The 71,359-nt window shown below is 42.2% G+C and overlaps 6 protein-coding genes and 1 long non-coding RNA gene across 7 annotated transcripts; 5 read left to right on the top strand and 2 right to left on the bottom strand.

Annotated features, from left to right (window-relative positions):
* Positions 1-771: 771 nt before the first annotated feature.
* LOC129582170 (allatostatin-A receptor-like) lies at positions 772-3,196 on the bottom strand. The gene is made up of 6 exons (XM_055473607.1): positions 3,179-3,196; positions 2,881-3,052; positions 2,138-2,351; positions 1,627-1,692; positions 1,401-1,478; positions 772-1,005 (listed from the first exon to the last, which is right to left on the bottom strand). The coding sequence occupies exons 1-6, from the start codon at positions 3,194-3,196 to the stop codon at positions 786-788; spliced, it is 768 nt and encodes a 255-aa protein (XP_055329582.1). The 3' UTR covers positions 772-785.
* A 16,176-nt stretch (positions 3,197-19,372) lies between these two features.
* Positions 19,373-21,364, bottom strand: LOC129582332 (uncharacterized). The gene is made up of 2 exons (XM_055473842.1): positions 20,388-21,364; positions 19,373-19,731 (listed from the first exon to the last, which is right to left on the bottom strand). Exons 1-2 carry the CDS (start codon positions 21,002-21,004, stop codon positions 19,608-19,610), a joined length of 741 nt encoding a protein of 246 aa, XP_055329817.1. The 5' UTR covers positions 21,005-21,364; the 3' UTR covers positions 19,373-19,607.
* An 18,810-nt stretch (positions 21,365-40,174) lies between these two features.
* LOC129582161 (uncharacterized) lies at positions 40,175-46,052 on the top strand. The gene is made up of 6 exons (XM_055473595.1): positions 40,175-40,488; positions 40,703-40,824; positions 41,079-41,157; positions 41,428-41,835; positions 41,924-43,521; positions 45,917-46,052. Exons 1-5 carry the CDS (start codon positions 40,345-40,347, stop codon positions 42,092-42,094), a joined length of 924 nt encoding a protein of 307 aa, XP_055329570.1. The 5' UTR covers positions 40,175-40,344; the 3' UTR covers positions 42,095-43,521; positions 45,917-46,052.
* Positions 45,991-52,386, top strand: LOC129582160 (bone morphogenetic protein 2-like). The gene is made up of 4 exons (XM_055473594.1): positions 45,991-46,130; positions 48,892-49,329; positions 50,309-51,191; positions 51,826-52,386. Exons 2-3 carry the CDS (start codon positions 48,945-48,947, stop codon positions 51,181-51,183), a joined length of 1,260 nt encoding a protein of 419 aa, XP_055329569.1. The 5' UTR covers positions 45,991-46,130; positions 48,892-48,944; the 3' UTR covers positions 51,184-51,191; positions 51,826-52,386.
* Positions 52,387-53,960: 1,574 nt separating this feature from the next.
* On the top strand, positions 53,961-59,154 carry LOC129582307 (DNA ligase 1-like). Its single transcript, XM_055473808.1, has 5 exons — positions 53,961-54,694; positions 55,322-55,633; positions 56,453-56,638; positions 57,415-57,886; positions 58,715-59,154. The coding sequence occupies exons 1-5, from the start codon at positions 54,271-54,273 to the stop codon at positions 58,803-58,805; spliced, it is 1,485 nt and encodes a 494-aa protein (XP_055329783.1). The 5' UTR covers positions 53,961-54,270; the 3' UTR covers positions 58,806-59,154.
* Positions 59,155-60,963: 1,809 nt separating this feature from the next.
* LOC129582306 (uncharacterized) lies at positions 60,964-63,244 on the top strand. The gene is made up of 2 exons (XM_055473807.1): positions 60,964-61,729; positions 62,731-63,244. The coding sequence occupies exons 1-2, from the start codon at positions 61,355-61,357 to the stop codon at positions 62,734-62,736; spliced, it is 381 nt and encodes a 126-aa protein (XP_055329782.1). The 5' UTR covers positions 60,964-61,354; the 3' UTR covers positions 62,737-63,244.
* A 4,835-nt stretch (positions 63,245-68,079) lies between these two features.
* On the top strand, positions 68,080-69,419 carry LOC129582337 (uncharacterized). Its single transcript, XR_008689618.1, has 3 exons — positions 68,080-68,218; positions 68,305-68,517; positions 69,059-69,419. It is a non-coding gene; the product is annotated as an uncharacterized LOC129582337 (long non-coding RNA).
* Positions 69,420-71,359: the final 1,940 nt, after the last annotated feature.

A 71,359-nucleotide genomic window follows, 5' to 3' on the forward strand; every position in this document is an offset into this window, starting at 1 on the left:
TCGACCAAGAGAACGTACGTTTGTTGGCTTCTTATTTCTTTTATCGATGAAGCGCACGCTTATCTACCGTACCGTACATTCGCTACACTGGTATTGGCCGGCCACATTTTAAGCCGGTTAATCGCCTGTTTTGGTGGTGTTATCGAAAATGCACCCCCAAAGATTTATTATCACTTCGGTCTACGCTTTAAAATAGTCAGCTGTTTATTCAATGTTTTACCACACAGCTGTATAAAACATAAGCAGGCATACAAGTCATAACACTGGCTTATCATAAGTCATAACATAACGCGACAGCTGAACCATATCTATCTATCAACGTATATAATATTATATATAAACGCTTATGCAAACTTATACTCGTATTTTCTAGTGTGAAAAACAGGTTGATACTTGACCGATGTTTTCATTCGTCGATGTTTTCTGCATTAAAAACGCTTTGTACTACATAATTTTATAATTTCGTGAAACACACTCCAGCCATATAAATTTCCTCGCATTACTTCGCACGAAAATAATTTCCACAACTGAAACAAATGAAAATTTCACAACTTTCGAGAACGTTTATTTCAGAATACAGTAGACACAAAGTGCGGGAAAAAACATAACAGTAAAAATTAATAATACCAAAACTATTTCAAATGCAAATCTTGCTATCTTTTAGAGTAGTTGTTACTGGTATAACATTCTTGGTAAAAACATGGAAGTATGTGCTAATTAAATTACGAAATCTAAAACTACTCGTCTAATACATGGTGCTGTCCAATTCCACTGCTTCCATCCGGTCAAACGCGGTCAAGCGTCGACGACGATGGCGGTTGCCGGCAGCAGAGCGCGCTGACCAGGGTGCTGCGGTACTCAGGATGCAGTGCGGCCAGGATGATGGGGTTCACGCAGACGCTGGCGGTGGCCAGAACATGGGCAGCCACCTGGATTATTACGGTGGTGGTGCGGACGGGATACACATTCATGGATTGCAACGCTAGGATGAACGTGGTTGGACCCCTACAAGCATTGCGCACAATAGTAATAACGAATTCATTGTACACTTTGATGGGCTTCGCATTCCGGACACTTTCACAATATGGATTTGGGTACCGGACACCAGAGACACGGTATTTTCGTGTTTCCGTGCATTAGAACAATTTGATTGTTTTTTGATTAATCTGGCGTGCAGTCTGTACGAGCTGGCGTAAAACCAATAATTATCATGTAATCAATTTTTGGGACATTTTTATCTGGTGGAACAACGCAGGGAATGCAGTATCTCTGGTGTTCGGTACGCGAAAACATATTGCGAGAATGTCGTAATAATTTCCAACAATTTTTTCCAAGAATTCTTTTAAAGCAATTTTTCAATTTGTTCAAAGAATAGTCTAATCTACAGTATTCGCTCGTACCAGCACACTGCAAACACCGCCGTCATAGTATAAAGAGCTCGCTTGAAGTGTTTCCCGTTTTCTCCATTGTCCCATTCGCTGCAGCACATGAATTATAAAAACTGGACAACTTGATTGTACCGCATTTGGTAGCAGTAGTTGATTTTGAAACGTCCATATCATAAAAATTGTTACCGCTACAGGCGCTACTGTGACCGTGATATTATTTTGCTGAGAGCGTTCTTACACGATAACCGCCAAGGATGCCATCAGCGCTAAGGGTAGCAGGAAGAATGTGCCGAGAAACGCCCATCTGTAATTAGAAAAAGTTCTTATACCGGTTAAACGTGAAGTTTGCTGCAGATAAACGAGCGCGCCTAGTTTTGGTTACAAATTATGGCAGCAATGTTGTTCATCACATTCACATTGTACAGACAACCTAAAGTAAGCAAAAGAAAACATACGACAACATAAAATAACAAACAAACCTAAGAATAATCTAAAGCACTAAAAAGTATGAACCTCATTGGCTCGTTCTAACGCATATTACGCAGTTAAAAGCTTCTCTGTTCAAGCCAAGCAAGTGCTGGCGATTTATGCGATGTATTCCTTTTGCACTGTTTATTGATTTGCAACTACATTATGGAAGCACGGATAGACTGACCGTTCTTGGTTATACAGTATACTTATGTGCAGCCTGTACGTACGGTACTACGCGCAAAAATAACGCCTCAAAATTCCCAATGACTTAACCGTACCTAAAGGCGTTTTCGTTGTACAGGTGATGATGGAACATGCAAGGCAGGAGTGCCTCCTCGCAAGCCGTTGCCGTCCCGATCTGTAGCACTCCGTGCGTCAGAAACAGTGGGATGTTGGTAAGCGCAATGACCGTCAAAAGAATCCCAACGCAAATGCCCATGTTACGGGTCTCATCGGCGCGAAACTCCGCAGCGAAATGCGAAAGCGATGTACCTGTATTTGACGACAGTAAACAGTGACCAAGCATTGTTACAGTTATATGTAATGTTATGAACTAGCGTAAAGCGCAAACGCTACAAGATACAATACCGAGGTGTATATTACACAGCATCAATTTTCAACGAGTACGCAAAAATACAGCCTCGATATCTTTTTTTTAGGTGGCTATTGTTCCCGGGGTCGATATTTTTCTTAAGGGTTTTGGAGGGGGTTTTATTTCGGGATGGGCTCGTAATTCGAGAAGGACCCTTTCTCACTACCCTCATTTAATGGACACGCGTTTCGTGAAAATTTTATCGGTCTTTAATCGAATGCTCGGCAGATTGCTATTGCAATCTGCAAAATATTAACGGAAGTAACAAAAACTGTTGTACAGAGTATCCGCCCGATTTTCATCACTTTCTGGTTTGGGCGCTGCCTACCCCTTGCAGGGCATTAAAAACGAGTCTTTCTCTCACCGGACAGGTCGTTTTTTGATAGAATACGATAGTTTATACGAACACCGATTACAAATTTTACTTACCAATCCACTGGTCACTCCATAAAAGCACCAGCGTATACGCTTTGGCAAAGGCGGAAGCGTATGTTACATAGTTGACGATACCACACCAGGTGTCACCAAACGACCATTGCCGCTCGACATAACTGGTGGCGGTGTATGGTATGGCGATCAAGATGTGTAGTAGATCGGTAAACTGCAATAAACTCAATACATCTCTGTCTTTATATGCGGCAACACTACATTAACAACCGAGGAAAGAACTATAATTAAAAATCAGTGGCGTCGCCGTAAATTTTGGATTTGAAAGGACGTAACGTACGCTGTACAAACGCTCCATCGCAGCTGTTTTACAATGAGCCTGTGTTACGAAATTAACTAGTTCAGTACTGGTAGAGCGTGTAAAGACCACTTGCCGCTAAACTAGCAATCAATAAGTTCGTGCTGGTAGAAACCGGTCGGTTGTCTTTGCGTAATGCGGCGATCAGGACGAGAATATTGCCAAAACACCCGATGACCACAATCAATCCAAATAACGCCTGGAAAGAACGTAGTAATAAATGGCTTTTAAAAGCATTAATCCTTTTCTGTAATCACACTGCGCAATACATTAAGTAAATACGGAAGGTTGCTCCCAGCTGCCATTTTTACTACAACATTCGTGCTTGTTTTTTATACCGGGACCGTGCCAGCGAGCGCCTTGCGCACGCTCTGATCGTCATTGTACTCCGAGTACCCGGTTGTGCACTCTTCTTCCACGGGAACAGCCATGTCTTGGTGATTGACCGTTGCAAAAACCTGTTTTTTTAATATATAGACGCGCCTATTGAAACGCTTATTTAAAAGCCTGCTTATTTACTAGCGAAATTCTGAAAACGGTGCAAAAGAAAAATGATCATGTACGGTACAGTACTTTTCCTGTCTACGACCATGTGAATTCACAGCTTGTCGGCATACTTGTACGGATCATTGAGCCAGAAGCCGGTATTCATTTTCTCCGAGAAACTGCTGCCCCAGTTCTATCACTATAAGCAACTGCATGCACCCAGTAAGGACGGGAGTGGACTTTAGCCGCGATGACGATCTGTTTCAGCCCGCTTTGGATGTTTTTGTGTAAGCCTGCCGGTGCGGTGACTAATCTAGTCTACAGGCAGCGCTAAAATAATTAAAAATTAGTTACTGTAACCGATTTTTGGGTGGGTGACATCGGGAATTTTGTGCGCAAGCGTGTACATTGTCATCAATCTAAAACAATTGAAAGTTATGTATCAGATTATTAATATTCGCAATATGTATGCCGGTCTGTGTGTCAATGGATAAACACTACTTCTACTTATAAGCAGGTTGTTCTCAAGTGGTGTGAATGCTTCTTTAATCTTTATGGACACCACGATGTATCAGATCAACAGCCATAGATTTCGTATTTAGCTAGGTGTTTACTTCCATATTTATATTCGCTGTGGAATATTTTATCAGAAACACTGAGCTTGCTTTATTAACACCTACAGAGTACGGCTAAGTACTTCAACAATGACAGCTAGAACTCAGCCTCGAAGTACTGACACTGAATCTGATATACCAAGATTTGCATTTCAAACAGTTTTAAGCATCATTAATTTTTACTGTAATTTTTACTGTTGTTTTTTTTAATTTTTACTATTTTTTTAAATTTGTACTGTTTTTTTACCGCACTTTATGTGTAGTGCATTCTGGATTAGACTAATAATTCTAGTTCATCCTGCTTCAGTTTTTGTAGAATCCATTCAGAGTTGCAAAGGTCACGTTGCAGTTAAAGAATCGATATCGAGTTGGCAGATTCCAATCAGTGTGGATTGTCATCCTGGCTAAGACTATTGAACCTGCATGAGTTCCACTGATTTCGTCCGGCCAAACTGATCCCGGTCGGCCGCCGACGATGATGGCGGCTGCCGGCAGCATAGCGCGCTGCGGTATTCAGGATGCATTGCGGCGAAAATGATGGCCAGGGTTCTGACAGACGCTGGCGTTGGTCAGGACATGGGCAGCTACTTGGATTATTACGCTGCTGGTGCATCCGGAATACACGTTCATGAATTGCAGTGCTACCTATAATTAACGTGATGGGGCCCCTGCAAGCATTGCAACATTAGAGGTACCGGCTTGATCGTAAGCCTTCGCAAACATGTTTATACGCGCCCAACTGTTGGGTAAAATCGCTGTTTTTAATGCTAGTTCAACCTATGGATCACTTTATTATGTATAAAAAAGTAGGCATCCGGCTTTTTACGCTCGCAAAACTTAAACCAACCATAATTGCCCGATAAGTTTTTAAACGGCAGCATACGAGTAATATATTTGGCCGTACCAGCATACGCCAAACAACGCCGTCAGAGGGAAAGTATTTTCCATTTTCGATGGTCAAGCATCAACATCCCATTCACTGCAGCGACACCTGTTATATAAAAACCAGACGGCTGTGCAGTTTCCAAGTTGTTGTCTCGCATTCGGCACCAATAAATTAATAACTGATTGTTAAACTTCGATGTAATAACGAAAAAAACTGCCATGATTCTATTTTTCTAAGAGAGTTTTTAATACTTCTTACACGATAAACCCCAAGGATACCATCAGCGCTAGGGGCAACAGGAAGAATGTGCCGAGAAACAGCCATCTGCATTTAGAAAAAATATTCGCACAGTATACAGAAAAGGGCGCGTATTTTGGTACACAAATCATGACAACAAGGTTCTTCGTCACATAAGAAATGTATAGGTAACCCGAAGAAAACATGATTTAACAGAAGAAAAACCAGAAGAAAACTTAAGATCTGTAGGAATGATCTGTAAGATTTATGCGCACTGAACGTGCTCCTGTTGCACGGTTTGTTGATTTAGTTACTACATATTAAAAGCGCGGACCGATAGAACGTTTTTTAGTCCTACACTGCATTCACGTACGTACGTATAAACAGCGTAATTTTACGCGCAAAACAACGTCTTAAAATTCGCACCGACCTAACCTAACAGGAAGGTGTTTCCGTTGTACTGGTGATGACGGAACATGACAGGCACGAGCGCCATCTCGCAAGCCGTTGTGGGCCCGATCTTAAGCACTCCATGTGACAGGAGCAAAGGGAAGTTGGTAATCGCGATGACCGTCAAAAGAATTCCAACACAAATGCTCCTGTTTCGGAGGTCTCATTGGCGCGAAACTTTTTGGGGCATGGCGAACGCGATAAACCTATACGTGATCATAGTGCACAGTGACAAGAGGGTTGGACGGAAAATCCGATCAAATGGTCGGAGCTGATCATCATCGGCGCTAAACCTTACTTTGACATACGTGTACGACTATTGCCGTTGCTGTAGGAGTGCGAGAGAAATGATGAACATTCCACTCTTGTGCATTCATTCAGCGGAAATTCAGTGGAATGTTCATTCACTGGAATTAAGTGGAATAGTCATTCATTCCTCTCGCACACCTACTGTAGAGCAACGGCAATGGTACGACAATTCAGTAAACCCCAATCAATCTTATTAATGTGGTATTTATTAACGCAGTATGAGCGGGGAAATTTATGTGGTGGGTGTGTTTAGCAAACCCATATAATAAAGACGCTTCAAATGCGAAAACCAGCGAAGTAGCATATTTAGGAAATAATCCGTTTTTTTTCTAGTACTTGAAAACGCTTCCCGGGATCTTGAAAATCATTGAATTGGTGAGAATATCTTTACAATTGTGCAGAATGAAGCCTACGTATTAAAATGTAGCGTTAACTGATATTGGTGGAGGTCAATTACATTTGGGTAACTGTTGCGCGTCGGGTAATGGAGAGACGCGTAAAAAATTAGCCATGACTCAGCAGAAAAACAATCGTCCAATCGTGAGTCGAGTACGCTTCCGTGCCAAGAAAGAAATTGAACACCGACGTGGAACTGAAAAACTCATTCTTAATGCTGCAATGTGGTAAATGTGATTTTACGTCAAAAAAGTTAATTATGAGTTTTGGAATGTGACTCTGGGTCGTTGGGTTTACTTTTGGTCCAAACACACACAAATTTTGTTGATCTGTGCAGGAGAGTTACGAGTTACTCGTAGTTTGGGTAATGGTTGCGCTTCGACGTCGAAGCGCAACGCTTACGCGGACAAGTAAGCTGAAAACCCATCCCAGATTTTGTGACGGCGAATCAGAATGTTTGCTTGGTTACGCGCTGTTACGTCACATTTTTTACGCGTTTTCCCGTTACCCGACGCGCAACGCTTACCCAAATGTAATTGACCTCCACCATTGTTGATGCATGCATTTTCCAAAACGTAGCATATACTACACATTTCACACAAGTTCAGCATTTCTGGTATTTTTTTTTTGCGTGCGGCTGTAGGTGTGCACAGCGGTTGCGCTCGGAGTGTGTGTAACTTCGTGGTCATCGAACTGGCTATCGGGAATATGGTATGGCAAGTACAGTTTTAAGTCTGCAGTGGGAATGCAAGTTACTATCGCCATCACCTTCAGTACAACTCTTATACTTCTCCTTCTGCATCTGTTTCACCTTACGGAAACATTTTATGCACTTCCCTGGATCCGAATCGTAAGAATACTTTAGAAGAGATCGTTGCATTCGAAGCATATCGTACAGAATTTTGTTTACTTTTTGTGTATAAGGAAGTCTGATCGGGCAGGAGCTTTACTAGGTACATTAGTACAATAAATTGCAGTTCTGTGCCGTTTTAGCAGTTATTCCTATGACGGAATTTACAACGTGGCATGCGTGCGTTTTGGAATAAGGCGTGACCGTTTATCATTTTTCAGGAAATGGTATACTTCATACTGGCAGTTCTCTGTTCGCTGTCCTCCGGAGCAATTATGATACCATACGCCGACTATTTAGATGCCAGCCGAGGGGTGTGCGTGGTCAGTTGTAATTTCAGTATTGTTACATCAGTTTATTACTGGGGTTCTTCATTTGCTGTTTAGTTTTTCTGTTGGGCAGCGATGATTATGTACGCAGCAGACGCCTTTCTTCAGTGCAGAAGATGCCATGCAGATACCTTCTCCCAGTCCAAGGTAGGGTGGTTCAATAAGCCATAAAAACCCAATAAAAACACTTTAATGTCGGCCATTAAGCAATAACAAGCCTGCCATTCGCACCCGTTATATGGTTTTCATGCCCGGTTAATGTAACGCAGAAACTAGAATTTTACAACGAGTTTCCCGTGTTTAATTGTAGATCAAGGAAGAAATCAAAACGGAGCATACTGACTACTCGAAAAGCGATTCAGTAGATAGTCGACACTAATGCGCCTTCCGTGTTCTGGAAAATGGATTCAACAATCTATACAGCGACCTACTGATAAACTAGAAGGAAAACCGCGCCGTGTGACTGTTACTAAAAAATCGTTTGACGCCATAGTCAGAAGTCCTATAATTTTCTAAAACTGCAGTTCTTTGTATCTGTTGTCGAAAGGCCGTATAAAGACTTCATCTTATTCATTAAATTAGTCCCGCTTTAAGCAGTTTCCACTGCACTTTCTACTGCATCCACTGCACTTTCCAGTGCTTGTGTTAGGGTGCCCAATGGCTCATGAATGCTGTATAAACTAAGTCCACTCAACCTTGTCCCTTAGCGTCTGGAGTTCAGCTAATGGTACTCGTATCAATACAGTTTAGAGTCCAAAGTGTATGGGTGGCAATCGTTCATAACACAACTTTGCGCTACATACAACCTTTGTGATGGAAATAACGGGTTAAGCTGGTGCCTGTACTTCGACAAATTCCTTATTCCGGCTCCCCATACAGTTTTCTACCATCTTCTGGCTTCCGGTTATTTGAAAACGCAGTATGAACAGCCTCTCTGGTTGGCGAGTGCAAGTTTATTAGTTGGACTCGATTCAACCGCTTTCCGAGTTTTTCTGTTGGTCGGTGAAGTCAGTACGTGCACGATGCCACGTCGACCAATAGGAAAATTTGAAAAACAGTTGAATCGATGCAGCTAATAAACTTGCAGTAGCCAACCAGGGCGGCTGTTCATGCCGCATTTTCAAATAACCGGGAGCCAGAATATGGTAAAAATGTAAGGGGAGCCGGAAAAAGGAATTCGTCGAAGTGTTGGCTGTAGAGTAAAACTGCGGTATTCATAGTAACAAAAAAGGTGCACCCGCATTGGTAGGCACAACACAACATGCGCACGCTACACTTGTAGCTGGTTCATACTATACTTTGTACAGATCGTAATGCTTGATCATTCTGGTTACATAAATAAAAATGCAGTTACGAGCGTTACAGTACATGACGAGCATTATCATACACAGTCGAAAGCAAGCAGTAATCGTTATAGCATACGAGTCGTATAACCAGCCATAATTCTCGTTAATCCTTGCATAAGGCTTACTTAAGTTATTGAAGAAACTAAAGGCTTTAAAACAAATTCTGCAGAATATGTCGATGCACCCATTTTAACCTGGAGCAACGCGTCTCTTCCGCCAGGATTTAAATTTGAAGAAAGCGTCGGTTCCGTAAGCGAGCATGGCTAACCAGCAGAAAGACTGCAAGAAAACATTTTGGAACTGTATATATTTAACGATCATAATTCTAAAACGTTTTTAAGTAAGCAGTTTGCTTCCATAAAAATTATGAAAAACTCTCTCGTGCCACGACGTATTAATCTTAGAACAAAAACTTCGGAGAAACAGTTACTCAGTAGAAGTGGCGATTATGGAGCTACAGATAGCTACATAAAGGAATTAAGCTTTCAAGCTAAGCACATAACTGCAACAAATAAATTTTACAAAGTCAGAGAAAAATATAATTTAATCAGATGTACGAATATGTACCGTGCATGCTTCACGAACGGTATAATCTTCTTCGGCGTTGGGAATCATGATAGCTCCGGCAGTACAAAACAGACCAGTCGCAATAGCGGAGTAAAACACCTCCTAATAACCGATAAACACTCATCAATACTGTACATTACACAGTAGGAAGTATAATAATTAGATGCTTTTTTTAACGCATGTTGCTCAGACAAGCGTTTTTCTCTTCGAACTCTTTTTCTGGCACTTTTTGTGCACTGGATGCGTTCCTGCTGATTTCATATGGTTTATGGTTTATGCTTTAACCATTGAATTTCTGATTGCCTACCACAAACAGCCAGTTAACGTGGTACAACTTCTCAGTTACGTGGAACAAATACAGAAGGCACAGGGTCCTAATAAACCCTGGGAATGGGAATCGGGAATTGGTATTGGGAATTGGTAATGGTATTGGTATTGGTATTGGGAAACAGAACAATTGTTGGGAATGGTATTTCGTAATGGGAATGGGAATAGGAAAACGACTGATAAAATTATGTTAAGGTAATACTCCGTATTTAAGTGCCTATGACTAGCTCATACTTCCTTTCTGTCCATAAATCCGTCTGCTTATTTCCTTCCACTTCGTCCACAAAAGTCCACATGCGTCCACATCCGCCCGTCCACATCCGTCCCCTTTTTGTCGGTTTTGTCAATTGCATCCAATTACATTTTCCCTCATCGTCCACTACCGTCCACTTTTGGTCCGGTGCAGCGGATATGCGTGCACATCGAGCGCTCATGTGCACGACTGCACCATAGCACAGAACGGACCTTGTGGCGCATGACCCAGTTCTTCCTTTTAATTTTTTCTCATGCATCTTTGGGCCTTCAAGATAAGGATTGTTATGAATTATTCGTAAAAATGGCCGATCAAGGTGGCACTGTCGAAGAAGACAGTTTTCTTTCGACGGAAGATGTTAATGCAACAGTTTTTAGTGGACCCCCAGAAGATTGCGATGGTGACATGGATGACGAAGGGTGAGTTTTCCATATTCAGTCGTGCTTTTCCTATCTTCTTCGTGAGGTAAATATCGAATTTTTAGGAGTGACATTGTCGAAATAAAAGAGATTCCTTCTACAAAAGGCCCGGTCTTAGTAGACGGATATGTTACCTACAGTGTGGGTCGAGATAGCCGTGTGAAAACATCGGAAGCTGTGAACGCAATAATGTCAGCGGTAGACGATCCGACATGCGGGGTGTTGGAGAAAGTTCCCTACCAGATCCAGAAGAACGCTTGCTTCCTCGTGAGGACTTCATCTCTTCTGAATGCCGGAGATATCGTAAAGGACAGCAACGGATCGTGGATCCCCAGCTATGGAGGGAAGAAGGGTCATTCCTACTACGTCCACGATGCCGGAAGTGATTCTTATGTGGAGACGGTAAGTACCTGCTCGTTTTACTAACTTCTTCCCGACTTTCAAGAAATTTATATTTTTAGAAAGATCCAACGGAAGGAATTCTGTTCCGCAGACGCCATTTTTCGAATAAATCGCAGCCAAGCTTCCACCGCGTCATTGTGGAGAGCGACAAAGTTTCCATTGCTTTTCTTCAGTACTTCTTCAAGGATGAAGAAAAATCATTTCCAGTACTTCCTCACGGCAACGCAACCACATCTAGGTCATTCGACCCGGCATTCCAGTCAGGAAAGACGGCAGCAAAGGCGCTTCTAGGTTTGTTCATGATAAAAGCTTTTGCTTTCTATCCGTTTTCTATCCTGAATGTATCCCATACGGACACATAGCACTTCTACATAGTGTTTTGCACGTAGGATATTTCGTATCATCAAATTTTGCATTACTACAAAATCTTAAATATTTTTTTAGAAAAAGGGCTTCCGCCTAGGGATGTGCGCGCAGAATTGATGGAGAAAGCTGGGGGAATTACCAACTTGTCTTCAACCGCTGAAATCCCGTCTATAACAACAATAAACAACATCCGTGCTGGGCTAAAGCCATCAAGGGAAGAAGATTTCAACCGGCTAACTTTGGCCTGTCTGTCGCAGGAAGGCAAACCGGAAGCTTTCGTTCGGGAAGTTGTAACGGCTCCGTCTCTCATTGTTATGCTAGCTACGGACCAACAGCTGGACGACTTAGTCAGATTTGGCACCACCGCAGGCGGCGGTGGCTTCTCTGTGGATACGACCTTTAACATTGGAGACTTTTTCGTGACTCCAATAATAATTCGCCACAAACTGCTAGTTGGTTGTGGAACCGATGTCCATCCCATCGCCATTTCGGCAACGTTCATACACAAACGGAAAACTCGTGAAACGTATCAACGCATTGCTTCGATGCTTCTCAACGCAAGACCTGCTCTGCATAATCTGCAAGTGTTTGGCACAGATGCTGACCCAGCTTTGCATGTGGCGTTCCAGAACATCTTTCCTAAAGCACAGCATATTTTGTGTATGATTCATTTTACGGACAACATTGCTAGCAAATTAGCCGAATTCGAAATGAAGGAGCACCAGAAAGAAATTATGGATTCGATTCTTGGGACACGATTAGGCGATCAGCGATTGTCAGGACTCGTGGATTGTGAAAAAGAGGACTACGAAGATTTTGTCAACCAACTAGTCCAAAAGTTCACGGTTTTACACCCAAACGGAGCCGATTTTGCGAAATACTTTGTAGAAACCAAGGTTCCGCTCCTTCAACAGCATTATTCGGTAAGATTTGTTTTTTTTTAAAGTTTTCCAGCATTGACAAGGAAAAATATTGCACAGATTGAAGCACAAAAGCGTGCGGGGCTCCAAGGACAAATGTATACGCAAAATGCTGCAGAAAGCGGGAACGCTCTGATCAAGTTGGGGCATTCAAAACATCGCACACCATCAAAGTTTGCAGAAGACCTCCAACACCTTGTGCAGAATCAAATAGAGGAGTGGGAGCTAGCGCTCCTGGATCAAGGAAAATTTCAGTTGGTACCCGGGTACGCCGACCTTAGGATCCCTTTTAAAAACTTTTCTGTGAAAACTCAACAGCAAAAAAAAGCGTTGCTGAACAAGATCCATACGGAGCCTTATAATCCGGAAAGAAAAGTGGACGAGATGATTGACCTAACATTGGAAGTGGACGCGGCGCGCTCTCGGCTCGAGAAGTAGGAATCTCGTTGCACCCTCATGAGAAAATTTGTTTACGTCTTTGTAATGTCTCATTGCTTTTAGGAACCCTGAAGGACAACAGATTTTAGCAATCAAGGGACCTAGCGCGGAGCTACTAGCTGAAGTGTATGATAAATCGATGCTCATTCTGGCCAGAAATCATGCTGTGGTACATGTACCGGGAGAGGATAACATGTATTATGTAGCCAGCGTAAAAACCCACTACAACATGAAGATGGTTGTCAACAATGATACGGGAAGTATTATTTGCGAAAAGTCGTGCCGCTACTTTTTGACGTTTGGTTTATGCGCTGAAACGTTTGCGTTGGCGAAACACCTTGGCATATTCAACAAATATGTTGATTGGCTTAATTCGAAAGACGGTCTAGCCTCGGGTAAATACGGATTGCACAAGCTGGTATCAACAACAGGGCCACCAAATGCAGGATCAAAGCCTAGTGGTACAGCGCGGCGAAAAGGAGGTAAAGTCCGCCCGCCTCAGGTTGAAGCAGTTGTCAGTTGCTCTGACACATTCACGAACACCCAAGAGAATCCATTGCAGCCTTCTTCACAAAAATCTTCGACGGCTAATTCACGGAAAAGGAAACTAGAGCAGTTGCAAGGTACTGCGATACAGGATGCCGTTCCTTACAATCCAAGCAACCACAAAAAAGTTCTATGGGAGAATATTAGCATTCGTGAGTTGACTAAAACGCCCAAACCAGATCCCGGGGAGTATCACATATGGTTTTTAAAAGACTGTCCGGCTCTGACAAAAAAATGCAGCGGTTGTAATCAGAACTTCCGAAAACAGCCGCTGAATACAACGGAACCATCCATTTATCCGGCCGCGCCAAATGATCTGCTGTTGGTAACGATTGGAACCCGCACACACCCACCTAAAAACGGAGAAGACAGTGTACGACGTGCGCCAATTTATTTGCACACGTTTCTCAAATGCGTTGAACTGGCCGTAACTCGAATGGAAGCTGCAAAGCCTTCCGCCTCGGTGTTCGTAACGAGCAGCGGAACAAAAGCAGGCATCACTGTCGCCCACGAACGCCGTCTTTTTGAGCTTATTGATGCCTGATTTGTTCGTTAGTTCGTGCTCAGCGAACGTTCTGTTATTTTCTGCGTTTTATATTGCTAGTTGAGAGTTTTTTTGGGTGGCTAAGTTTAGATTTTTAAGGAAGTTTCACCCGGAGGCCAGTGTAGCCCAAGGTTCTTCCGTTAGCATAAGATTTCAAAAAAAAACGTCTTTATTGCGATCAATGCTCGCCAAATATAACTTTGATATTTAAATAAAGAAAGAACGGAAGTAATAAATCCTTCTAGCCAGAAACCGGAAATGCCTACGATCACCACAAAAAAAGAACGATTCATCCAGACTGCGTCTTCTTGCGTTAACTTAAGCTGACCGGTAATACTTTACTTTAAGACCGGTTTTAAATGAAGTCCATAGTTCATGCAAGGCTTCTTGACCAGCCCGGAACATAGATCCGTGAAGTGCTTCCCGATAGTATTTGAAGGTTCCTTGTATCTTGTTGGTCAGGTTGCATAGGCCAATGCGCTTGATGAGGGTCGCTTCCTTTGTAAAAGCATCTTCTCTGGAACTCTTCTGCCACGTACGCACCACGATCACTGATTTTCGCCTTCGAAAAATAGAACGGATCTTTACGGCTTTCTTGGTTAACTGCAACATAAAAACATCGACCCAAATGCACAAAAAAATGGGGATATCTGCGATTACTTCGTTCTTCCGGGTTGCATTTTTTAGGTGTTGCAGCGGCCTGTCGTAATAAGGACGCTCGGACGATTTTCCAACATAAAAGATGGCCTTTTTAAATTCGGATACGGTGACGAGTCCACCAAGAAACAAATCCGCATTCAAGAGGGCGTAAACATAGGACGCCATTTTTGAAACGAGCGTGGGAATTCATGGCGGTCAGACAAAAATTGAGACAATCACAAAGATAACTGCACTTCGATCTGACCATCCGAACGACCATTAGCACAGCTGCGCAAAAATGCGCAGATGATGTTGCCCGATTGCACACCCCGATTCGGTCTATAATTTCTCATATCGTAATTTGCTTGAATTAATCGACTACCGGACTGATTTATTATTTGAATGCAGATGCACAATCGAGCCATTTTTGCATAAAGTAGATTGTTTATAAAAACACTTAAGACTTGTTTGTTGCCAGACATCACTGCTCGGGTTCATCACTGTTTGAAGCAGCGTGGTGGGTGCTGCTCCAGCATGGCAAGTCCCAGAAGCAGTCTCTTTCTACTTCCGTTCCATCTTGATAAACGTGTATTACGCGGTTGCGGATTCCTGTTTCTGCTCTGCTGTGGAACGTCTTTTTCTTGCGACCAGGAAAAGTTTGACTCAAATAGAAGTCGCAAGGATAACGTTTTTTGGTGCCATCCATTCCACCTCCCGTGTGTCGTAAACAATTTTGGTAATTTCTGTTGTTGCCGGAGAAAAGCTTTTTGCAAAAATAACACCGAAAAGTTTTAGCTTTTATTCCGCTGCTGCTTTCTGGTGCGTTCTTGTCAACCTCGTCTGGTATGTTTGCGTCTACTTCAGCTGCTCGAGCTTGTTTTATAGCTGCACGCTCTTCGTCATCACTTAAATCGGGCAAGTTGTAATCCCAGGGCACTTCCCGCAGTTTTTGCATTGTTCGTCCACTCAGGTTGAGGCTTTCGAGACTTTTGTATCCTCGCCGATACGGAACTTTTACTTTCTTGCTGCCGGACACAGGATCTACGGAAAACTCCTTGGGTGTATCAATGGCGTATTCCGCTTTAACGAAAGCTGAAGCACGGTCGTTGTGATTTTTCTTGCTGCGAGCGTCTTTTATCAGCCTGGCTCGCACGGATGTCCAATCTCCGTCAGAATCCTCATTGCTTGACGACAAACTAACCTGCAACATGATAAAAAACTTGCTAGCAGAAGCACTTACTAATAAGAAAAAAGTTTACAAAAAATGGACAGTTAAGTAAAAGTGGACGTAAGGGGACGGAAGGGGACGAAAGTGGGAGAAAACCGTACTGTATAGGAATCCGAGTCCGAATCATCCTCCTGTCTTCTTACCGTCCTTCGGGGACGTTTCCTGCCGGGTTTCTGTTTTGATTTCGACTGTACCAAAGAATGAACATGTGTTTCATCTGTCAAAGCAACCCCATTACCCCTTGAAACGCCCTTACCGGCTCGCGATTAACAGGATTTCTTCGTTTTGGTGATGATTGTCGTCGTGATTGTCCAATGACTTCCAGAATCTCCGGGCTCTGCTCTCTAGCAGATGCAGCAGGACGTGGCACTGAAGCATTTTCTACATTTATGCTTTGACGGCTATTTGGCCGCGACCTGAAAACAACGTTACCAAGGATTGGTCGCAATATGATTATACTAAGTCAAACCTGGGAGCGGCAGTGCCAGAAGCGATAGACTTGCTTTGCCTTTGCCCTAACGATGGTTGATTCGTGCCCGCGAATGTTGCATGCTGACTGCTGGCTTCCAAAACAACGGGGTGTTGGGTGATCGGCAAGGGTATGGGAGATGTAACCGGAGAATAAATATGGAGCGGCGATACGGTGGGTTGATAGAGCGGTGCCGAATGTTGAGGAAATCCATTCATTCCAGTTGGCATTAAGGACTGGGTGACCAGTTAGCGTTGGGTGTGGTGGTGCTAAAGCCGGAACCGGGTACAGAGAGGGATGCGTTGGTGGTGGTGGAGGTGGGGGTGGCGGAGGTGGTAATAAAACAGCTGTGCAGATATATCTGCAAATATATAGATATGTGTACAGCATGTACCGTTTCCATTTAGACGATTTCTTGTTTCGAAGGTGTTGGCATTCGACACCGCCGAAGTTGAAAGCGTAATGTTTTGACTTATTATAAAAATCGCGGCAGAAGGGCAGTAGTGGAAATGTGTGTCATCTTTATCGCTATAAATAAAGATCCAGCTAAAAATCCGTATCGCATTTGTTTGGCCTCAAACCGCGACGAATATTTCGCCAGACCGTCACTGCGCATACACCGATGGGATGAACCGTACGGACGTATCATTGGCGGAAGAGATGGACAGCACGGTGGAACATGGCTAGCGGTCAACACTGACAACGGACGGATAGGAGTCCTACTAAATCTTCGCGACAGAGATATGCTGGCTGTTCAGAATACCGAGAAAACCAGTCGGGGAACCCTTGTGCCTGGTTATCTGACATCACCATTAAGCACTGAAGATTTCATCGAAAACTTGAAAACGACTGCACACTGTTATGATCCTTTTGTCCTTATTATGGCGACCCAGAAGCAAGTTATTCGGATCGACCGACCTCAACAGTAGCTCGGATCCGACCTGGAGTTCACGTCAGAAACCACAGAAGGAACGGAGTTGTGCTGCCGAACATCCTTCTGCCAGTCCGAACTGACCGTAGGATGTCCTGACACCAAGGACCCGGCCAACAGTAGCCGAACGCACAGAACTCCTAAAATGAAGTTGACAACCCCCAGATGGAGGTTGGAAGTAAGCGACAACAGCTCGGAAAACCAACTAGACGTAGGAAATCGACCTCTCAGTGGAAGAACTTACTTTCCCGGCGGGTAGACACAAAGTTTATCCGACCTGGGGAAGTCGGAAAATAACCAACCTCTGAACTCGGATATGGATATCCGACCTCAAACCAAGGTCGGAAGCGACCGCATAGAAGTCGGGAGGGTACGACAACAAGTCGGCAAAGGCATTTAGAAGTCGAGAACCGACCTCCTAACGGAAAAATCCGACCTTCGGATGGATGGAAACATAGTTCATCCGACCTCCCGGAGTCGACCATAACCGACCACATGTCGGAAGTCGGCAACTTGGTCAACACGACGGAAGAAGATTGACATCTGTCTGCGGTGGACGAATTCGACTCGAAGGAACTTGTTTAGCCCTACATGGGCATGTTATTGCAGGTTAACCCTAGTCGACCACCAGCGGATAGGATGACCGACCTCGACAGAAGGTCGGGTAACAACGGAACATATTGGATGGAAGTCGACTTGACACTTCCGCCGAAGAAACCCATGAATTCCGACCGGACCTTCGAGCCAGTTCGACTCGGATTACCCTAAACTAGGCTCGTGGTAGCAGATTGAACGGTTGTAACCGACCACCTTTTGAACGGAACTGCTGTACATGACGACCACACAGGCCGCATGATTTACATACAGCTTTTTCCGACCTGAACTTTAAGAATTCGGAACATAGCCGAATTTTCCTAGCCGCCGGTCGACTTTCTGGTAGGCCGACCTTGGTCAAACCGACCTCGGTCCTATTCCCCCTTCAGAGAGGATGCTTCGGCATTTGCAACCGCAACAGTGCCTCTCTATCCTTGATGGACGGATACGAGTCGGAAGTAGGTGTTTAACCGTGCTTATCCGACTTCGGCGAACTTAACCGGTTACGACGGGTTCCCCGGGAACTGATGCCCCGGACCCAACTTACCGGATGAAATTAGACAAGGAGGCCCCGTGGAGACTCAACTGCCCCGTGGACGTCATCCTAGTCGGAATAGGACCCCCGGACAGATTTTTGCATTTTCTTATAGCACTTCTCCTAACAAACGGAATTGTATTTTTCTAGTTCGATCTCTTTGACAGATCTGTTTTTGTAACCCCTTTTTTTTTGCTCACTGGAATTGTGATTAAACTTTATTTCATACTTTCTTTCGCGCTGTATACAACTTTCATCACATTTTTCTTTCACATTGTTCTCCGTTGCCAACAGAAGCAAGAAGCCAGCCAACAGAAGCATCACCGGTCCAACGAAACGCCCGAGCGGCTTCTGGATTTTCGGCCGTGAGTGGCTTCCACTCATGGGTCCGGAAGTGAACACGGGACGGTCGACCAGACACCGGACTCCCACTGCCAGAGGACGCGTACCAGCGACCCCACATTGGGTCCGACTGGAGAGTTGTGCGGTACTGGTGCGGTACCGAGTCGGAGCATCCTTCGCAGGAGCTCGGATTCCCGCCCAGAGGCATGTCAGAGGCACATGACTGCGCCTGGTGCATACGGCCCACCATGGACGTATTTGCACTCATGCTTGCCATATCGCCTCTCTCGCTGTACGTACGTGTGCTGCTGCACTGCACTCATATCCGCTGAAGCGGATATACGCGGCGCACACACTGAGCATACTTGCTCTCTCGTCCCTCTCTCGCAGTATGACTCAGCGTTCATACGCTCGCGTTGGATTGAGTCCAGTCTGCGCATCAACACACAGCTGATGGCACACAGCACGTGCTTGCCGCCAGTTGCTTTTTCACGCCTTGGCGAACGCTCAAGAGCCCTTTTCAGCATTCACTTGCTTGCTTAGCCATCAGTGCTTTGTTTTGCTTTCCTGCTATTACGCAGTATTGTTCCCCCTTTATTTGTCAATAAAGAGCACTCGTGATCTCCTCGCGCTTGCCTGTTACACCTGTCACAACCACTCACAGTACATGTCGCATCCCGCACGATTCGGACACCAGAAATCTGGAAGCTCCCAGTGAGTCTTAAAACCAGGCTTCAAAAATCAGAAAAGGCGCGAAGAAAATTCTTCTTCTTGTTCATGTCGATGAGACCCATGTACGAAATCGCAAGGATGCAGCCAACAACAACAAAAGAACTTTCACGAAGAATTAATCAACACTAAAATACAAAAGAAATTGTGTGCTATAACTGTGTAAAGGGTGTGCTTTAATTTAAGTAAGCAAATATTGTCATGAGTTAATGAATACGAGAACATAATCTGTAGATCGATAATTCTGTTCATGTCTCCTTCAGTCTTTATAGAATCCATTCAGAGCTGCAAAGGTCGCATTGCTCAACGAGGCGATGTCCAGTTGGCGGAGATCCATCGAGTCCCATCGCTGTGGATTGTCTTCCGGGCTAAGATTATTAAACCTGCATGATAAGAAAGCATTCAATATACAGAGTACAAACTACAAAGTACATATTCTTATTGCTGTACGTAGACGCTTCGTTGAAACGCATTTTGCGGAAACCAAGGCTTCTCTGTTCGCACCAGTGCTGCGCGGATGTGATGGGCACTGAAGTCTGACTGTGCTCCAGTTAGGCACAGAGTTCAATATTGAAAGGGACCTCAGCATTACATAATTATTTGATTAACTTAATCAGTACTACAATTTGTAATTATTCAATTAACTTCGAATTAAATTTTGAGCCGCGGACCGACTTCGACATTTTTGCCATGCGTACAGACGGTACAGTCCATTAATTTTGGTAATTTTTGCCTCAAACTTACTACAGTTGTATGCAAGGTATATAGTACCTGCTGTACTACCACTGCACATCAATCATTCTTTAATTTTATCTTCACCGATGTACCAGTATGTAAATGCATAAAGCCGAAGCATTTGCTTCCTAAACTTTGTTTTAATTTATAATTATCACGGCAGTAACCAGACACTATTGCAACAAAATTAAGTTAGGAGGCATTCTCAATTTTTGCAAGGCTGGTTATAAGCCACACCCTTTGCTTCTCTGTGCCAAAAATTACAAAATGAACTGCAGATTGTCGAAGTCTTAATACCACTTACACCTGCAAGAAATTTCGAATACCCGCCCATTCATCCGGATAGCCGAACGTCCGCACCCAACGCGCATGAATTGCTTTGACCTTTTCCAACACCCGCTGACTGACGGGCGGACACTGGGCGTTAGCCGCTGCCAGAAGCGCTCGCCGCTGGCACTCGGCCGTGTCCGTACAGTTGAAACGCAGAATGGGAATGCTGACTTCACAGCAGTCCGAAGCAGGGTTCAGGCGAAAGAACGGTATCTCGGAATCCGGTAGCTGCGATGGAGCATATGGAAACATTAACTGCCGCGCTGATCCGATGATGGTTGCCGTCGCGATAAAGTTAACCAGCACCAATCGGTCGCAAACGGTCATAAGTTCGGACAGCCCAGGAGAATCCAACTGACCGTTGCGGGGCTTGCGTCGGATGGACAGGAAGGAGGAACTTGCGTATTGCACAGGATCCCGGCCGTTCTTCACAATAACCAAGGGCAGTCGCAGGTCCTCAAGCTGCATTAGTCTGGCGATTATCGACATTCTTCTGGCGAAACCGGATTCCGGGTGACCACAATACCGATGCTCCGTCAACGCCACGGTACGCGTGTACTGCGGATGTATGCGCTGCAGCATGGTTCCCATTTTGTACGTAACACGCTTATCGTACTCCCATGCCAAATCGTAATTGTATGGTTTCTTGTCGCATGCTGTGCAGAATCACAGAGAATGTGCCGGTTGCTAACGTCACGGTGGGATAGGATCCTCCACAGCGCACATACTCAGGTGAAGAACAATACAACGGTAGAGTACAGAACCACACAACGGTTGAATAATGATTTATTAAAATCGAGCAGCTGTCGCATGTGCAGCATACAACGCCAGTAATCGTCCAAAATGCCCAGACGTCTGAGGGTGCAACCCGTATCCGGTCGTTTAAGCCTGAGTACTGACAATTGGTTACCTGACGTTTCTGTCCAGAACATTCTTTTTCCATTACAAATCATAAATAATCTAGCCTGAGTTTCAAAACATTACGGTAGTATTTTTAATCAACAATATGGCGTAGCCTGATTGTTATTGATAAGGCTTTCGCTTATTCTCGAGATTGCGATAGGATTCCTATCGCAATCTCGAGAATAAGCGAAAGCCTTATCACATGACATGACATTCCTGGGATTTACCTGTTCGTCCGCAACTGACAATCCACATCGAGATAGCGCAATACACAATCCATTATCGGGTGCGGAAGCTCATTAATGAACATTTCCTCCATATCTGCCGAAAATAAGTAATCTTTTTCACCAGTATGATTATCGACATTAATTAATCAGTGCGGCATGAGGAAGACAGCGTTTGTTCTGTTTATTCATTCGGGTTTCTAAAGTGTAAGTTGACTTTTGCTACTTTAATCGGTGATTACACCACAATCACATGATCTCGTCAAACCCGATCTCACACTGGCAAAGGTTTTGGTACCCTTACCCAACTGGTGCACATTCCGTGGAGTTGTTTCCATGCACGCAGGCGCTGCCGTGATTCTATATCGTAGATAGCTATCACATGCTTTCTTCAGGGAATCCTCGTTCCAGAACGTACTACGCCCGGCTGCGTCTAAGTGCAGTTCGGCACAAACGAAAGTGACCGTATTGGCTTCCAGTCGTGCGTACAGTCGACAACCGATATCCATGTGATGATATCCCTCACCATTCGACCAGTGGGATCTGTTTGTGCAAGTGAAATTCATACCGCTCCCGAAAAAATGCTTGGAAAACCAGCAGCTGGCATCACACACTCGACTGCCCGGGGAAACGATAACTGGCACGTATGGGCTAGGAACGTGGGGATGAAACCCACGTCCGGCAACAAATGAGCTAGTGGAAAGCTGATAACATACTTTCTGTACAGGAACCCGGTGGTTCGCCCGAAGAAATTTTCGCCATCACCCGGCAGCGGCAGCTGTTCGCTGAGATGGTTCCGCAGCACGATGCGCTTGCTTGACCGACTCATCGCCGCCGGATCGTCCTCATCCAGGCGTACTGTGTGGAATACATCATTATCATCGCGGATAATGGTGCAGCGCCGAAACACCATCGGTGCACCTTCGGATGGCCGCAATGCTACGTGCGCAGAGAAGCCCTGGCGCGATTGCGGAATTCTGTGCAGAAAGCGGTGCGGCCACAGTGCGCTAGAATGAACCCACTGGGGTTTGGTTGTAGCAGCATCAAAGTCCACGAAAAAGTATGGACCATCAACGTCTTGAACGTATCCCAGCCACCATTGGCAGTTATCGCGCTGCACCAGCACCGTATTCCAATAGTTCACCGCGCGCGCACCTGAGTGCAGTTTGCGAAAGTAGAACGATGTCCCATTCATGATGTTGCCTTTGATTGGAATAGGGATGAGGGATTTTCTTGTGTTATGATGGAGATACACAAAGACAACAGTCTAATCGTGACTGAAGTTTGATGAAAATAAAGAATCGTCGTTATGGCTGTTCAGTGAAAGCAACGGCAGCAAACTGTATGCGCACATTTTACAGGCTGCAGTCGTCACTGCGGCGCACGTGACGGCTGCAGCCGCTGTAGTACCGTACCCGTTTTAAGACGGCAGGCAGCCATGCACTGGCAGACGCTCTAGCGCATGGTTGCATAAAAAAAGCTTGGAAACTTCCAGAAGCATCACCGTCGGCGCCAGTACTAGTACTACTGTCAACGCCTGCAAAATGCAATTTTTTCGATTTGTTTCATAAAGTAATAATTTTCAAAGTTTACCACAGGTTTCATAAACCATATTGCGATAAGCATTGCATAAAAAACAAAAGCAACTCAGACAAAATGCGATTTTTTCGGAGCAAATAATTCGAAAACCTATAATTTCATGGAGACTGCTTCCTACGTTCCGCATTAGACATTGTCTTGACGTGTTAATTGGAGCGTTACTAAGACTGCAGCGGTTCGCGTACGGCAGCGCGACATTTCGCCGATACAGAAAAGCAACAGCTTCCAGGTCTTCTAACGCTTAGTTTCTGGTAAAAAATATATGAAGATGTTTAATCCTTTTTAAAAAACCGACGTCTGATTGGGTATGAGCTGCAGGTACAGCGATCGGCAATGTTGAAAGACGCTTTGTAGTTTGTTGATTGTCCTAACTACTAACCTGAGAGTAACAACAGTAATTGTAATAAGCAAGAGCTTGTGACGTCGCCGTATGTAATGCGTATTTAACCTGCTGTCGCATAATGTAAGTGCAAACTGTGCAGTAACTCAACCTTGTCGTTTGATTGACACAAGTTGACACTACAGTCGTCGAGCATCAAAGCGTCCAACATTAGACAACTGATAAAAGGTTGGCAAACCATATTTGCAACAACATCGCAAATGCGCATTTCAAGGTTTATTTCAAGGAATGATCAGTTTTATTACTCTCCATCCACTCCCAAAACTTTGCCGCTTTTTAACGTAGCTTTGTAACATCCAGCGCTCCAGTTAATAATGACGTCCTCATTTACGCCATCATCTCCGTACTGCATCTCGGTCGCGTACCTTCGGCTGCTGCAATTCATCGGTTTGCATCCTCACTCGTCCAGCCAATGCGGCAGTTGCTTACTAAGACTCTGGACTATAATTCTCTTCGCCTTCCACATCCTATTTGTCACCGCCTCTTACGCCCGTCTCCTGGAGATGTTCCGCGTTGACGTCAATTCCGGGGAACCGTTCTTCCTCATACACCTTTTATACGGAAACTTCATCTTATTTCGCGGGCTGATCTGGATGATACTGTGCTTCATCTGCTTGCGGAAGAAAAATATCAGAAAAATCGACCGCTCCATGAATTTCCTGAAAATGTCGGAATTAAAAAACCGAACCCTATGGATGATTCTGCTTTTCGTGGTGTTGCTTTATTCGGCGACAGGAGCAATCTGGGATACTCATTCCGAGATATCCTGGATGGGCGAAATTTCCTGGACCGATTCCAGTCGGAATACTTGGAATTCGTTTGCGCTGTATCGCCTCCACACGCCCTTCATCGTGGACTTTGTCGTCGGTTTCCTCTGGAAATTTCTCAGCGCGCTGAATCGCACCCTTCCTGTGGGCATCGTAACTGGTTTAATGTTGACGCTGCGGAAAGAATTTGTTATAATTCAACGACAGATACTTTCACGTGGAAAAGCAGTGGAAGTGGTGCATATTAATCAGATGCGACGACAGTGCTGCAAGGTCATCAATGCCGTGCACACCGTTGATGAAGCGTTTGGTGTGATGGTTTTGTATGAATGTATGGAGATCGCCGTGGCCTTTACGGGGATTGCTGGAGACAATCTGAATGTGCGGTCTGATACAACTCTCTGGTCGTTTACGAGTAATGGCGTGTGGACCGTTGCCGGATCGCTGGTGGTCTTCATTGGCTTGGTAGTTTGTGGCACCGCTGTAAGCTTATTAAGCTCATTTCTTATGTGTATTTCTTATGTTCGTTTAGCTAAATTTAGAAATGAACTTTGAGCGCAATAAACACAAACACCAAAAGAATGTGGATTATACGAAAGCTTTAACTGTGCCCGAATGTTTTAACTGTTTTTTAACTTCTTCTTAAGGTGCCCTGGTATACCGGTATTCGCTAATTTTGTCACAGTAGCTAAATATTTAAGTATTTATGTGTCTTTAGTTATTTGTTTAATCTTACTTATGGTTGGTATAATAATTGAATTTTATTTCGAAGCCTCAGGGCGTGGAACGTGCCATCGAGCAAGTACTTGCGGAAGACCCGGAACTGCAGATCGCCGACGAATACCAACTGCTACTGCAACAAATCCGTAAAACGGATGGTTCCATTTCCGCTATGGGACTATTCTATATTCGGAAGCCCTTCTTAGTTACGGTAACGGAAACTGTATAGTAATTCGCGCTTTCGATGAAGTAATTCTACGAAGCGTTTACTAGGCATTTCCCCGTTACACATTATGCATTATTTTTACGTAGTTAATATCGCTCCTTTGCGGCTACTGGACAGCCATCTACGAAATCCGAGAATCCCGTATGGACTGGCTGGAATCGCGCAATGCGTCAACCTGGCAGTTTCAAGAACTGTTGTTTCATCTGCATCGAATGTCAGGGATGGCTGTCAACAGTACGCCAACCTTTAACCAGCGTCATCCATATGCATATGGTTAGGGTAAATGCCGGCTGCTGCCGGCGTTAGTTTGGAATCATTACGTTGCAATCGAAAGAAACAATCCAATCAATAGATTAATGCAATTTACAATTTTATACTGTGAAATTTATTTTGCATATTGTCTGCGTGGGGAGAACCACATTTTTTTGTATCCAAAAAGAAAAAGCTCAGGTACAAATGGTATACATTATACAACATTTATCCCAGATTACTGCTCAGAAAACCTATACGAAAAGTTCAATTTTTTATACTGAAAAAAATGCAGTGGCTGCTTAACGACGGAGCTAAATTGATTCCTCTAGGTTTTCTTGCAGTAATGCGTTATTTTTCGTCCAGTATAGCACGGTGTTGTCAGGGCTGGGCTAGGCTCGCACAGACACTCGCAAAAAATCTGCCGATTGAGGGAATCGAACCCACAACCTCCATACTCTAAGGCTGAGAGAGGCACCACTAGGCTATCGGCAAAGCATACAAATCGAATGAAATATTCTATCGAACGATCCTATAGAGAGCGGATGCCGCTCTGACAGTGTCATGAACTCCAACTGTTGGAAGAAGGCCCACGATGCCCGTTCGTAAAATACTGTGGTGCCAAATAATAAATGCTATGTACGTACAACACTGTAAGCCAGATCACCGCTGGTGATCGGTCGTTACAGGCAAAGTTTCCGGCAATATTACCCAGCAAGTTCATCAGGCTAAGTTTACAAGAAGAACTTGCCTAAGCGGTTAGAACGATTGAAAAAGTGTTGTCCACTTTTACTGTGGTGCCAGATGTTTTGTGTTTCAAGTGGTAAAGTTACGCCGCTTTTTTGCGGGATGGCTGTTTGCGGGTTTAAACCGCCGCCCAAAGTCTTGCGAAGAGCGAGTCTCTTGCTGGCGTGCAGTTAAAAGGAAATTATGCGCAGGGGTCGGGAAGTATTCCTCGCAAATATGGATCCGGGATATTCGACTGTGTCAGATGTCTGGAGGTAACATAACTCGGTAGCACGGCAATTTACTGATCTCTGTTTTTTTGCTTTAGAAAATCAAACAGAGCCACCGAATGCGACATTTGCATTAACGTAACCAACCGCAAATTGTCGATTCTAAGGAGACTTAAAACGAAATAATAGAATTTCCCTAGAAATCCATTGTTAGCAGAACTTACTGAAATTCTCGTACTTCACTAGAAATTTAGCATTACCGCACAAGACAAAATTTACGAGTATTTTGTATAATTTGTAACAGTTCTCATTTGATTTCTTATAATTGTCAGTTTGCCACTCTTCTTCATTGCACATTTCGGTAATGCGGGACACTTTAGTGGATGCAGGGGTAATCGGCAGGCAAAGCTGCGATGTGGACATCTTGAAGAGTAGATAGTAACGATTCTTGAAATTATGCGAGCGTTTTCGCATACACCAGAATGATCACAGTCATAAGGAAGAGATGAACAATCTCGTTAAGGTTTATATACTTTACTGTAGCCATTGTAATAATTTACAAATGTAATTAAAAATTATTAACCGCGGTTTTATGTTAACCAGCGACCCGGTTTGGGAAGAATAGTGATGGCTTTTACCATCGATTTGCATAAATGATAGGTTTTGTACAGCGTTTGTACGCAAACTGCAGCTTTTTATTGATTCTTGCAGTGAGTCCGCTTGCGCGTTGTTAATCTGTTTGGCTGCCAACATTCTGGCATTTCTTTACCAGGCTAACCATATAGTAAATCTTTGATATAACTAAAACCCATGTTAATTTATTTTTAAGTACACTTGCACATTACTACAAAAGTCAATACTTTATGGTATTTCCTGCACGTTAATACTTAGTTTCGATCCGTACGCTTTGCTGTTATTCGGGTTATTTATCTAGCTGCATCTTTGCATCCACACAACAACATATAAACTGTTATATTTGGTTATTTGTGCAATAATAATGAAGCAGGATTTATGCGACAAAAGGTTCATGCATGCACAGTATTAGGTCAAATTAGATAAATGGCGAATAAGAAGTACAGAAAAAAACATAAGACCCGTTAACGGTCATCGTATAAGTCTGTAAAGCATTCATCGATCGCCGCTAAGGCTATCTTGTTTAAAGTGGAAGTATTCAGCTCTCTGAGGTCCATGGTATCCCATCGCTGTGGTGTTCCATCCGAGTAAAACCCGTTGAACCTGTTACAGATAACAGATTATATTGGTCATTGGGAATAATCGCTGCACGCGGTTGATTTTCAGCCGCTACTCGTCTATACAAGTAACAGGTCAATTTAAATACTGTATTATGTATAATGATTAGTTGCATTAACAGCACAGATACAACATCATACAAGTACAGATACTTACGAACTTACAGGTTCAGAAAATTGCGAACTGCGACCCAGTCACCCGGATAAGCCAGAGTTTGTACCCAACGGTTGTATATTCGTTCCATTTTGTCATAGACATTTTTGCTTATTGGCGGATAACTGTCATTGGCTGCCAGTAAGAAAAGTTGTGCCTGCTGCGCTGTGGTTTCCGTGGAGCGCAAACAAAGGCGGTTAACCGTAATAACCTGAGAGTATCTATCATCCCGATGCGTCCGCAGAAACGCTCTTTCGAGATTTGGAAGACCTTCCTGATGTCCATTGAATAAGGTAGACAACAATACATCAAAAAAAACCTTTGAACGGGAATTTCATGATTTATGATCAACAGCTGATGACAAACTCTCAATAATTTTGAAAAATTACAGCATTCATAATTTCCGCTGCTGATTGTGTCCATTTTCACACGTATCTCGTTATATATGTTTCGGCACTTTCTGACAATGATCAGCGGAACTCGGATTTCCTTGGCAAGCAGCACTGCCGTTACATAATCCACCCCCGATTCGAATTCGGTTAATGTGCTGCTGGAGTCATTAAGGACGAGCCTTTTTGTGCGCTTAGTGATCATTTGGTCTACAGCCATCGTGATTCGGTGCGAATAGTTCAACAAATGGTTCACAACATGTAACTGGCTCCAAACCACGGGTAATCCCTCGCCGATATCGACAAAGACGTCGGTGGTGGTAAGATTTTCTGGCAGCAGTTGGTGCCATAACATGCAAACCCTGTAAAATTTTGATTTACCACGTCATGTTGTTTAATCGACAAAGTTGGAGTAGACGCAAATAGAGTTGCTGTACTTGCTGCACAGCGGCCGATATAATACAAGTATTAACATACTTTTACAGATCGACATCGTATTAATCATGACAGTGTTATAATATTTCACAGCGGAAGAACACTGCACGGTACTGGTCAAGTATACCGTTCGGACAGTCATAATTCTAATTGCGCAAAGACGTGCAAGTTAATACGCAAAATCGGAATGTTGAAATACTGTGAACGTACCTGTGCATCTTCGCTTGAACACGACCATGAAACTGCAGAAGAACAGTAACCAAAATGGGAACAGGAAGATCATTAATCCGGAACCCATCGGAATCTACAGTTGATTTTGTTATCAAAGTGCATTTACAATGTAGAACGATAGTGACCTTCCGCAAATTAATTAAGAGAGTATAGGGAAATATCAATATGTTCGTTTCCTCTCAGTGGTGATACGCTACTGAAAGTACTGTGCCGCGTTCGTGCGTTAGTGGTATCATGATACCATTGATGCGAGCAGTTTTGAGCAAAATCAAAATTAAGGGATCATGATGCATGCGTACGTTATGATTACCGTAGCAGTTGTAGATCAGCGGTGTCGTTTCAGGTCTGGGCGAAGGTTGAAATTTTAGAAGATTTTCGCAAGCCTGCTTAAGAGAATCCTCATTGTAGATCGTCTCTTCGCCTCCTATTTTGTCACGCTGTTCGGCAATAACAAAAACGGCAAAATCCGTACCAAGCCGTACAAAAAACCATGGACCGACCCCTGAACGTGATAGCTTGGTTGGCCCAGGCGCGCGCAGAAGACAATGCGACATGGCATCGAGGTTCCTTATTACGGTAGTGATGCTTTCGAGATACGCGTCCGAGGATTCCAGTTCAAAAAACGTAGACATACCGTTAAACGTGATCTTTACTGCAAATAACTAAGCAGGCCTATTTTGGTTTACAAATAATTATTGACAATAATGTTCTTCGTCACGTATACAATGTAGGGCTAACACGTAGGAGCTTCGTTCTAACGCTTATTACGCAATTAAGCGCATCTCTGATCGAACCATGTGCCGGCAATTTATGCACACTGGATGCATTCCTGCAATGTTAAGGTGTCCACATGCATTGAATGAATACACGTTTTTTCATTCAAATTTATCATTCAGCAGCAACTATGTGTAGAAATCATCATGCATTGAATGAATTCAGTGTATGTAAGAAACGAAAATCTGGATGACGATCACGTGAATTCATCCAAAAAATCAGTGAATGAAGAGGGAGGGGAAATCCTTCCGTTTCATTCATGAATGAAACTTTCTGGCCAATCGCTATCGCTCCCTACCACTACCGTGGGCGGGTGGATAGCCGATACAACGGGCGGGTGCCGTGTTAGATGTTTCATGGCATGAAGTATATGTAGTCGACTATCGCCATTCAAACCGCCAAAACGAAAAATTCATCGATACGTTTCACTTCAGTTTTAAATCATAACATTTTGCTCTACTTCATGTGATTTGCATCAAACGTGCATTACGCCAGTGCATGTGGACACCTTTACGCGCACAACGGCGTCTCAAAATTTGCAATGATTTAACCGTACCTGATGACGATTTCATTGTACAGCCGATGACGGGATATGCAAGGCAAGAGCGTCACCTCGCAAGTCGCCATTGCGGGCCCGAACTCTCACACTCCGTGCGAGAGAAATATTAGGATGTTGACAAGCGCGATGACCGTCAAAAGAATTCCAACACAAATGCCCACGTTGCGTGCCGCATGGGCGCAAAACTTCATGGCGCATTGCAAACGCGATGTACCTGTACGTGATCAGAGTTATTTATTGTACGTAGGTGCTACGTAGTTAGAAATTCGTAATTGTGCCCTATTACAGCGCGCTCAATATGCAAGCTACAAGTAGCTGTATCTTTACGTGTTGAATTTCCGGACAGGCTTGTACCTAGGTTGTGCACGAGTTTATGCGGACATTAGTACTTGAATCGTGCTTACCATTCCACTGGTCACTCCACAAAAGCATCAGCGTGTATGCTTTGGCGTAGGCGAAAACGTATGTTAAGTAGTTGACAATACGGCACCATGTGTCACCAAACGACCACTTCCGCTCTACTTAAGCGGTGGCGGTGTATGCTATGGCCATCAAGATGCACAGTAGATCGGTACACTACAATAAATTCAATACTTGTATCGGCGACCGTTATACGGCAACAATATGACAACAATCGAGGAACGAACTCAGCTAACACTCAGTAGCGTCGCCCTAAATTTTGAATACTTATTTTGAAAAGGCATAGCATATCTGTACGCTGTATTTGCATAAGCGCTCCATCGCAGCTTTTTCAGAATGCGCTTGTGCTACGAAATTAGCTAAAATTCAACAAACACTTGCCGCTAAACTGGCAATCAGTAAGTTCGTGCTGGCAGAAACCGGCCGGTTGTCTTTGCGAAAAGCGGCGATTCGAGAATATTGCCAAAGCATCCGATGGCCACAATCAATCCAAACAACGCCTGGAAGAAACGTAGCAATAATGAGTATCTAGAACAACCGGTCTTTCTCTATATTACCTCGCATAATACATCTGGTACATGCCGAACTACAAAATTAGTGCTTTTCATGACGATAAATTTCATCCCTACCGGGACCGTGCCAGCGAGCATGTTGCGCAGGTTTTCAACGTCGTTATAATCGGAGTAACCGGTACACTCCTCTTTCACGTGTAGAGTTACAGATTCAGAAATTTTCTGGCGACCGACGTCTCCACAAAAACCTGCTGCTCTGCTTATTTACTTGCAAAAGTCTCAGTACGGTTTGAAAAAAAACTGATCATGTACTGGTTCTGTCTACAACAAGATGAATCGGCAGCTTGTAGCGATCATCAAGCTAATGGCCCCTGTTCATTTTCACCAAGAAAATAAAGCCCCAATTCTACCGCTCACTGCACCCAGAAAAGAATGGAGCGGACATCAACCGCGATGATGATCTTTGTTAACACGCCTTGGCTTTGTCCGTGTAAGTCTGCTGATGCGCGATTAAGTTAGCTTACAAGCTGTGCTGAAATGATCAGAAGACTGATTCCCGAGTGTAATCTGGAATTTTGTACGTAAACATCTGCACTGGCTTGAAATGAAAATGGTATATGAAGTACGAGTAATTCCATGGTAATTCCATGGTGCAGTATCTGTAAATTTTCCATGTACTTGCTGAAAAAAAAATCCGCCAAACCTTTACTGCGCTAATCTGCACGGCAGACATCGATGGCAAATTTTATACAAAGGTTACGTGGACGAATGCAATAAAACTTCCGCGCGCGAGATAAGGGAGAAACAAGTTTTTTTTAAATAATGCACCTGTTTTTCTACAACAAGATCTCGCAGCAACGTGGCAGAGTTTGTTAACTGTAGTTATTCACACCTACCGTTCCAATACACTACAACACGTACCCGGATTCAATATTGCTTCCCGCTGAAACTGTTTTTCATGTTTCTATGTTTCATTCCATGTTTCATGTTTTCCATCAGCTCTTTTCGCATGCAAAATATTGTTACTGGCAGTGGCCGATCGATACTGATGATTTGATATTTTTCTGTCTTGAATTTGTCTGCTCAGTTAAATATACTACTCCTATTGCTCAGGTTCAAAATATGCAGCACCCTTTTATGTTCGGTCGCTGCCGAATACGGGAGAAGTTTGGCGGATATTACAATATTTGTTTTCAGGATATCCGCAATTTATTATAACTGGATGCGTGCTGCAGGTACAACGATCGGCAATTTGAAGACTCTGCATACTAACTACGTCTACGCACAGTATCAAGTTCTAACCATGACATTTTGGCGGATTGTATTGACAGGGACAGCAAAAGTACCTTCATGAGCACAGTTTTGTACAGTAATTTTAGCAACCAATAGATTTGTTTCGGCGCCTCACAGAATCCATATTTCATCTACTATCGCATAACGCCCATGCAGTATTTAAACTAGTATTTGATTGGCATAACGGTCATCAAACGTCAGAGTATCAAACACCAGCACCTCGAAAACGCTGTCAAACCGTATTTGCGACAAAATCACAAACTGATATTTGGAGAACAAAATTTTTTATATTATTACTTTGCCAGAACATGGTGAATCTCTCCCCCAAACTTTACCTTTTTTAATACAGCCTTATATTTCAGAGATACAATTTACAATGACGGTCTCACATATGCCACCATTTTCTTGTATCCCGGTCGCGTACATTCGGCTGTTGCAATTAATCGGTGTGTACCCGTATTCGGCCAACCAATGCGGCAGCTGCTTACTAAAATTCTGGACTATAATGCTCTTTGCCTTTCAAGTCCTGTTTGTCATCGCCTCGTACGCTCGTCTCCTGGAGATGTTCCGCGTTGATGTCAATTCGGGGGAACCGTTCTTCCTCATTCACCTTTTATACGGGAACTTTATCTTATTCCGCGGGCTCATCTGGATGATACTGAGCTTTATATGCCTGCGGAAGAAAAATATTAAAAAAATCGACCGATCCATGATTTTCCTGAGAACGCCGGAATCAAAAAGCCGAACGGTGTGGACAGTTGTTCTTTTCATGGCGGTGCTTTATTCGGCGACTGGAGCAATCTGGGATACTCATTCCGAGATATCCTGGACTGGTGAAATTTCCTGGACCGATTCCCGTCGAAACACGTGGAATTCGTTTTCGCTGTACCGCCTCCACACACCCGTCATCGTAGACTTTGTCGTCGGTGTCCTTTGGAAATTTCTCAGCGCATTGAATCGCACCCTTCCCTTGGGTGTAATAACCGGCTTAATGTTGATGCTGCGGAAAGGGTTTTTGGCGATAAAACGACAGATTCGTTCACGTGGAAAAGCGGTGGAAGTCGTGCATATTAATCAGATGCGGCGGCAGCACAGAATGATTATCAACGCCGTACACACCGTTGATGAAGCGTTCGGTATGATGGTTTTGTATGAATGTATGGAGATCGCCGTGGCTTTTACGGGGATCGCGGGAGACAGTCTGAATGTGCGACCTGATACGACTCTCTGGTCGTTCACGAGTGATGGTGTGTGGACTGTTGTCGGGTCGCTGGTGGTCTTCGTTGGCCTTGTGGTCTGTGGCGCTGCAGTAAGATCGAATTTTCTACACTTATTAAGCTACATTAAGCTTGGAGCGCAATAAGCACACACAGCAAAAGAATTTCGATTTCATGAAAATTTTAATTGCACGGGTATTGAGTTGCTCTTACTGGCGCCGGTATGATCGCAAATTATGCCAAAATAGCTAAAGATTTAAGTACTGTATTTATGTGTTTTTAGTTATTTGTTTAACCTTACTAATGGTTGGTACTTGGTATAATAACTGAATTTTATTTCCAAGCCTCAGGGCGTGGAACGTGTCGTTGAACAAGTACTTGCGGAAGACCCGGAACTGCAGATCGCCGACGAATACCAACTGCTGCTGCAACAAATCCGTAAAACCGATGGCGCCGTTTCCGCCATGGGACTATTCTACATTCGCAAACCCTTCTTAGTTACGGTAACGGAAACTGTATAACAATTTGCGCTTTCGATGAAGCAATAATTATACGAAGCGTATACTAGGCAGTTCCCGGTAATGCTGGAATACTTTGTATAGTTGATATCGCTTCTGTGTGGATATTGGACAGCCATCTACGAAATCCGAGAATCCCGTATAGACTGGTTGGAGTCGCGCAATGCGTCAACCTGGCAGTTTCAGGAACTGTTGTTTCATCTGCACCGAATGTCAGGAATGGCTGTCAACAGTACGCCAACGTTTAACCAGCGTCATCCTTATGCATATGGTTAAATACGGCGCTGCTGCCGGCATTAGCGTCGAATCAGTACGCTGCGATCGAAAGAAATACTCCAGGCAACTGTTTAATGAAGTTTACAACTTTGCACTGTGAAATATAAATTTATGTAATTAACAAAAATTACTTTTTTTCATATTGTTTGCGCGTAAAGCAGCACGGCATTTGTTACAATAACTAAGCCGCATTTAAATCCCCAGATTATACATTTGCCCGCATAGGTGTACCCGAAAACCTGTATTCGATATTCAATCAATCGTCGTTTAAGATGTGGTCCCGTTGCTGCCCGTTCGCAAAATATTCAGATGTTCGACAGGTCAACGCTTTAACAAACCAGAACACCGCTTGTCGATGTGCCGTTATACTGGAAAAGACGTTACTGACAACTGCACGTCAAACAATGCTGAACGACAAGCACAGTCAAGCTGGCTAATGCGACTAAATTTTTCCTAAAGTAATTAGTACTACATTTTGCTCCAAACGGTAACATCACCTTTTTTAGCTTTCTTTGCTTTAATAGGGGTCGGAGAAACCTGGAACCGTACTGGTCCGTACATGCAAAACTGCCAGCGCACACTATCTCGATCGGTATCACCGACGATCGTAATTTTGCTGAACATGTTGCAAAAGCAGCACTGTGCGAAATTGCGAATAGTGACGCCAGCATAGGATGTTGAGCTTTCGACCAGCACCGTAATTATTAACACTTCTGTTTGTTTAGATAATATTAGCCGACCTTACTTTAATTTTGCTGGAAACCCATCCATCTGATTTTCGAAGTAGATACTTAAATATGAGCCGCTTTCAACCACCTCAATATCGACAATATCATATAAATGACTTCCTTGAGTTCAAGAAAGGATGTCCTCCTTTGATTTTGGTGGATGTCGATGTACTTTTATGTGCTCATGGCACCGGATAATACAGGCGCAAAAAAATCAAATACGGTACAAAGAAAAAAAAAGACAAACGAAAACGTGACAAATAAGCAGGTTAACCTGGCCGGCTGACCCGACGCAACCTACCCATGTGGTACGGGGTAATTATGTCGCATTTAGATAGGGATATCATATTTCCTTGCCAAGTATGGAATCGAAAAACGAAGACTTGACATTGGGCTCACTTCCACCAATGAGGCTTAATGAAGGCGTGCCATGCGAATCCAAAGAAGATGTAGCTCACAAAGAAGTTGCACACTGCCCACTGTTCAGCAGTTATTACTGCAGCTCAGTGGAAGCGCAGATTATTTTGCCTCTCATCGATCAATACTTCGCAGCACTGTACACTCGTCATCGACCGCATTTTCAATTTATATTGTACGGACATCTCTCCGCCATTCGCTGTTTAGTTTATTTAATTATTTACATTTGTTTATGCGGTACAAACAAATCTAGTAATACTAGTAATTGCCGTCTTGCAAAGCTGTAGGTAATCCCTAGCCATGTTGTGCGGAATCTACACAGCCAACAGCGTCGACGTCACGGATGATGACGGTCTGCTTCGCCACGGACGCGTGGTGGACGTGACGGATGACGGGTTCCTCGTGGACTTTCTGTGTTCCAGCGAAGGTCGCCGTCTCCTTCCCTTCGCCAGTAAAATCTTCTCACCTGAACGCCGTCATCCGGAAAAACCAGTGGTAATGTCTTTTGGCCAACCAAAGGCCACTGTCACCGAAGTGCTGATGCGCCAGAATTCCGGCGATCCATGGATTTGGTATCCGGCTGAGTTCGTGCGCAGTTTTTACGGCGTGGCAGTTGTCCAGTGGGTTGACAAGGACAAAGTGGTGCACACGGATATCCGAGTACGCAAGAGAACGCTGAGCGACCGGTAGGCCTAACGGAAAACTATGGTTCACAAGTATGTTTTAAATGTATTATCAATTTGTCACTTGAATTTTTATAGAAATACTGAGAGGCGTGAATTTATAAAGCACGATGTCCTGTTGCCGGCGGAATGTATCTCGATGTCGGCAAAACAGTTGAGAAATCTACTTCACATTCACGCGCCGGATTCCGGTTTATCTGATGATTACTTTACGTTTTCTCTGGTGGAAGTCGCGGATGGACGCCTCTGGTACATCCACCGTCCGAATTCCGCCGGTGTGGCAGAATTGATTCAGGAGGAAAAATCTGTGGTAAGCTAGCGAAAACACACAATCACAGAAATTATCTACTGTCTTCCTCAAAACGATAATGAAGTTTGTACTAAAGGCAAGTATGCGGCGACAACTGCGATAGTAACTCGTAAAAATGAATTGCACGATCCACCCGTCACGCGAACCAGTCTATGCTGGTAGCAATAAAGTGCCAACAATAAAAGCATAAATTCGCAGTTCAAGCTTTTTATTTCAGAAATACCGCGACGAACCTTCAGGGCGTTTTCTCAAGTGGTTGACCGGGCTTTTGCGCCCGTCAGCATCTTTCGCCGCCGGAGATGAATCAGACGCTACGATGCTATCGGTGGAACTTTGGACGGAGGTCTTCTCTTATCTCAACACACAAACCCAGAACTCTCTCCGCGCTGTATGTTCTACGTGGGACACCATTCTGCAGTTGCCCATACTGGCGGCCAATATTGTTATCATATGGAGCGACGACGAAACCGTTCGTCTGGATCGTCTTCGGTACTGTACACTGGCTCCTATCTTCAAGTGTCTGCGCCCGTCCACCAAGACCTTAACGGTGGCCGACACATCGCTGCTGGGAGCCGATGTTACTCTGGAAATACTGGACATGGTGCAGTATGTTGCCCAGCAGATCGGCAACATTCGATTGGATGTTATCCGGATCATCGGCGCGCGGTGCTGTCTGCACTGTGACCACAGCTATCTGCTGGACGACCGCCGCGAATGTCTGTTCCACCGAGCAGACGCGGAAACCGCTGTCGGTGAGTACAGAAACGAGGTTGGCGTACGCTGGGATGATTTAACGGCGGCGTGCCGAGGTCTTCCCTGCGACGCCCTGCAGTTGATCAACTTTGAGGTCAACCTGGATTATACCAACGAGTGGACCGAAGACGATCTTTCTCAGTGGATATCGATCCTGAAGATTACAATGCCCCGCGTCAGGATAAACGAGGATTTTGAGGGCGCAGCGTGGGAAGCGATGAATGCCGGCTTAACAGTGCCGAGTGGTCAACAGCAGCAAAAGGTCGCGCACTGGTTGCAAGTGAATGCGGCTGATCTTATAACCAGTACGGCCTGCAAGGTGAGATGTCTTTAGTTATCTTATATCCACTCCAAGGTTGTCGTACTAATGTAAACGATTCTTTAACTTTTTCTTTAACAGAAACTGTTTTTCTCCAATCAAATGATTTGTGATTACAAATATCTGAATATGTTTTTGAGAACTGCCTACGAGTAGCGAATCGCGATACTCAGACATCCAAAGCTGCAGAACGTATTGAGCGCGCAGACATCAATTTTAAACTCCGTTTTCGCCGTTAGCATGTATTCACTATTGGATACAATATTGGACTGGATGTTTATGATACAAAATTATTGTTCTGTGCTAGATTCTCTGTGCGTCGCATACAGCGGATCCGCGGTCGTCGTTGCAGTATCGCGAGAAGAAGTGGTGCTTGGACGGCATGAAGGACTTGCGAGTGGAAAAATTATCGTCCCTTGCGCAGCATTTCCTGATGAAACTGCAGAAATCTTTTGGAAAATCAGGTTTGCATCATTTATAATCTAAGCCCCAAGAAATGCTGTTCTTCAAGTATTCTTCAAAACGCGCTGCAGCTGCAACTCTGCAACCACTGCAGCCTGTAACAACTTAATGCCGCTTGATTACCATACAGTTTGACAGCAGGACTGCTGTAAATAAGCAACTTATTTATACTTCTTCATCATGCTGCCAAGCGTCGATTTGCACATTTAAGGGTGACGGAAAGCAGGGCAACCTTGCAGCTGTTGTGCTTATTTTTTAACATTTTTTTCTCTTTGCTGTTGAATTCTCACCGGATTTTTCGAAAAGGTCCCGCTGAAAAAATGTCAGAAATCACCGGCAAGAAGAGAAAACGTTCGAATAAGGATGCCGGAGCCGCCTGTCAGGAAAGGGCAAGCGCAGCCGGCGGAGGCGCTAAGGGCGAACCAGGTGCTAAGAAAAAGCTTGACAAGAAAGCCCGGATGGAGTCAGAGGATGATGACCATGACAATCACAATATCGACTAAACTCATTCCCTATGCCCTGTGAATGTGCCGCGTTACTAAATGCGGCGCACGTTTTTACTATTTTTTCTTGCATGTTCTTTTCTCCTACAGTGGCCGCTATTGTTATTAATTTGTTTTTTTTATTTTCTCTATCCGCAACAGGCGCAATTGAGGGCACGGCGCACAGTAGCATTGAGCGTGGCGGGTTTCTTTAGGTACGGTAGGATGCGTTGCGGCGGTTGAAATGCTTGTCACCGTTGATATTTGCGTTATTCCGTGCACAGTTTTGCTTGTTTTGCACAAAAAGTTTGCTGTAATCATCTTGTAACTCAGCTTGACATGCTGCGAAAAGTGCGAAGCTTTCACTACAAACTTACAGTTTTTTTTCAAACTGAACATATTAAGTCAAAGCAATTTATTTCGGACTTATCCTTGATGAAGATGATGAAATTGAGTAAAACTGAGTGTGGAAAATATTTTGCATAGCGCATTCTACAGATCTGTATTGCTTCCATTAAGCAACGTTTTAGTTGTGTTGTCCATAATTTTAGAATATAATTTTCAACGTCCCGCTGCAAATTTTGGAAAATGCTACAACTGCGAAAAACGGACGCAGCAACATAGCGTTCTCTTGCGAGTTCAAGGTAAGTACTCTGAAAGTTCGTATAAAGCGCTTGGGCAAACGTCCAGTAACATTAAATGTCATTAACTGAAGAATTTAAACTTTCAAGCCTAGTTTAACAACGGCACGAAATAAATGCAAAATAAAGGAACTTCTGCGTTTTGTCCAGCTGGCAACTTCAGATGGTCGGTCGATGGGCAAATTAACCGGTGAAAGTTAACATTTAAGTAGTGTTGGGCCGGCCCGGCCCAGGGCCGCGGCCCGAACGGCCCGAGCCGAGGTCAGCCCGGCCCTTTTGGGAGGGCCGCGCCGGGCCGCGGCCCTCGGCCCGGGGAGAAGGGCCATGGCCCGGGCCGCGGCCCGGGCCGTGGCCCGTTGTGGACGTTAAATATGGAAAAACAAAAAATTTCATTGGGATTTACTGAAATTTAGTAGTTTTCGATGAGTTTTTCTTAATTTTCATAGCATTAAACGTTTCTAGACGAAAATCCGTCTATTTTTCCGTTGACATACCCGCTGTAGCCGCTTGCATAATGACATCCGGGAATGAAATATTACTGTGCTGCAAGACGGCCCGGGCCGCGGCCCGGGGACATGTCGGGCCGCAGCCCGGATCGGCCCGCGACCCGGGCCGTGTAAACGACGGCCCGGCCCTCTTGCTCGGGCCGGGCCGCGCCGGGCCGGGCCGGGCCGACCCAACACCACATTTAAGTAGTAGTATTTTATTGAGCCAGCTCAAGTACGACACTACATGTAACCTGATGTAACTGCAAAATCTCTAGGTACGCTGCAAGCTTCTGCATCTGGTAGTCTGTGGCGATAAGATAAAACTGTTTGTTATCAGTGCACTGAATCGGTCATTTTGCCATTTCACCCGTGCTTTGTGAAATTGTGATTTGTGAAATGGATGCACGGTGCCAGTGCCGTAGTTGTGTTCATCGAAGTAGTATTGCAGCGATCGAAGAGCTGGTTCTGCAGGGGCGGCGCTGGTGCCCTTTAAGTAATAGCCAACTTCTATACTTATTTCTTAAATTTTCCGAGTATAGAATATTGTTACTACGTTATACTCGGTGCAGGAGAAAAATGGCAGCGTCGCATATTCCCGTCGTTGATTTCCAGACTTTCAACGATCCAGCCACCCGAAGCACGTTATCTCAGCAGCTCGTGGATGCGTTCTGCAGCACGGGATTCGTTTATCTGCGCAATCATGGAATCGATCAGGAACTGGTGAGCTTGCTACTGACTCTTTAAACTGCAAAGCAGAAGACATAAATGTAATTATAATCGCAATGATTACGCAAAATAAGTTCGTCTGTTCGACTGTGGCGAAAGAGTGGGTATTTATGCTTTCGCCATCTTATACCTGCGAGGTATTCCGCATGCCGAAATCAGGTTGGAATACAGTTATTTAGTTTGTAATTAAATTTTACAATATGTGCAGATCGAGTCAGCATTCTCATCTTCTAAAGAGTTTTTCACCTCACCGATTGACGAGAAAGTTAAGTACCAGCGGCAACCTGGATCGACCGTTAGTGCCGGCTACGTTGGTCAAGGGAAGGAGAGGTGAGAGATTGTTTTACGTTTCCACGATACCAAGCTTTGATTTCACCAGCGATATATGACTGGCACCGTTTACTGACGTTACTGACGTTATTTTACTGACAACGAATAGATGATAAGTATTCATAGTAAATAAGTCAGTTGCAGTTGAACAAGTCATTTTTATTAACGAATCTTTTATAAAATATTTTCAAAGCACATTATACAGTATCAGTTTGTATGCGAAATATTTAAACTGAATTTTAAGTTTTTAACAGATTAACCGCTTACGTGGATGCCGAACATGGGATTAAAGAAATCCGAGAATCGTTTGATATCAGCGCGTACGGCCTAAATGTACGTACAAGTAGCTCCGGATGTCTGTGGGTCAACTCCTGTCATTGCAGTGTTTACAACTGCGTGTTTAATATTTAATATTGCTTTTACACCGGCCATTATATCAAACTAAAAACAATAATTACTGCTGCAATGATTTTACGCAAAAAGCGATACTGCAGTTTACGTAAAAATTTAAGAATATTATTGACAAAATGTTGTCCATTACCAAGCACCGATATTTAGAAGCAAACAGATAATTTTATGTAGCCGTTATAATTTGTCTTGCAGCACTTGCCACCCACCCTCCCTCTACCCACATTCGCCGCCCTCTACCAAGCTTTCTGGGACCTCGGCCAAAAGATCCTGGATTGTCTCGCAGTGGGTCTGGATCTGCCGGATCCCACGGTGTTCCGGCGCAGCCATACTCGTGTCGCCCAACCTGGCAGTGGCACGATGTTGCGGACTCTCTGGTACCCGGCGGTGGAGGGCGACGCAGGGGCCAAGGACCAGCTGACGCGTTGTGGGACCCACTCGGATTACGGGACCCTGACGCTGCTCTTTCAGGACAGCGTCGGTGGACTGGAAGTGGAGAACCGGAAGGATGAGTTCGTTCCTGCCACGCCCATTCCGGGATGTGTGCTGGTCAATGTGGCCGATCATTTGCAGCGCTGGACGGCGGATCGCCTACGCTCTACAGTAAGCGCGTGGGCTTAATTATGTTTTTTTTTATAAATTTTAATGCGATGACCTTTTCTGCAATATCATTGACTATTGTTGTGCACAGCGCCATCGTGTTGGATTCGGAGGAAACGTTGCCAAACAGACCAGACAAAGTATTGCCTTTTTCCTGCATCCGGATGATGATGTCGTGATTACGTGCCTGGATGGTTCCGACAAGTATCCGCCATATGTGGCTAGTGATCATCTGCAGGATAGATTCAAGCGTACTTATTAGAAAAAACTCAGACTTACTAGAAAATTAGTGTTGGTTTGCAAACTCGATAATCCAGAGCTAAATAACTGCAAAATATTTTACCGGTGCATGTCCCCACATCGAGCCGTTAAATGCGTTGTTAATTTTTGCTATTTAACCAGAGCAAATTCTCAATGAAAGTACCCGGCAATATTTAACTACGAGTAAATCAGCTTTTAACAGGTCTATGCACCCTCGAATTTACAATAATTTTTTGCCGAAAAAAATATATATCTGCATATCTGCGTGCACACGACCGAAAATGCAAACAACCGAAATTTAAAATACTTTGCCTCCGTTAGAATCTTATGGACTGAATATTCCGGTATCGTGAAGGTCAACCGTTAAGCTAATTTTCGACACCCAGATCCGGAAGTGTCAAATAATGACCTAAAAAGCATGCGCAGCCGTACTTTTCGACTGCTTTACTCGGCTAGTTCTTTGGGAACGGCTCGGTTTACATATTTGGCGATTCATTAATCAGATGACAGAGAGGTGCAAAGTACGATAATTCATTCACGCAAATGACAGTCAATTAAAAATATAACCTTTATGACGATTTCGTCCCTATCCAGGGCATTACAATTATCCGGATAATTTTATTTCTCAGTATGTATAAGGCGAGCTTCCCTCAACAAAACTGATCAAATGAAGAATTTGTCCCAATTAACCTATACTCCTATCCTTCTATACTCCACAATTATCCTATACTCCAGGTTTTCTTGCCCATGTTTAACAAACCACTTCCGGTCAATAATCGAATCTTGGTTTTTTTTAAATTTTTTTCCAACTGAGGAGTACAGAATTACATAATAATCGTAAGTGTGCCAAAACAGTAAGCCATTCTCAGTTTCAAAGTTACAGAGCAGTGTAACGTATTTCTTCGCACCCATCGCAAAACGCCACAAAGAAATGAGCGGGAATCCAAAACCGATAATGTATTCTGCCGGTGCCATACGATCCAATGCACAACTGACCACTGGGCAGTTGGAGTGAAGGGCGGCGCCAAGGGCAGAGGAAGCCGTTCAGTTCTATCTGCACCGGCACGGCATGTGTGCAGCCGGTTATATGCCGTTCTCAGAGCGGATAAGGATGCGCTTCATCTGTCATTATGCTCATCCATCCGCATCGTCACTGTGCAGCTCCAAGTGCCGGTTTCTCCATCCGCATCATATCCAGTTACCGCCGCTGAATTCCACACTGGAGTGCTTTGAGCATTATCTTCATTTTCCCGATTGTCTTCTTAATACTGACAGACATCCGTAATGCAAGAGATATTCACAATCGTTGATCAAATTTCACTTAACTGCCAGTTCATTATTATATGGTCTGGAATATTCGGATTTATCATTATATCGTCATTTGAACGGCCTTGTGATTTTGTGGAATAAGAACCAAGGATAAAATCGGTAAGATGAAAATTTGGTTTTTGGAAACCTGGGAAAATTAAAACGTTTTTAGCTTTTATTAATGCAATAATTCATCATCTGAATTAATTTTAATAGATGGATAAACTCTAACTTAACTTAAGTAAAAAGGGGGCTTTTTTGGAAGCAGAAAAGTAGCGTGCTGCGAAAATAATTTTCAAGTAGCAGTTGCAATTGTTCTTAATAATTGCGCTAAGTGTGCATACAACTCGTCAGCTTAAATTCAAGGGCACTTTCCGTCGAACTTCATGCTTCTGATTACTGTATATCTTGGCTATTGTTTTGCCCATGATTCTCCCGGGTTTTGATGGAGAGCGTGTGGTAATTAGGTGCTAGTTGGCTGTATATAACGTAACAGTGGGAAAATATTTGTCTTACCATCTAAGACAACAATGAGGTTTTGGGTGTCAAGATGGTGTAGCGTTTATTCAAGCAGCCGATTGTTTCTGCTGAAATAATTTTCTTAATCAATCCTTCCGCGTGGCAGGTGGTCACTGTGCGCCTTGGCTCTGATCGATCGGACCCATCGATAGATAGTGCAGTGAGCCACTTTGTCAGTTGTTTGATTTGTGCAGAGATTCAAACCAGAGCACCTGTTGCTTTTGCTTGATCAATCCCCAATCATATATAAGGCGCTAATTGCCCTTAATAAAGCTGTGTATTGTTGGCCGTTGTGTGACGGCCAGCTCCAATAAAACTCTTCTACCGGCTTTTAAAGAGGCCTACTTTTTCCAGCAAAATTTTGCTCGATTGAAAAGAGAAAAACAGAAAAACTACAAGGGAGCTGCAACGCTTTTTTTAACACCTTTAATTTACGTATATGCGAAGAAACCAATGAAGATGCATTAGTTATACGAAATGCTTACTTAAATAAGCGTTTTCCAATAAAACTGGTCTACCGGCTTTTAAAGAGGCCTACTTTCTCTAGCAAAATTCTGCACTACTGCAAAAAGAAAAATTAATAGGAAAATGAAAAGTGAGCTAAACGCTTTTCTTAGCATCTAATTTACTTAAATACGAAGAACCCAAATATCTACATTAGTTTTTTTACGAAATGCCTGCTTTTACATAAGCGTTATAACCGTAGTTAATTTTTAGTACACAATTGCACCGTACGAATTTCTTTACTGCTCCCATAATTTCACAAAGCGACTTAGGAATAACAGTTTGCCCAAAGAATGTATGGATCTCTAAATGTGGATAGGTAATTAAAGGATTTAGTCAAATTCTTTCGGCCGGTGCAGCAGCCGCGCAGAGTGTTATTAGCGCGATTGTTTGAGCAATTAACGGCTTAGCACCACGTCATGATCTGCGCCCGTGTGGTCGGCTGCGGCACATCCTAGTTGCGGCTGCGACCAAATGCCGCATTTCCGGGACCCGGCAATTATCGCAACACGGCACACTTTCAAAATATCAGTCCTGCTGGGTAATTTTTAAGAAATGTTGACAGCTGAAATTATATAGCACTGCACATCTGCGATGAGGGTGGCTAATTTGCTCAAGAATTTACTGTGCATTGTAAATCAAGGAAACTGGAAGCTCAGTATTCTTATATGCATATAAGCCTTATTGTACGTTTCTGTATATGCACCAAATTCTGGGCTTTCGTTTTAACGATATAAATTAGCTGTGTAAAGAACGTTTCCATTCTTTTAAAAATTTTTACGCTTTATGACTACGAAATTCCGTATTAATTGGATCGAAATGTCAAGTGATGCAAGCGGACAATATCACCGCACGCTCTCTCTGAAGTGTTTACAGTTTGTCGAGCAACTGACAAAAGAAAATTATGCAAAGCTTTCTAAGCTTGTAAACGTACAAACTACGGTTTTGCTGAAATTATTCAATACAATATTTGCGGCTACTTTATAAGCGGATTAGAAGTATATTCCGGATGAATCTGAATTTCTGATTGGAGAACTGGATAATCTCGAGAGAAGTTGCCGAACCAAATTACTGCGCAGTCGGCCGGTTCGCTGTGACCGTTGTAGCGACTGTATTAACCTACAACAAAATCTATGATTTTCTGCCAAGAAGTGGCTATTTCGCCCGTATTCTTCGTGTTCATTGGTGTGTGAAGCATACGCGTATTAGATCCGCGGCTGCGTGTTGCTCTCTCTGTCTTTTGCAGCATTCGGTGTTCTCTCGGTCGAATACACACACGCACACAACTCACACTACGCGTGAAGCAAGAGAAGAAACATGTTTAGCAGGTGCACAACACGACACACAGGTGTCGATTTCGTTGCATACATTGTGCCGGTTGGGCCGGGTTGGCTGCAATAATCAACACGTCTTCTTCTTGTGTTATTTCGCGGCTATAACACCATTACTTGGATCAATATATTGAACAGATCACGCTTTAATGCCTCGACAGTTCATTTGCAGTTTGCGACGGTGTTTTTTGGCACGGGATCAATTATTTGGAGAAAGGAATTTTTACACGTATTGCGACAGCCATAAACAACCCGGTAGCCTGAACGTTCTGGGAATTTATTTATCGGATATTTCACTGGATTATACTCACGCCATTGCTGATTAATTATTACTCATTTTTAATCGCCGCGGAATTATCCTGCCGACGAAAAAACGTACGTGCTAAAAATTGTTAATCAAAATGTGAGTGCACTACATATTATACAGCAGCGCCGATTAAAATTATGCAATCATTCTGCGTCGCGCGCGCATTAACACTTATATCCGCTTACGTAATGCGTCTTTATGCAGAGCACACACGGGACGTTACCGGTACTATGAAAATTAATTATATAATTTTTTATTTGGCACTGCAGCTATTTGTGGCAATTTTAATCTCCGGTGAGAAATCAATTGAAAATCGGCTGGAGAGAGAATCTGTGACGTTTGGAGTGCTTGATTTGACCTGCATGAATGCTCATTTTCCCAGATAGATGTATAGACGATAGAGAGACAGAGCAGAGAGAGAGAAAGAGGGACACTGGCTCTCTGCGCTCAATCAAGACGCGAGCGTGTATGCGCATTCTCCATGCTCAGATAACGTTACAGCACTTGACAGTTGATTATCTGCTTCTGGCCCGATAAATTCCTGAATTTCCAATTAGGAAGAATGGGGTCTTCTTCGGAGCATTTTAAATGCAAAGTATAGAACAGAGAATAGTGAAGTAGGTTGTGTGTTTTGAAAAGGCCATTAAAATTGACACGGCTGTGCGTTTGCCTTATATGTACAGCATAACTGCTATCAAAACTTTTATTTTATACTGCATTTTTGTATTGCATTAAAATTATTAATTTGCCAGCACATTGTCATCGTTCTGTTAAAGATAATTATTTCATGTTTTTACGGTATTATTGCGTTTAGATTATCCCAGAAAATTTTTGTGGAAAAGCAGCCGGGTAATTTTCCGTTAATTGAGGAATTTCTTTCGCGACGTTGTTGTGACGGAGTTCTCAAGAACCCTCGCAACGCGGTGCCGTGTCGTAAATAAAGCCGCATTTATGGTGGAATGATGATGATTTAGAGTCTCTACCCACGCAGTGCCAAATTGCCAAGCAAAACCCATTAAGAAAGAACAACTGTGCGTGAGAGTATCAAGATGGTCGCGATCGGTGTGGTGTACAGTGTTTTAGCATTCGAAAGAATGCCCTTTAGCCATGTTCCATGGCATGCTTAATATCACTGGTAACAGTCTAACAAAGACTGCCTATCAATTCAATACCGGCAAACCGTTTTACCAATTCAATGTTCACCGAAAAAGGATTGTAATTAGATCAGTTTTTTATTACTGGCAGTTTACAGTAATTATCTTCTTATTAATGCGGCCGCATTCAAACTACCAAGAATATAGGACTGAACATTTTTATATTTAAATAGTATTGTATGTACGTATTTAGACTAAATTTTTATAGCTGTTGTTTTGTTGTACATATAATTGCAATAAATAATTTTAAAATTATTTGAGCAATATTTCTGCAAAATCTTTCTACCGGCGTTTTTTTTCAGATTGTAGCGGTGTTAGTTTTTTGTTGATTGGAATTTATTGGGCACGTTTTTCAGCAACTGTTCTGCGTACGAAAAAAAATAAACATTTAATCGGTTAAAATGTCCCAAATATTTGTCCCATGAATCACCACTTGTTGAGCCGAAAAACGGCGAATTATTGTGAAGAAAATTGTGGCACTTGTTGCGGGCGGTTGAATAGTGGTTTGTTTGTGTGGTTGGAGTAGCTACAGATACCGCAAAACACGATGCCTCCTCAACCGGATACATGGTTAAATACCGGTGCACGCCAAGCTCTTATTTTGTCAATGTTACATATTATTATATTTATTGGGTGGAAAAATGGTGAAAATGGCCGAATGTGTGTTTGATGGGCAGCCGCGGCAGTAGCTCGTTCTGATTTCTCGCAGGCATTCGGCTGCTGGCGGTGTTAATAATAATGTGTACGGATATTTTCTATACATAGCGGTACGTCAGCTGGTGCAGACTGCCGCTGGAATGTGCATTTTTCTCGATATTATTGATATTCAAGCAGGCGTACCATTTCCGTCCGCGCTCACACCGACGAACCGGTGGGCGGGACGCTGGCCATGCTAGACATCATGGCGCCACAACTGACTCAATTGTCTCCGCAGTTTCGTATATCCGAACGCGCGTACGATCATGCGGCAGTGCGCCGGTCACAGGGACGGTGGCGGGATGCGTACTATTTAGATTTTTCTAGCGGCATTTATTTAAAAAAAATTTATATTTAACCTGTGCTGTATCCGGTCAAGCCGGTGTGACCTTTATTCAGTGACAGTTCTAAAAACATTATCCCTCACGAAAATTGGTCAAAATCTAGTTTCTTGTAAATTAGATAGCGATTGAAGCAAAGATTGAAAAAGGCAATATAAAAAGGATTTTAAGTGATTTTTAATTTAGTGCAGTGGAAGAGAAAAATTAGTTTTAACACGGCATGTATATTACGAGGTTCAAATTAAAAAATATTTGTTTTGTTTTTTAATATTATTAATAAATACTTCCACTTCCAGTGAAAAAGTAGAACTATTTAGTTTTGTTAATCAATGAGAAGCAAATGTGGACTGTAAAGGCTTTACGTGTTTTTTAGGCGCTCGCTTATCAGCCACTACACTACGATAATACATATAGTGAATGTTAGTTGCTACGTTGAGCTTGCTACTTATAAAAAAACGCTGATGCCTTTACTTAAAAAATTTAGCGCCTTTAATAAATAAATTTAATTTGTGTTAATGAAATTTTTATGCATTAAATTTAATAATTTCAAGTAGCGGAAATCTGCGCTGGCGTATATGAAGTGTCCTTGCTAATGCCGAACACAGATTATTTTAACTAAAAATTGGTTGGTCCAACAGGTTGCCGGATTAAACCATCCGGAACCTAGAGCCATTTTTCCTTAACCACAACCATGTGGCCCCGCGTCAACCTCCTGCACCAGGAATACTCCTCCATAATATTCCTCAGTCTGCACACCCTCCTGTCCCTCGTCTGCCCCGGTGTCCCGACCGACTTCAGCTTCCTCTCGGCGGACCCGGCGCCGCCGGACCCGGCACCCGCCCTGCGTCTGACACCCACGTTAATCAGCAACGTCGAATCCAAACTGCTGACCATGCTGGGCCTGACCATCCGGCCGCGGCCTCGGACAAAGGTCACCATCCCGGCGTACATGCTGCAGCTGTATCGCGAGCAGCTAAAGGTCAACGCCGATCCCGATGAGGCAGCGCGCAGCCGGAAGAAGGGCAAGAGACCGCTGCCGCCGCCGGCTAATACAATTCGTAGTTTTACGCATCAAGGTAAAAAAACCGGATTTTTTGTCAGTACTAGTAGCACTGATTATTTTAATTTAGTGTTTATATTTACTCAAGGGAAGTTGTAATTGTTGCCAAAAATATTTGCTCCGCACTAGCACATACAGTTATTAGAAAGAAAAGGTTTTCAAAAAATCTGCTAAAAATGTTTTACGTGTTTTATAAAATTCTTGCATAATATTTGGCGATTTTGATTTACACACATCTTCACACAATTAAGGCCCCATTTCGCTGCTAGCCATCACACTACAATATCGTTGTTCAAAAAGTGCTTTTTTTCCGTTCCTACGTAGTACTGCTTTTACAAAATTTAATTGTCATTGAGCGAGCTTAAGAAAAGCGGACAACCGGGCTGCTCCTGCGCTATATAAACCGGTAGGAATTTAATTATTTTTAACTTATAAATTTTACGTTGTAGTATTTAAACCATATATATTGCCTATTAAAATAAATTGTTCCGCAGATTTGGGGTTCCGCATTGAGTACCGATACTAAAGATTTGTCGGAATATGCTGTTAATTCAAAGCAGTATTATTTTCTCAGATTAATTTTGCAACTTGAACTGCCGTTATACTTGCTCTACTACTTTGTGTGTAGAAAATTAGAAATACGAGGACAACGACAATGTACGAGTAGTCAGTTGCTGTAATATGCAACGTCTGCCGGCTTGCTGTGCTGTAAAGTTGATTGTATGCTCTAGCTTTCAGTGCCTTGGTTTAATTACAGTGCTAATTAGTCGGCGTGCCTTTGCTACGTATTGACACCCTAACTTTAATTAACGTTTTATCGGCAATCAGCGGCCCGTGCTCCAATGCTAGCCAGACAATTAATCCGCAATCACCACTGGCTAATTATTCCCTCGCGCGTATCCTTGTACTTGTCCACGTGTACGACATAAAACTTTTTTTGTATACACACAGCCGCTAATTAAACCCCGGTCGTATAACAATCATCGTTTGTATAGAACCGGACAGCACCAGCGGCTTTCCAGCCGTTGAGCACAGCGAGCACCTCCTCTTCAACCTGTCCACCATCCCCGCCGACGAGGACATCAAAGCGGCCGATCTGCGTCTGTACGTGCCGCACAGCCCGCACACGCCCCGCCTCCTCTTACAACTGCACCAGGTGCTGCACGCCGGCGACGGCATCACCCGCCCGCTGGACAGCCAACTCCTCGACGTCGGCAACCGTTCCCGGGTGGTGACCTTTGACATCCTCCCCGCGGTGCAACACTGGCGGCACTTCCCGGCGGAGAATCACGGTCTGCAGGTGGACATCCTGACCCCCGACGGCCGCGGGGTGTGGTGGGAGGTCCAGCACCCGGAGGAAAATGGTGTCGACATTGTCAACCCGCTGCGGAAGCGGAGATTCACGCGGGCCACCGGGGGGTCCGCGGAATTGGTCAGTCCGCAGCACCCGCCCCTGATGGTGGTGTACAGTGACGATCCCCGTGGGGGGCCAGCCAAACCGAAGCCCCGGCGTCCGGGCACCCGCCCCGGGGGGTCCGGGGCCGGGCGTAACCGCGATCCGTGCCGGCGGCAGAATCTGTACGTGGATTTCAGTGATGTGGGGTGGAATGATTGGATTGTGGCGCCCCCCGGGTACCAGGCGTACTACTGTGCCGGGCAGTGTACATTCCCGCTGCCGGACCATCTGAACGTGACGAACCACGCGCTGGTGCAGACGCTGGTCAATAATGTCAATAAACAAGCTGTGCCGCAGGTCTGCTGTATCCCCACGGAGCTCAGCCCCATTAGTCTGCTGTATCTGGACGAGCATGAAAAGGTCGTGCTGAAGAATTATCAGGATATGGTCGTGGAAGGATGCGGATGCAGATGATCACGCCGGTAATTTCTCCTCTACCTTTACTTTTTTCCTTTCTCCGCCTTAATTTTTTCAAAAATGAACTGCAAGCAAATAGAAAAGTACTAGTAAGTAAAAATACAGTAGATAAAAATTTGCAAGCACTGAAAAATAGTGAGAAGCAAATTTTATGGAGAATAAATACTAATATAAATTTTGTGAAAATGAAATGAACATCTATGTACATACTAATATTTTATGGCGTAAGACTTAATACTCCTGCAAAGAATTAAATAATTATGAAGACCTTCGGCTGCCGAATAGTTGAACTAAAATGAATTTATATGAAAGTACAATGCAAGTGGTTTATTTTGGTTTATAGATGGTTTATAGAAAATAAATGGTAGAAACGGTTTATAATTTTATATGGAAATACATGGTTTATTAAATGGTTCATTTATATGGTTTATTTTATAGCTTTTGAATTATATTTATGTAAAACAGTAACAGTAAAATTTGATTTAAAATGGTGATCGTGAAAATTGCTAATATACGTAATTGCGTACAACCGTACGACTAAAATACGAGAAATACTAAAAAATTTAAATCAAGGTTTTTTTCTATTTTTAAATTTTATGTGACAACTGAAGTTATATTGAGTATTTTTATTTTTTATAGCTTTTCCACCGCTGTTGATGCACATGACTCTATGAGCACGGACACCCCGGGCGGATGCCCGTAGTGGAGCGGAGCTCTCGGACATTCGGCCGCGATATGACCGGCACGTTCAACCATCGGTGTGACAGCGTGTGCGATCGACCTGTGCAGCAGATTAACTATGGAGTTTTGCCAATTGAAACTGTGCTGGCCCGGTTAAACCAGAGCGTCGATGTTGTGCCGGATGACTATTGATCTCGGGGGAATTTTTTTGTTTGTTATTTTTCCTTCCTTCTTCGGGAGTTGGATCTGTATACCAAAGTCGGCGGGGAACTTTTTTGGACGGGAGACAAATAGCATGTCTTTATACTCGAGGTCATCGATGAGCGTTTTTTAACCATCGCTGCGCTGTAAATTGCGTTTTTCCATAATTACGGCAGCTTGATGCGCGTACCGGCAAATGTGCGCAAAATATATATCGCAGATATAATCGATGCTTTATATACTGCATTGCCAATTTGTTTTTGAACGACGGAGGTTGCTATATTATTCTAATGATGTTTAAAAGGTTTCTACGATTTACCCAGATTTAGAAATAAAATAATCGAATGCTACAATGCATCCGGGAATACAGGAAGTATTTTTTAATAAACAATCACAGTCTGCAAACCGAGTAGAAAAAATTTCGCTGCCAAAATTGCGGCAACAAGCAAATTGCATAAAATTCACACAGTGCAAATTCATCGAATCTGCGAAAGGCAGTCACTGTGTTACAAAACCAAACTATAAGAACTATTCACTAATAATATTCAACAATTTAATCAATAATTAATAATTTTCAAAATATATAAAATATAAAAAAAATAAAATATAGTATAATATAATAAAATATATAATAAAATAAAATATAATATATAAATTGGGAATATAAAAATCAGGCGAAGCCGCGATAGCACGATCCTTATTTCTTTACAAATACTTGGGCTGTTCGGTAGAACCGTAGATAGTATACGAAAATCAATACGAAGTATGTATTATTAAAGATAAATTATTAATACAAAGGACGCTCCAAAAGTTTCCCTATTTTGTATCTCCCAGCACAGAGGCCTTTAGCTCTTATTATCCATATAGATATAAATGGCCTTCACCAAGGAACCGAAGAAAAATATGACTCAGTTTAAGTACAATCAAATGGAAAAGAACTGCCAAAAAAACCATCGACCACTTTTTGCACTTGTGCCACGGATTTTACCAGGACCGTTTTTGCAATTTTTCTCAAACATCCTCTTAACTTTTTGTAACGCACTAAGCGTCCTCAAGTTGAGTATACTTCTCTCTTCTAATCTCAATTAATAAACAAAAGAACTTACTCATACTGTTTTTCTGGGAAAATAAAATCTATCGATGACTAGGAGCAAAACCCACAAAGCTGCTCTACTTCCAGACGATGGAAAAATCAAAATTTCATGAAAAAAAATTATTGTCCTCGCTGTAACTTAAAGTCAGTTGGTATCTTAGATGCGCATAACTGCGCATAAAATGTTCTTTTCAGTGATGCAAAGAATCTAGAATTCATAGGAGCGAGAAGGCTGGATAAGACAAAATTTGGTGTCTCAAGTAAAAAAATTTTTACTCAAACTCCTGAACTTTCCAAGATGATTTGCGACTAGAGAAATATTAAGCATACTATTTGCTATTAACACTTTAAATTCACTGTCGAAAACCTGACTGGGGCGGAAGTGATGCAAGAATGAATGGGGTTTTAAAAAGTCCGTGGACAAATTGAAAAAGCGGTACGAGCCATTTTATTTCTCCTATCTCCCGTTCTTCATCAAACCATTTGCTTCTTATTTTCCTGTTTAGTTTACATAATTGCTTATTTGACAAAAAATACGAGGTATATCAGGTGTATATTACCTCAGATGACAGGGAGGCAAAATAGCGAAACTTACTTTTGGAGCGTCCTTTGTACAATGTACAAGCCTTTAGTAGTGCGGCATTCAGTTGTCTCGTTTCTCTGGCAGACTGCCTTCTGCTGCACCGGGGATCGCCGCGCTACGCCACGATATTAGCCTGTCTGTGTCATTGTCCGCCAATCGGTCTCTCTGTCCTCTCATGTGGATGCTGTCTCTATCTCTCTGTCGTCCTTTCTCTTTCTCGAAACGGATTTTATATCCGGAAATAAATGATCTCAGAGCGGTCCATTCGCCAGCAGAATTTCCGCTTTTGTGTTTTTACCATTGGCGATTCGATCACAGCGACCCTGATTCCTTTTGACTTGCTTTGTTTGACATTATTTTTCTCGTTACTGAATACCGTCCCAGATCCTTTCTGACACCATTTTTTATTCTTTTCCAACTTTTATAACATCTCGAGTATACCGTAGTACAGCGCAACTGCGTAGCCGTGATTTGTTGTCCTGCTGTCGATTCTGCGCGCTTTCCACCGTTTTCCCGTAGTCCCGCGATGGCCCGCAAACGCGGCACCCTTCGCCTGACAGCACCGCACGCCCGCAAACGCAAATCCCGCGCCAAGCAGCCCGTGGCCCCCGCTGTGGAGGAGACATGGTCCGTCGAGGACATCCTCGATGATAAAGCTGTCGTGAGCGGGAGAAACAAAACTCACGAGTTCCTGATTAAATGGCGTGATTGTCCGCCGGAGCAGAACAGCTGGGAGCCCCTAGATAATCTCCTGGCGGGGGAGTGGAACCCCAAGGAGGAGGTCATCGATTATCTGGAGGCCAAGTACAAGGGCGGCATGGTACTGCTGGAGGAGCTGCCGGGGAAGGGGTCCAAAGGAAAAATCAAGTATTCCATTGTGACGAGGGAGAAACAGCGGGAGATGCAGCGGAAGGGGACGCTGGATAAGGAACTGAAGGAATCCGTCAAAGGTACGCATGCAGAGGAATTTTCCCATTTTTTAAAAATTTTTCCGCATTTTTTGGGGGGTTTGGTTGTTTTTTTTATTTTGGAAATTTATTTAATATTGCTGATTTGTGTAATTTTTTGGAATACCATGGAACGCGTTTTTGCTTCACAAGATTCACAATTTTACAGCGCTTTTATTTTGCGCTTTGTTGTTTTATCGATAATTTTGTTTAGAGAGAATATTGTATGCGAAAATTAATTTTTAAATACGGATCCAGAATTATTTTGGCCATTATTTTGTTTTCATGATTTATTGGAATTTGTTATACTACTGATCTATTTTGGATTATTGGAGTTTATATTTTTGAATGCGGTCTATTTTTGTGTGCTGTTGCTGCTGAAAGTTCTGAATTTTTAAAATAGATTAATTATCCTTTTTTTGAAATATTTTACGTCTGCGCGCATAATTTTCATGTGACGGCACCGATGCTCTAAGCATTTTGTGTATTTTTTATACAAATTTCCGGAAAATGTCGCCTGTTCTTTTTTATAACAGTACGCAAATAAATCTTATTTGCGTACTGTTAGAAGCTCTTTTTTTATTTATTATTTCAGTATTTATTTGTTATTTTTTATTGCTATTTTTATAGAAATTTCCTCGAAGAAATCCGCGACCAAACGAGCGGCCAGTAGTTCTTCGGAACGACTGCGCGAACAGCACCGTGTCGAGCTGGGATTGCGCGCCGATCCGAAACCGCGCAGCAACCTGCTGCCCGAGAGCATCGTGAAGCGTCCCACGACGGCGGCCCGCCGGACATCCCGCGTCCCGATTACGGCGCCATCCGCTGCGGAGTCACGCAAGCGCAAACCGGACACGACGGATGACGAGTCTTCGGCGTCGGACACGAGCTCCGTGCAGATTCTGGGATCGGTCAGCAGCTCCAGTTCGGTGCAGATTATCGGTCAGTACTGGAAAAAATTTGCAGTTTTATCGTTTTAGAAAATCTTATTGCTAAATTAATAAGAAAATAAATAAATAGATTTATATTGATTTAAACAGCTATTAATCTAGTGTGAATAAGAAGTTGAATTTAATGAATTTGAAATTTAATAATTTTAGAAATTTGATTGCTAAACCATTAAGCAGAATAAATAAATAGATTTATATTGATTTAAACAGATATTAATCTAGTGTGAATAAGTTGAATTTAATGAATTTGAAATTTAATAATTTTAGAAAATTTGATTGCTAAATCATTAAGCAGAATAAATAAATAGATTTATAATGATTTAAACTAATAATAATATAATGTGAATAAATTGAATTTAACCGTGATAATGTTTCCAATATGGACTATGTAGTAACCAAACAACCCAAATAATTTTGGTAATTATCGAAATTTTTTCGACTACCGTATGATAGTGGAGTTTCTTTGTTTCGTTTCTGCGTTTCTTGAGATTCCAGTAAAGTGGGTAATGGTCTCGAAAGTAAAGAGGTAGAATTTAATACTGGAAACCAGTGCAGATGATGAAACGTTGAATGCGGAAGTGAAAAATAGACGATAATCAATAAGTAAAAATGCAAAATACGATAATTAGCGGCTGTACCGTAATAAGCATGTTCATGTCATACTTAGGAGGATGTGTCGTAGTGTAAGGTATCCACTATCCCTATGGCTGGTGTATAATACGGTTTCTTAAAGAATGACTTTGGCAAGATAAATCGGTTGCTCTAATCTTTTCCGTATTTGTTTTTGAATTTTTTGAAATTATTTTGGCAGACGATTCCAGTGGCGAGTTGTCGGAGCCCAGTCGCAAGCGCCGCTCCATGCCCGTCCGCGCCGCCGTTCAACGGCCATCATCACCGGAAATCCTCCGGGGCGACCAGCGCAAGAAGCCTCCGCCGCCGTCAGCCGGCTCGAAAGCGGACAAATGGACAGCGGAAGATGAGGCGACCCTACGCGACGGTATGGTGTTTATTCTCCGATTTTATTGTGGTTATTTCGTTTACGATTCGGTCTACGCCGGACGCTAAGGAAAATATTTCTCGGTCTATTTTTGAATATCATGGTGATTCGAAGGAATCACCGTGGTCAGCATTTTCCGTGATATGAAACTGAGAACTGATCAGTTAAAATTCAGATGGTCAGTGAATTTATTGCATGAGTACTGGTAACTTAATTAATTATTGTTTGCTTATTAATTCGATCGGTGTGCGAAGCCGATGTCGTGATTTGATTTTATTTATTTTTTTGGTATTTAGGAAACTTTATGTTGCTAATTTTCAGTTTGTCTTTCTAATTTAAAACATTAATTGCCATTTATTTCTGCGTATCGGATTATGGCGGAAATTCTCTGTTCGTTTAATTCGCTATTTTTCGATAATGTACAGTACCAATATGCTGTTTTTTCGCGCGTATATTCATCGGCTATTTGTGCTACATCTGCTGATACGGTATTTATTTGTGAATTTATATTGTTTATTTACGTAATTTAAATTTCATTAATTTATTTAATATGGATTGCCAGTAGATAATCCGTATTCCAGTTTTGATTTGTATTTATTGTATTATTTGTATACGTAATTTGTTAATCAATATGCGCATTAACGAGCACCACTCAGTATATACAGTCAGATAAATGTATTTATTTGATAATTAATGTATTTATTTGATAGTTAATATTATTTATTTATTTAATATGGGCTGTCAACTGCTATTCCGATTTTAAAATGAAATTATAGATCTGTTTCTATCGGACGACGAATCGGACGCCGACTCGGAATCCGACTCCGACGCCAGCGAACCGGAAGCGTCCCAAACCGACGCGGCCGTCATCGCCGGCCCGGGACCCTACAAAATCATCGACCACGAGGAGCCGGTGACGGGCGGCGGGCGCGCCTCCCCCTCCACCTGGATGTACACCGTCCTGCTGTGGCCGGCGGGCTGCAAGGTCCCGCCCAAGGTCCCGCCGGCCCGCCACACCTACGCCTGGTGCGAGCAGGAATACCCGCTGGCGCTGCAGGCCTACCTGCAGTCCGTGTTGCGCTGTGAAGAGCAGCGCCGGCAGCGGATGCTCAAGGAGAAACAGCAGAAGCGCGCCCGCCGGGTCCGCGAGGAGGCCGAGGAGATTGTCAAGTTTGCCGCGCTGGAGGGCGGCTATGAGCTGCTGCTGGAGTTTATGGAGAAGGGACAGACGCCGGGCGCCGTGACACTGTGAGTGCGGAATTTTGGGAATTTTTTTCATTGATAAAAATCGATAGGTTTTCACCCTGTTATTTGCAATAGTTTTGGAAAATTAATTTTAAAATTAAATTTGAATAAATTGATTTAATTTTAACTTATCTATGTTCAGATTGAAAATGGGAATTTTTTCACCGGACACCGGGTGTGCCTAAATTTAGATACATACTTAATTTTTAATTACATTCGTTATTGTAAAGTAAATTTGATTAAATTAAGTTTAGTTTATCCCGGTTTATTGGAATTTGTGTTTACATTCTTTACGTTAAAATTTTATTTTACCCGGGTTTTAATTTTAGAAAATTAATTTATAATTTGACAGCTGCAAAACTCGAACGGATGGACATGTAACGTGGTAAAATTAGCATTTTTAAATCTGTTTGTACGCTTTTTGTGATGAAATTTGGATTGTGTTCTTGCACGGATTGTAGTGTGATGTTTATGCCGTGCCCGTAATGTTATTCATTTCAGAAAATCGAATAAAAATATAGGTAAAACCGGAATTTTGTGTAAAATTTCATTCCGTAAAATTCCCAGTTATTCAGTGTTCTAAGGGTAATCTTTCGAAACTATATCGTTATTCGTTACAGTTTCGCTTAAAATTTATACGAATCGGTACGATTTGAATTCTCCTGCACATCTTTTTTAATATTATTTGCGGAAATTATTTTTTAAAAGCTTCCTGAATATTTTATTTCCTTATGATTTTATTTATTGCATTTTTGACTTTTGATATCTTCAGATTTTAATCTTTGTTGCATCTTTGTTCAGCGTTATTTTCGCTGAATTTGATAATTTCAGGGATGATTTTCCCGCGTTCCACCGGAAAGTGGACGCCGTTATGCGGCAAAACCAGCAAGGAGCAGCGGGATCCTCCAAAACCAACGCGTAGATCGATACTCACCCGTTTTTAAGGAAATTTCCACATTTTACATTTTTATAGATTTGAACTTTCGCTATAAACTGGTTTTTAATTCTCTAATTCGGAATTGAATTTTTTACATTATATTGGAGCTTGTGCGTTCGTTTAGTTTATAGTTGTTCTAAACTTGTACATTTGTGTAACCGTATACGGCTCTAACCCATGATGGAATGCGTTGACGGCATCTTCACTTTTAAATTTCAGGATTTGCAGAGAGTTGCACACAAATAAGCTGTGGAATGGTGAATTTTTAACAGTGATAAATAGCATTCTTTTTCGCTTACTGACAGATCTGATATTCTTAGCGGTTTCTGTGTTTTCTACCATGGATGCGACGGTCCTGGCCTAGACTGTGGATAGAAATAAACTTGGGTTACGTTGATCATGATATGCAAAGTTCAAACCGTAACAAACGGGATAATTTTGTTTATTAAGACTGGTAATTGTATCTAGTAATTGGTTTGATTTTGACCAATGGGAGTGATTTGGAGGCGGACGCGTTGGTATCTGCCGATTACTATGTACAACGAGATTCTTTATCTTAATGGAATTTTTCTCAACAGAAAACACAATTTTTCAGCCAAAAATTAAACATTAAGAAACTTTTGACATTTGTTGGCCCTTAATTATAAATTAATTTTTATGCAGATTCGTCATTATGTACATTCTTCATGGTGTTTAATGATCTTTAATTATATTCACCGTAGTAATGTATTTGATGACCTTTATTAATTAACTACATCAGATTTGTTGACTTCTATTACAGTAATTAATTGCTATGTTGTTTTCGTCATTATGTACAGCCTTCACGGTATTTGTCGACCTATTTGTATTCACCGTCAGCGCATAATGTATTTAGTGACCTTTGTTAATAGCGAATGCGCTTCTTTGGGTTATTCACCAATCACCATAACATAGGTTAAACACAAAATTACGCAGTTCATTATTTCAACACACAACACACTTCATCCAGCCTCTCTTTTGTACTTTTTTTACCGATACAAAACGTTTCCTAGAACACACGCGGCGTTTCCTCGCATTAAAGCAACACTGATTCTCTGCTTCAGAAACTGCATGAGTGGACCGTTTTTGTTGTATCCTCGTAAAAAACATCTTGGACATCTTACATTTCGCTTCTTTACCTCTTTATCAGATTTGTTGGCCTTATTACACGATTAATTATTATGTTATTAATTCGCCTTTATGTACATTCTTCATGGTGTTTGCTGACCTCTTTTTATTAATTATTATTATCTATTTTCACCGTCGTAATTTAGTTGATGACCTTTATTAAATTAAGTATATCAGATTTGTCACAATGACAAATGGGGATAAAATACGTATAAGATCGCATGCCCGGACAAGTGCGGGTGCAACCGGTAGTTTCCTCCAGTTCCACATTTGGCCGAAGACAGTAAAAGCCGTAAAAACGCCCACGTGGAAACGATGGGTTTCCTGTTTTCGCCCTGGCAGTCCAAACTTTTGGCATATTTGGTTCGGATTTTAGGAAGCTCATTCGTTTCGCTGGCAGAAAGATTCGCGACATTAGAGGGGAACCTCGTTCTACTGCTTGTTTTTTGAAGCAGAAATCAGGTCTTGCTGTAGTGAAAGGAAATGCTGCTGCTGTTTTGGGCACTTTGAATTATATGCGTCCAAGGATTTTTGACGGCGATAACGATTTTGGCTGTTTTTTTAAACGTTTAAATTTGTACCATTTTAAACAGTATTACGCGAATGCATTTTTTATACGTCGATGGCCTTCGCCCAATAAAAGTTAAATAGAAATGTAGATGATAGGCTAACATTAGAAAAAGCTGTTGGTTATACAGACTATACGTATCCATGCGGACCACAATTCATTGGTACGTAATTAAAGTACAATAGAAGTATCTTTATTTCTTCACGATACTTTGGCTGTTCGGCATTACAGTATCAAATACCGGTACGTACCATTATTAAAGATAAATACAAGCCTTCGATAGAACGGCGTTGAGTTGTCTCGTATCTCTGGTAGGTTGCAAGCGCCGCAGCCTTGATACACATCGGATCGCCACGCTACGCGACGATATTAGCCTGTTTGTGTCATTGTCCGACAATCGGTCTCTCTGTCCTCTCATTTGGACGCTTTCTATCTCTCTCTCTCTCTTTCTCTCTCTCAATATCTCTCTCTCTATTTCGTATTCGATCTTTCTCGAAACGGATTTTGTATCCGGAAATAATGATATCAGAGCGGCCCATTCGCGTGATCAAGCAGAATTTTCGCTTTTGTTAGTTTTGTACTCTCCACTGACGACCACATGCAGCGACCCTGATTTCTTTTTGCTTGCGTTGTTTGACACTTTTTCTCGCACTGAATATCGTCCCTGATCCTTTTTAGCACCCCTTTGTAATTGTTTTCCAACTTTTCTAACATCCCGAGTACACCGTACTGCTGCAGTGCAACCGCAGTCGTGATTTGTTGTCTTTCTGTCGTTTCTGCGCGCTTTCCATCCTTTTCCTGTAGTGAGTGTAGTCCCGCGATGGCCCACGCCGAGCAGCCCGCGGCCCCCGCAGTGGAGGAGACATGGTCCGTCGAGGATATCTTAGATGATGAAGCTGCCGCGAACGGGACCCACGAGTTCCTGATCAAGTGGCTCGGTTGTCCGCCAGAGCAGAACAGCTGGGAGCCCCTGGATAACCTCCTGGCGGGGGAGTGGAACCTCCGGGATGCCATTATTGACTATCTGGAGGCCAAGTACAAGGGCGGCATGGTGCTGCTGGATGAGCTGCCGGAGAAGGGAACCAAGGGAAAAATCAAGTATTACATTGTGACGAAGGAGAAACAGCGGGAGATGCAGCGGAATGGAATGCTGGATGTTTATGGCAAAGGGACAGACGCCGGGCGCCGTGACACTGTGAGTACGGATTGTTTTGTTTTTCGGATTAAAATAGAACGGTTTTACCGGTTTTTCTAATTTTCGAAATTATTTTTAAAATTCAGTTTACATATTAATTTATTTAAATTTGATTTTTTAATATTTATTTTTACCGGAGTATTTTAGACAGTTAATAATGAAATTTAATTTGTTCCGTTGATTTGAGTTTACATACAGATTTTTAATGGTAAGATATAAATGTGTTTACCGGGGTATTTAATTTTAGAAAATTATTTTCAAAATTAAATTTATGTATCTTAATTTATTTAATTTTGATTTTTGAATTTTGATGTTCTTACCCAAGTGTTTAATTTTAGAAAATTATTTGGAGTTTATATTTGAGTAATTTATCTGTTTTTAGTTTATTTGAATTTACGTTTGTATTTGTAATGTTAAAATACAAATGTTTTTGCCCTCTTGTTTAATTTTAGAAAATTAATTTTGAAATTTGACAGTTGCAAAAATTCCAACAGATGGAAATCGAAAACAGTAAAATCAGCTTTATGCATCCTTTTTGTGGTGAAATTTGGGCTCTGTTTTTGCACGTATCATAGCGCTAAGTTTTGCCGTAAAGTGAAAGTAATTTCATTAGTTCCAGTCTCGTACAAACGGAATTTGTGGGGACTTAAATTCGTAGTTATGCTTCTTTCTAAATTTAATTAATTCTTGCGAAATTAAATCGTTACAGTTTCGGTTAATATTAATATGACTGTATCCGATTTAAAATTGTTCTATACATCCATTTTTATTTGATTCGTGGTTTTTTCAAAAATTATTTGCTAAAATTAATTTTTATAAAAGTTTGCTGATTATTTTATTAGTTTTTTTTGCTATAGTTTCTTATTTTATTTAATCAAATTTTTGTTTCATTTGTGCTTTTGTTTGTGGCGTTTTGACGTTTCATGTTCTTCAGATTTTTGTTTTTATTGCATCATTATCCAGCGTTACATTTACGGTTAGTTGAATTTGATAATTTTCAGGGATGATTTTCCCGCGTTCCACCGGAAAGTGGACGCCGTTATGCGCCAAAACCAGCAAGGAGCAGCGGGATCCTCCAAAACCAACGCGTAGATCGATACTCACCACTTGTGAAGAAAATTTCCGCATTTTACAATTTTATTAATTTGAAGCTTTCGTTGAAAACTGGTTTCTCATTTCTCTAATTCGGAATTGAATATTTTTTGCATTATATTTCAGCTTGTGCGTTCGCACAGTTTATAGTTTACTAAACTTGTACAGTTGTGTAACCGAATACGGCTTTAACCTGTGATGAAATGCGTTTACAGCATCTTGACTTTAAATTCTGAGGATTTGCATACAGTTGCACACGAATAAGCTTTGAAATGGTGAATGTGTAACCGTGATAAATAGAATTTTTTTCGCTTACTGACGGGCCTAATACTCTTAGCGGTTTCTATGTTTTCTACGTTGGATGCGACGGTGAATAGAAATGAACTTTGATTGTGGATAGAAATAAACCTGGGTTACGTTCAACGTTGATATGCAAAGTTCAAACCATAACAAGCGGGATAGTTTTGTTTATCGAGTGGTTTATTAATTGGTATTTTGCTTGATAACTTAGTGGTACATACTACATAGTTAGTGATTTTAGAGGCGGACGCGTTAGTATCTGCCGATTACTTTGTACGACAAGATTCGTTATCTTAATGGCATTTCTCTCAACAGTGCAAGCGCGCGGAAGATTCTTTTTCAGTTTACATTAAACGTTAAGAAATTGCTCACATTTGTTGGCCTTTATTAATTAATTTTTCATGTAGATTCGTCACTAGATACAGACCGTGCAGTTATCATGGTGTTTATTGACCATTAATTATATTAATTTTACCGGCCGTTGCATGTATTTGACGACCTTTATTAACTAATTACATCAGATTGGTTGGACTTTATTAACTAATTAATTATTATGTTATTTTCGTCTTTATGTACATTCTTTATGGTGTTTGTTGACCTTTATTTATCATTAAATGTTTTCACTGTCGTAGTGAGTAGTTGATGACCTTTATTGAATTAATTACATCAGATTTGTTGGCTTTGTTAATTAATTATTGTGTTATTTTCGTCATTATGTACATTCTTATATTCATGGTGCTTCTTCCTTTATTTATCGTTAAATATTTTCGCCGTAAAAATGTAGTTGATGACCATTTTTAATTAATTACATCAGATTCGTCACAATGGGCATAAAACTGAAATGGCAGATGCATGATAGGTTAACTAATGGATACCGCTGTTAATTTTCCCCTTTCGCATTATTGGATTAATGTCCGTAGCGTACAGTACGTCTGTACGACCAACTATTCTCAAGTTAACTTAAACTTTCCCCATCAATAAGCAACATATGAATCATAGTAATATCGGTACATCGATTTAGACGTTTACTCAGATGGAAAACGTATGGATCACAATCACCCTTAAATCAGTGTTTTTTTGTCTTGAAAAAGACAAAATTTGTCCTGGAATTATTCTGTCGTAACCCGGCAAAAATATCTAGGTAAAAATACTGCTTTTTTCTCTTGAAACTCTTTGCGTCTGTCTCCTAAATTTCTGTACTTTGTATTGGAATACTAATTAGTTATTTGAAGACCCTTTTGTGTACGTAGCCATTTTTCGTATTTAATCAACAGGAATTTACTGACGGTTTAGATTCAGTAGTTGTTGGGGATGAGTGTATGGAAAAGTTTTCGACTGACAGAAATTATACCGGCAAGTTGGCAACGAACATGTCAGTAATCCCGCTTTGCATATCTTTTCTGAAAAATGCATTTTTCCTCCTCGGTGGACAACTGCCAGTTTCTATATGTCACCCAACCATCCACACCAATTTCGTTTGATAGCACTGAGCATCCAGTTCGATTGTCATGCAGTTAGAGAATACCGGTACATTGTGCGCAGTTTTAGTACAACGATTCGCAATTGCTACTTCCCAAAACAAAGAAATAGGTATTAATTTGTAATAAGATACGTACTGCTGCACTGGCCAGGCGGTGTAAATAATTTTTTGCCTGAAAGAGTCAAGGATAGACACGGATGCTGTCAGTTTACATGCATCCCAATAAATACCATCAGTTAAATTCCTTGCCGCGTGCCGGATAATTAGTAGCATTGGAAAACAAAGGGAAATCAAGAATTTCCGTGTTGGTGCAGCGCGGTACGAAGATTGCGCTCGACTGAAACATCAAGTTTTGTCGAACGCATTCACTAACAACTAACAAGTGCTGCACCCGCAATGGAACTGTATGATACACGCAGCCGTTGGGATGTCACTCTGTGTGAATCCTGATAAGAGACTTTTTTTGACATCAGTGATGTACGCGTACGTGCCCCTTTGCTATGACATTGCGTTTTCAGCTATGAACCGTTGAATGTCTTCTGTTGATTGACCATAACGATTAATGAATATACAAGTAGAAACATGCCTAAATAATAAAATAAATGAATTACAACTTGCGCGGTGTTCTTTTATCTTTATGTATAATATGAACAATGTATATGTTGTTATATTATAGAGAGGTTTATTGTGTAGATGAATATAGATGAATTTAGCTTTACCACCGGCAAACTATCAGATAATCAAGCATTTCTGTTGGATTGATTGTGTTAGTTTGAAGTACTGCATACAAAAGCGGACCGTTTCAATGGATGCATAATTATAAGAAGTACAAAGTAGTACAATGTTCAGTAATTAACGTTATCGATTAGCATTTCGCGGCGCTAATGAAAAATTTCATCTGCCTACTGTCGCACTTACAGTGTCTTATTACGTAATAATTATTACTTACAGTGCCTTGTTACAATTTACAAAGTAAAGTATACTCTGTAAATTTTAATAATTTAGCTGCTACAGAAATAAATCAGCTAGCGATATCGCTTTTATTGTGCGCACTCTGTCTCTCTCTCTCTCTCTCTGAGTCTGAAGGAGATTAATTTAAGTAATACTTAATTTGGCGCTACCATTGCTACCGGGAGTTTTTTGGAATGCAATAAAATATATTATAATTACATCTTTGGCTAAGCTTCTGGCTAGCATGCAGGGAAAAAAATAAGGTGATTTGCGCTTATGCATAATTACAGTGTTAAGCGCACACATTCCGTAATCAATTACGGAGTACTACGCATAAAAAACAAGAATGCCCAATCTTTCAGGGTGTAATACAAATTTTTTTAGTAATAGGGTCGAAGTATCGCAATTGACTTAGCTTCTACGTATACACATTAACTCGTGCAAATGATGCTCGTACATCTTCAACAAGATTAATTAATCTTGTAAGTTTATGGGAAGCTGTAGAAGCTTAAGGTGAATTTGCTAGCTAAAATTATTTTAGTATTTTTCGAATGAAATTTGCCGAATCACGACAATATTCATGCTGAACGAGATAAAATTATAACTATCCAGGCGTTATCAGTCAGCGCTGAAAGCGATTTGCATGAACCGACATGCAAACCTGTGTATCGGATGCGGTTTTTTGTGAATCACTCATCCGAAACATATAAAACTGTCTTTCCATATAAATGTTATTAATAGGGTTTCGAAAAGGCGGTCATACAGACTGTACGTATCCACAGGACCACGTATAATTATTTGGTAATTAAATTGTCAGGCATACAAAGTTAATGACAATAAACGAAATTAATGCATTTGCGATTTTCACATTCACAATACGGGCAGTGGGCGGCCTCTGGACGCCGGCCGATCTTCATGAAGGGATCCAAGAATCCGGCCGGAAATGAAATGGGTGCCGGGCCGAAGCCGACGATCACGATTGGGTTAATCAGCCCGGAATCCGGGCTAATTAACCCATAAACCGTCGGTCGCGCGCGCGCGCGCCTGGACCGTGTGACGCATCGTATGACGGCGGCGGGACTTAAATATTCACGATCACAGGAGTCGCGGCTCTGGTTGACCAATGAATTAAGCTTCACGTTTACAATTAAGCGAGGTGCTTCAGGAGCTTTGCACCCGGAGTCCGTTAAGCTTAACGGACGGCGGTTCCGTCAATCCGGGGAATAATAGCGTTTCACGAATTTCCAGGTAATACCGAGAGATTTTGGTGCAATTAATAATAAGAAACCCAATAACAACATTAATGGCAAATCATGGCGATGGCACTGATGGAAAACATGGCGCTAACAGAATTCGAAATAATATTACTATAATAATTATTAGTATGTATTTCGAATGCAGTTAACGCCATGTTTTCCACGGTAAATAATCCGCCCATTTTTAATCTAATTTCCAGTACGATCGTTTGCTAATTAAACAAGCGAAAATGTAAGAGATGCACAAATAAAATATTACTGCAAAGTGCAGCGACGATTTTTATAGAGGTTTATTTTAAGTCGCAGTAAGCACAGAATAGTTGATTGAGCGGACAATGCTCATGCAGTGGCGCCTTTATGCTAGGATGTACTAACTGCAGTTTTGCTTGATCATACCGATTTGATGATAGGAGTATCGGTATAATCATTATTACATATCGTATATCGGTATATTTCAATCGGTACATACTATATAGGATACACGGATCGGTATATCTCAATCGATATCTACGTTGTTTACGAAGGCATTACTCGATCGGTCAGCTTCCGGACAGCTGGGACGACAGACAATGGACGGCTAGTTAAAGCGCGCGATAGCGTATCTTATCTTCTTCCGTTGTTCGCACTCACAATACCCGGTACGCGTCGTAATCGCTGGGCAATGTGGTAAGTTGTGGTGGTTCGGAAAAGCATAGTGAAATTTCTGTTTATTAGATCTTAATTGGCAGCTAGGTGAACGTAAACTGTACAGTGACAGTGGTGTTGTCACCGAACAAAGTGCAAGAACAAAGGTGTGCACTGTGAATGAATTTATGGATTGCTTCCTTGAACAACGAGCGATTAATGAAAATGCAAGTACTGTATACTTAAAACTCCAGTTGTATTTTCCAAGTAGTGTTGTTTTTGTACTTATTTTTTACGTCTGGGATAAGATAATAATGTAATAATTTAATAATTATATTAATTTCGTTAATCACGCGGTTCATTCAGGCATCTGTACTGCATGGAGCGCAATTACGTATACAAATTATACTGCAACTAAAATTGCGGCACATCTAAAGTGTTTTACTGTATTTTAGTGCTTTACTGTATTTTTAGTGCTTGCCGGTAAGGATGGCAAGTTGTACGTGGAAATGTACCTTCGATAAGACCACCCATTAAAATCTGCCATGTTCCGTGATTCAGTTTAATTCTGTACGAGTACTACTAGTGCTTAAATTACCAGCGGTCCAGCATTATTAAGTATCGTAGTAAACATTAATTATCGGAGACATTAATCAGCTTATCGTGTAGACTAACTTCCCGTACATCACGAATGCGTTTAGTTTGTGTTACGCGATGATTATTGTGATTATTTTTTCTTTAATATTTTCATTCATAGTGATCTTTCAGATTCTGAGTACATATACAGTACGTGAAATACAGATAACAATATTAAGTAAATATAATTAATTAATTGCAGTTTTTGGTATACTACTATTGCATTATCATTGTAGAAGTTAGCTTGGAAAAATAATGAAGTCCCAGGAACCACGGCAGTAAGCTCTACCAAGCTATCGGTGCCGTTCGTGTCCGTCCCGTTGAGATCTAGCGCCTCGTTGTTGTCCATGGGGAATATGGGGACGGATAGCAAACGGCGTTGTTGCGGTTTGCTTTCGGTGGAGTCCGCACCATCCGTCGCGGCATTGCAGCCAGCTCCCTCGGCCACGGTGGGATTGTCCGGACATACATTAATTCGAATAAACTATGGAAAGCGTACTCGCTTCTGGCGGGCACTGCATGACTAAAGCGTAGCAGTAAATTTATAATGTTTTTATCTACAGTACAGCTTAGCAGCTAGAATGCATGTTACAATTATGAAGCGTGTAGAGTAAAATCCTTACACCAGTGAGATATTCCGGCGGGGCAGATGAGAAGTCCGCTGTTCTCGAAGCAGGACAATAGTTCTGGATGGGACATTTTTGGCCATATTGAAAACTTTCCTGTAAACCTACTTGGAGGGAAATACTCGTATTTATGGTCTAAATTATGGTGGTCGTCTCTCTGAGCCGGTGAATTCATGGTTTCACCGATTATACATGTAGGCGTGTTACTGGACATTACTACTTAATGCATTTTCCCAACTTCATCTTTGACGAATTTGGTAGCGTCACGTCTTGTTCGTCTTGCTTGCCCACCTTTTAAGTACCCAACTTGCTCTCCTACTGTACACCACACCTACGTAAAGGTTACAGGCTGCCTAATTTTCAGGGATGATTTTCCCGCATTCCACCGGAAAGTGGACGCCGTTATGCGCCAAAACCAGCAGGGCGCAGTGGGATCCTCGAAAAGTCACGAAAACCAGCGCGTAGATATGATACTCACGAGTTTCGAAGAAAATTTCCACATTTTACATTTTCATTGATTTGAACTTTCGTTATAAACTGGTTTTTAATTCTCTAGTCCGGAATTGAATTGTCTTCATATTACACTGGAGCTTGTGCGTTCGCACAGTTTATAGTTGTTCTAAACTTGTACAGTTGTGTAACTAGCGAATACTGCTTTAACCCATGATGTTACTGCGTTGACGGCATCTTGGTTTTAAATTGAGGATTTGCAATAGTTGCACACAAATGAGCTGTGGAATGGTGAATGTGTAACCGACGTACCGTGATACATACAATGTACGACAAAAAGAGGTTGAACCGATCAGTCGGTCCGCGGTTCAAAATAACCTCGCAACGACACGCCACTAAAACTTGACGCTTACTTTTTGTCGTTGCGCTCGTGAATATCAAAGTGCAGCTATACTAGTTGCATATCAAAGGTGTAGAAACAAATTTTAAACTTTTGATACTAAACCTGTATTGTTTATGGCGAACAGCACAAATTCTAGCCATTTTGCTTTCTCGTAGGCACAGCATAGGATCTGTGCGCATAACCGTTTGGCTTGCAATCAATGCTTAAGTCTATGGGAAAGCAAAATGGCTAGAATTTGTGCTGTTCGCCATAAACAGCCACAGGTTTAGTATCAAAAAGTTTAAAATTTGTTTCTACACCTTTTGATATGCAACTAGTATAGCTGCACTTTGTTATTCACGGAGCGCGAGCGTCTGAAAGTAGTGAGTAAGCGTCCAAGTTTTAGTGGTGGCGTGTCGTTGCGAGGTTATTTTGAACCGCGGACCGACTGATCGGTTCAACCTCTTTTTGTCGTACATTGTAGAATGTTTTTCGCATACTGACGCCTGACGGGTCTAATATTCTTACTTCTTAGCGGTTTCTATGTTTTCTACGATGGATGCGACGGTGCTGGCTTAAAATGTGGATAGAATTAAAACTTGGGTTACGTTGATATGCAAAGTGCCAACCGTAACAAACGGGATAATTTGGTTTATTACGTGGTAATTGTGTTTAGTAAGCGGTTTGCTTTAATTTCGACCAGTGGACGCGCATTACTAACGGGTAACGGCCGATTACTATGTACGTTATCTTCGTTAGCTGCATTTCTCTCAGCAGTGCAAGCGCGAGCACATTACTTTTCAGCTAAAATTACACGTTGAGAAATTTTTGACATTTTTTGACCTGTATTAAATAATTTTTTATGTAGATTCGTCATTATGAACATTCTTCATGGTGTTTATTGACCTTTAATTATTGTCATCGTCGTAATGTATTTGATGGCCTTTAATAATTATTTACATCCGATTTTTTTATCTTATATTAATTATTATTAGCTATTTTCACCGTCGTAATGCAGTTGATGACCTTTATTAAATGAATTACATCAGATTCGCCACAATCACGATGCCAAACGGGGATAAAATAGAATTGCAGATGACAGGTTAACTTTAGAAAAGTCGGTCATACAGACAGCTGTACGTGTATCCACAGGACCACAAATCATTTGTAATTACCGTAATTACCTAAAGTCTCAAGCACACGGAATTAATGACAATAAACGAAAAAATGCACCTGCGCTTTCACATTTCACAATCTGGACAGTGGACGCCGCGGGCCTTCAGTATATACTGAAGGCCCGCCGCCATCCTACGAGGCTGTTTAATTGGCGGTTTATCACAGAAGCCGCGGCTCCTACGATCGGAATCCGGAGATGAATGGAGCTCCCGATCCGCGAAATAAAAGTGGTTAACGATTTTCCGGGTAATATCGAGAAATTTTGGTACATTTAACAAAAAAAATCCTTATAACTGTATAACAACACTATTAATATTATTTCGAATTCAGTTGACGCCAATGTTTTCCGTACGAGTACGGTAAATAATCCGCCCATTTTTAATCTAATTTACAGTACGATCGTTTGCTAATTCAGCAAGCGAAAATGGAAAAGATGCAAAAAATAAAATATTATTGCAAGTGCAGCAACCATTTTTATAGAGGTTTGTTTTAAGGCTCAATAAGTGTACAATAGTTGCTGCAGCGGACAATGCACAGTGGCGCCTTCATGCTGATAATATGTACTACATAACTCCAGTTTTGCGTGATCACACCGATGTGATGATAAGAGTATCGGTATAAATTATAATAATATTATAATTTATACCGATACTCTTT

Source organism: Paramacrobiotus metropolitanus, unplaced genomic scaffold (assembly GCF_019649055.1).
Source record: "Paramacrobiotus metropolitanus isolate TYO unplaced genomic scaffold, Prichtersi_v1.0 Parri_scaffold0000007, whole genome shotgun sequence".
Taxonomy (NCBI): domain Eukaryota; kingdom Metazoa; phylum Tardigrada; class Eutardigrada; order Parachela; family Macrobiotidae; genus Paramacrobiotus; species Paramacrobiotus metropolitanus.

Excerpts from the sequence above, each read along its gene's own strand:
- LOC129582332 (XM_055473842.1), bottom strand. The coding sequence starts at position 21,004 with ATGGGAACCATGCTGCAGCGCATACATCCGCAGTACACGCGTACCGTG. Across the intron at positions 19,732-20,387 it reads ATTCGAAATTTCTTGCAGGT|GTTTAATAATCTTAGCCCGG; the intron begins GTAAGTGGTATT and ends CTTATCATGCAG.
- LOC129582160 (XM_055473594.1), top strand. The coding sequence starts at position 48,945 with ATGTGGCCCCGCGTCAACCTCCTGCACCAGGAATACTCCTCCATAATA. Across the intron at positions 49,330-50,308 it reads TCGTAGTTTTACGCATCAAG|AACCGGACAGCACCAGCGGC; the intron begins GTAAAAAAACCG and ends TCGTTTGTATAG.
- LOC129582306 (XM_055473807.1), top strand. The coding sequence starts at position 61,355 with ATGGCCCACGCCGAGCAGCCCGCGGCCCCCGCAGTGGAGGAGACATGG.
- LOC129582170 (XM_055473607.1), bottom strand. Across the intron at positions 2,352-2,880 it reads ATGGAGTGACCAGTGGATTG|GTACATCGCTTTCGCATTTC; the intron begins GTAAGTAAAATT and ends CGTCAAATACAG. Across the intron at positions 1,479-1,626 it reads GCATCCTTGGCGGTTATCGT|CGAATGGGACAATGGAGAAA; the intron begins GTAAGAACGCTC and ends CATGTGCTGCAG.
- LOC129582307 (XM_055473808.1), top strand. The coding sequence starts at position 54,271 with ATGGCCCGCAAACGCGGCACCCTTCGCCTGACAGCACCGCACGCCCGC. Across the intron at positions 54,695-55,321 it reads ACTGAAGGAATCCGTCAAAG|AAATTTCCTCGAAGAAATCC; the intron begins GTACGCATGCAG and ends CTATTTTTATAG. Across the intron at positions 55,634-56,452 it reads CAGTTCGGTGCAGATTATCG|ACGATTCCAGTGGCGAGTTG; the intron begins GTCAGTACTGGA and ends TTATTTTGGCAG.
- LOC129582161 (XM_055473595.1), top strand. The coding sequence starts at position 40,345 with ATGGCAGCGTCGCATATTCCCGTCGTTGATTTCCAGACTTTCAACGAT. Across the intron at positions 40,489-40,702 it reads ATGGAATCGATCAGGAACTG|ATCGAGTCAGCATTCTCATC; the intron begins GTGAGCTTGCTA and ends CAATATGTGCAG. Across the intron at positions 41,158-41,427 it reads TCAGCGCGTACGGCCTAAAT|CACTTGCCACCCACCCTCCC; the intron begins GTACGTACAAGT and ends TTTGTCTTGCAG.